This window comes from Gossypium arboreum, chromosome 3 (genome assembly GCF_025698485.1).
Source record: "Gossypium arboreum isolate Shixiya-1 chromosome 3, ASM2569848v2, whole genome shotgun sequence".
In the NCBI taxonomy this organism is placed as follows: Eukaryota; Viridiplantae; Streptophyta; class Magnoliopsida; order Malvales; family Malvaceae; genus Gossypium; species Gossypium arboreum.
In genome coordinates, this window is record NC_069072.1 from 129,891,200 (window position 1) to 129,963,288 (window position 72,089).

Sequence of the window (72,089 nt, forward strand, 5' to 3'; positions counted from 1 at the left end):
TGAATTCCCAGTAGCAGAACAGAAAAAAAGAAGTCTTCCGTCTCATATTCTTCGATCCTCTGGGTAAGTCTTTGTTTTCCATTTTTTCTTAATTTTTTTGTTTATGTTTGTAATACAGTGCTTTAATAATCAAAATCCACTTTTAATTTATCTAAATTGTATTTCCTTGTTAGTTTTTGAATGATTTCTCCAAGCTTAGATCTAATACCATCCTTACGTTTAAATTATCTTGGATGTAAAAAAAGTATGTTAAATTTCTTATTTTCTTTCGTTTTAATTAGTTGAAATAGTGGAATTATTTGATAATATATGTTCTTTTTTCGGAATCAAATCTCTAAAAGCTGCCGCCTTCCATTTTCTTGGGGTCATTGGAATAGTGAAGTTTAGCTGTTTTTTTTTTCGTTTCCGCGGTTATTTCTTGAGCAAATCTCAGTTATTGGGATTATCTATCATAGTCAATAGGATTCAGATCAATGCTTTATATATCTGTTTTGTGCAGTGGGCAATGCTTAATTGGTCGTTTTAGTTTATCACAGTTAGGGATTTTCGATTGCTTCTTCGAGTTTATTTGAAAAACCTTGTTAATGTTCCATTTTGAATTCTTGGATTTCATGTTCCTATGCTTTGTTCCGAGTAATTATCATCTGCTTCATTAGATAATTCACCTTGCAACACAGGTGGATCCAAGGGGCAAATGGAAAGAGCATTAGCCCTCTTTGGCTTCTCAAATCTCCTTGATCCTTCAATTTTTGGTCTAAATATGACACAAGTTCCTGTTCTCTAGTTATGTTTGAAATCTAGAACCTATACTTAAAATGCTAAAATGTTAGTCGAATCATTAACAACATTACTAATTTGCTTAACAAATTGCAAACGTGGCATGTCGATTAATGTATACTACATCATACCAACATGTATCACGACATATGTTTTTCTGTTAATCAATGCGCCGTATCAGCAATTTTTAAAGGAAATTAATAATGCTGTCAATGATTGGACCAACATTTTAAAATCAAACAAGTAGGAGGCTTTAATTTTTAAGGTTTTAAGCATAGAGACTAAATCTCAAACTTAACTATAGTACGAGGGTTTGTGGCATAGTTAAACCAACTTTTTTAACTAACATAAAATTTTGGTTTCACCCTTGCCTTGCAATATATGGGCTGTGCTTTTTTTATTTGTTTATTTAACATTATGGAATCAAGATTATTGGTGGTTTATATCGAATTCATGGTTAATTGTTTTATCTATGTTTTTGTTTCCAGAAAGTTGTAGACCAGAGCAAGAATACATTATGGCTGGACATAGTGATTCAAGTTCGTCTGAAAAGAAATCAAGTGAAGCCATGAATGACGTACCGACCTTTAGCACGGAGAATATGCAAAATAACATGAAAGTTATATATTACAGGTTTGTTTTTCATGGTTACGGAAATGTGAAATCGTGTCTCGAATGCCAGGATCTAAGCTTTGTCTTCATTTGCAGCCGAACGTTTATGTCTATCATTGGAGGAGTTATTGCTGGAATTTTAGGGTTCACAGGCTTTATGGGGTTTATCTTTTATTTTCTTGTCATGGCAATTACTTCAATTGGACTCATAGCAAAGGCAAAGTTCTCAGTCCATTTATATTTTGATAGCTGGAACCGGATTATACTCGATGGTTTCATGGGCGGGCTTATGGTAAGCTTCTTTATGTTTATGAGTTGCACGTACATATTCCTTGTTCTTCTGTGAACAGTCTAGCCAAAATTTTCATCTAAAGCTAATGATGTTCTTTTACTTTTATATTTTTGCAGTCATTCGTGCTATTTTGGACGTATCCTTTCTTTCTAGCAGTGCTACACGGACACACAATAGCACTTGCTGTCGAACCCTAGTTGTTAAATCGTATTATCTGCCTGTTTTTTGTTATTGAGATGAATGTCCGCGTCCCTTTTTTGTTTAAATAGCTAAAACGCAGCCAGGTCGTTTTTGCTGCTTCACTGATTTATCTGTTGCTACATCGTTTTTGCCTATTGGTACTTTCTTTAACTTCAACAGATTTGCGTACGACATTGTGCATATATTCTGAAGAAGAATCTGCAACACCTCACCGGAAAGAGAAGCCAAGTCGTTGCCCTTGCCATTTGCTGGAGACTGGATTCTTTAGGGCTTTGTTTTGATATGTAAAACTATTATGGGGGGTTACCTTTTGATTCCTTTCTCTATGTTTAGTATTTACATTTTAATTTAATATATTTTGGGTTCAGTAGTTTTACAGAATCATTAGTTAGACTAAATAGTTTTTTGGTATGATGATCAATGTCTCTTTAATGTTTGTTTTACAGTCCGTGAAGAGCAATCCCTTTCCTTCGGGGTTTATGGTTGTTTCTCCTGACAATATCATTTTTAATGTTCGAAGTTGTGTTCTTTTTAGAACTGCAATGTGCTTTTATTACTTTACCTAAGACATGGTTGGTTAGTCAAAATTGTCACGCTCTTTATTATTCTGGTTGGTTAAAATGTTGATGTCTAATTATTTTTAGAAATATTCATTTCAATTGATAATATTGAAAAAGATTGTGTTAGAAATGTGGTTTAAGAAAAAAAATCACTTCATTTTAGCTAGGATAATTGTGTTAACTAGTCATTGTAAATTAGATCAAATTATGTCAAATTAAAATATAAATTTTAAGTCTTAAATCTGAGCATAGTAGAGGGATCCAAATTGTAATTTGACCTTTATTTTACAGTGACTAAAAACAGAAGCACTTGTCACGGAGAAAAGCCTTATATTATACATTCCTATACTAGTAAATTTGAACCGTAATCCTTGTACTTTTATTTTAGTGAGATGGAGAAAACAGGGGCCATATACTTTTATTTGAGTTATAGTGAGATCGAGAAAACACGAGCCCTCGTCAACCGAAAGAACCTCTCTCAAGGGAGGAGCCAAGGGTTTAAGGTTGACAGCCGGCTGGCCTGAAAGAGGGGATTTCAAGGCTTAACCAGGAATAGGGCTACACAGTAGGAAAAAAGTATTGATTAAACTAATGATTTACATTCATACATTTATTCATAAATACATTACTAGGACAATGCAGTGATCATCTTTGAAATTATCTCATCAACAATTTCTAAAAGTAATTGTCATCAACTAGGCAAATAGAAAGAGGCAGTCAATTTTCGGACATCACGCCACAACACAACCACCCTATCCCACCTACTGTATCCGTCATGCCTCAACTTCAAAAGAATTCCCAACATCATGCCATGCCCTGCCCTGCCCCGCCCCGATTAAACTAGTAAAATTGCCAAAACTCAGATCTTCATTCTCTGCACTAAAAATCTCTATTTATCTACAATTAAGCATACATTTTCATTGAAGCTCCCTTTTTAGTTAACTTTGTATTCCAGCTACATGCCAATAACTTCCAAAATTCTGAACAGTATAAAAGTTCTTATGTCCCAGTAGTAACTCATATCTCCTCTTCGTCATCACTGTCACCTCCAAACATGGCAGCCATTTTAATAGCCAGCTTGGCAGCCATCTCCCTCCTTTGAAAGTCAGGCATTAACCTCAAGTTGCTGCGAATGTTCCCAATCTCAGACATCAACTGTTCCAAATCCTCATATTCATAATGGGGGCCATCATCTACTTCTGAAGCTGAAGCTCGACCAGGTTCTTCAGCATTGGGTTCCATTCTGTCAATTTTCTCCCCTAAAGCAGAACCTGTGGGAAAGGTATGTGACTCGTCCTTTTCGCATCTGGTTATGTTTCCTTGAACACAATCTGAACCAGAATTTCCCGCATCAACTGATTTCCCTATATCCAGGAATGTGTTAGCCGGACTTGCAGAAATCCATTCTTCAACAATGTCATCCCCTGGTTCAGCTGAACCCGCAGATAACACTTCATATTCAAACTGATAACCAGGCTCTTCCTCTGATGAATCTGGACAGGGACAACAATAATCTTTAGCAAGTAATTAATCAGGAAGAACTTTTATTAGAACAACCAAGATATCACACATAACCTTCTTTCTCAGGAAGCGAAGGTTCAGTTATCATATCACCAGATTTCAGAACCATTCCAGGCCACATATGAGCAGAAATAGCACCATAAAGACGTTCAACTCCTTGTAAATCTCCATCAACTGACAAACCTGCCAGGACCAGTTTCTTTGTTCACATTAGCAATAATAAGCATACGAATATCTAACCTACACATGACCATCATTTAAGGTTCATTATTGTGTGTTTTGATTGTCACATTAATACCCTTTCCATGAGAAAAGTAAAAATTTGCTAGGTCATGTGGGAACATCAAGTAAACTTCTCACAATTATACATGTGCACATCTTTTTTACTTGTTTTAGGCAAAATACATTTTGCTGAGCAGGATGTGATGATTAATACAATTTATCATGATTGTATATTGGAAATTTCGCATCAAAGCATGTTATTCCATACCAGTAATTCAGTGTATAGACAGTGTAGCAACAAAGTGAAGTGGATATGCTGATGCAGAAACTAAACATGGGCTTACATTTGTCAAAATCAGCATTCAAAGCACAAGCTTCGATGAACTCAATGTTGTGGTCAATGCACCACTCCAAGCATTTCCTTCGAATGTCGGAAGATGGGTCTTCATTTTCCAATAGACTGCTTCCTTCAGCTTCAGAAATTCCATATCGAGTGAAGTCAGATGAAGGATGAGTAGAGGAATCATCAAGTTTGTGTACGCGTTTTGCATACTCAGCATGGACAGGATGACCTGGAACTCGATCAACTTTGTTTCCCATGCAGATTAAAATCTCCAAGTTTTGGATATCAGTGTAAGATATCCAATCCTGAAGAGCAGAAAAAGTTGATAGCTGCAAGAGAGAGAAAGAAAAAAAGTCGAAAAGGAAGGTGAGGGCATAGAACAAATATATATAGAAATACTACTCTAGTTATTGCAACAGAAATAGAAGGAACAGAACAAGAAGTGGGAAAAGTAAGATGATTACATGAGACATATCAAAAACCATGACCAAGGCGGTTGAATGGTTAAATATAGGGAGCGTTTGAGCTGAAAATCCATCTTGAAGATGAGCCATACACAGAGAAACATCAGCAGTGTAGTATTTCGTATTGATAGTCCAGCTGTTGATGGTAGAATTATCAGCCAACAGAGTTTGGTTTTATTTACTACCGTATAATTGACTAATACAAACAAACATGTTAAAAGTGAGTAGAAAAAAGGCATTCAGACCCATGGACTACCACTTGGGAGCTATCTTCTTCTTCGAACTCCACAGAAGCAAGTCCTGCATAGTTTTTTTTTAATAATAAATTGATCAAATATACCAGAATTTCTGATAAAAGCATAGCAACCATGACTGTTTTCCCAACAAGTAGATTCTCTTCTTTTTTTTTTCCAGTAAAAAAACAATAATAAGAACAGTAAAGAAGAATTGAATTGGAAGAGGAAATGAGAGTTACGGGAGATCAGGGTGCGCTTGCCGACGTTGGGACATCCAATGATAAAAATGGAGGGTAGGTTCCTAGTCTCATCCTGGGCTTTCAATTTTGTGGATCCTTCCTTGTTTTCTTCCATTTGTTGATAGAACAATTAGTAACCAAAAACAAGCATCTACAAACCCTAATTTGAATTTTTCACCCTCTCCATTTCAAATCTTGAATCTAACTTTTTGTGTGTGTGTGTAAACATGAAAAAAAGGAGAAAATAGTTGTGAATTAACAGTTGAGCAATCCTTCTTCTCAAGGAAGCGAATCAATTGATTAGAAAACCATAAAATTAGATGAAGTGAAGAAAGAAAGGTAAGAAAATGAATGCGAACCGGGAATGAGAATGACAACCAAAACGAAGGGGGGGAAAGCAAAAGGCCCAAACTTTAGCAGGTAGGTTAGAATCTCTTAAAATGAATGGAAAGAAAAGTCCCAAAAAAAAAACAGAACAATTTTTACAATTTTATTGCAATTGCATAAAGATAATGCAATTATTAAGTAGGAAAAGAGCAGCGATGAAGGGAAATGAAGAGGAAGAACAAATCCTGAATCCTAATCTTTTTAAACCCTAATTATCCAGAGAAAAATACGACTAAACATAATCCAAGAATCCATTCTTTAATTTTTTTTTATTAAATTACAAAAGTAGTATTTTTTTTTACATCAGATTATATTTTAATTACTTATGTTTGAAATGTTATGTTTTTATCACTTACGTAATCATTTTATTACAAAGTGGTCACCCTACCGTTAAACTCTATTATTTTCTAATGACAGCTCTACGTGACAATTTAAATGGCAGTCTAAATATTTAGTCCTAACTAAATCATAACAATTAATTTTGTTTGATTAAATTCTACTAGTAATATTATATTATGCATAAAGTGGTAGATTCAATCCATATTTTCTCTTTGGATTGTTTTAAGTCACTATATTTTTTTGAATTTCAATACTTTAATCTTAATACAAATCATAATCGTTAAATCTATTAACTATATTTTCTAGTAATAAGTAAAAATAATAAATTGACAGAACATTATATTTATGATAATATATTTATCGCATCAAATTTTAAAAACAAAACTTATCTTAGTTGATTTAATAGCTATTATTTGACCATAACAAAATTTTAAAATTCTAAAATACATAGACTAAAATGACTAAATTAAGGTACATGAACTAAAAGCATAATTTAACTTTTTACTAATGCATTTCAATTGAATTATCAATATTTTAAAAAAATTTAATATATATGAAAAATATTTGCAGTAAAATAAATTCTAATATAAAATACTCATTAATTATATATAATATTATAAAAATGTAGATTTTAAGCCTATTTTCTAGTTTAAATTTTTTTGTGCAACAAAGTGAAAAGATATATAGTTACTAGTTTGTATTTTTGTACGATGCACGGGTTATATAATTGCTAATTTGTATTTTTATGTGATACATGATTATATAATTACTAGTTTGTATTTTTATACGATGCATGGTCACTTGTGTATATTAAACTTATAATAATTTTATAAATATTAGTTTTTGTCTAAAATTATAATGATTACGACATATTTTTAAAACTATTTAACTAATTTAGAATAAATTATATTAGTTTTATTTAATTTTAAAATATTTAATATTAAAATAACACAAAATTCATCATAATATATTATAATTTAAATAATATTATTAATAATTTCTTACAAGTTATTTATTATATATATTGTTAAATTAATTTATTTTAATGTTAACTATAAATATTGTTATAAACTAAAAGATAGAAAATAAAAATAAAGAAAATGGGAGAGCAAAAAGAAGCGTATTTTATTGATCAAATGAAATTATGTACAATATTTTTCCAAAGTCTATATTTATAGACATTAAGAGTATGAATAAAATAGAATTTTACTTCTAATAACTATTAGAATTTAAAAGTGCATCGAAACTTATCTAGATCTTGATGAATATCCACTTAATAAGATATTCATAACATATATAGATATATTTATTTAACTTTACTCTACTTTAATCAATGAATGTAATTAACTCTTATTATATTTGAAAAATATAAATTTAGTTTTATAAATTCATGAATATGAGTATTTTTTAAAATTATATTTTAAGCTTAACAATTTTATATTCATTAATTTTAAACATTGAAAACTAATTTAATTATGAAATGTTAAAATCATCTTGACATTTAACATAAAAATTTTAAACAAAAGCATAAAATAACTATAAAAAGATTAAAAAGCAAAAAAACAATTTACCGTAATTATAAATAATTGCTTCCAGTAGTGAATGTCATGTATATCGAAAATTATTACGTGAACATGTGCATTTATTGCTGGTTTTATAAGTATGGTGATGCACGGATTGTTTCTGCACCAATATTATAATATTTTTATAATTTTAATTTTTGTTTAAATTAATTAATGATTTAAGAAAATATAAAATTATTTCGATCAATGTTATTGAAATGTGTTTTATCTAAAATATATAATTTCCAATATTTAACATATAAAACATTATAAAGAAAATATTGGAGAAGACCCCAAAGGGGTATTCTTTTTACTTTGGAAAGTGTAAAAGTGCAAAAGATACAAAAGAATACCCCTTTGGGTTTCTAGCCTTCAGCATTCATTTTCAGTAAAACGCAATCATGCACTTCCCTATCTTGTTATAAATTTCATATGAACTAGGCAACCATGAAAATGTAAAAGCCAATTTGTAAAACCAGGGTAGCTAAATTCTATACCCCAGCATTTGGGTACTCAGGGTCCCCATTTGTCGATACGTACCCAACAATATACTGCGGAACATGCTGCGAGTATATAGGGATCCTTCGTTGATGGTAGTCCATCATCTTCCAACAAGCTTTTGTTCTTTTCCGGCTCAAGGTATCGAATTGAGCAGACTTGGGAACTTGAGAGGCTTGCACAATAGATAACTCCATTTTTCCGAAAGGGCCTTGATACCCGGTACTGATATTCCTCCAGAAAACATCCTTGACGGATTTGATGTCTATGGCATTAGTTTTGCCTGCTTGTAAGCCCCAGTAGAAAATGACATGTGGGTCTGCTATGTTGACATCGATGTGTTCTGCGGGATTAGGGTCACAAAGACCCTGTACCTCCTCTAGCTGCAATAAGTAAAAGCCTCATCAAATGGTAGAGACTATACCAAAATATGGAATATACGGAAAATCAAACTAGGATTTTTTAAATAAGAGGAACATTATGCAGCAAAGCAAGTACTGAAAGCATTTGGCACATGTGGAATAAGACTTGCAAATGCGACCTGTGAAACCCTGAACCTAAATGGTCAGAGGGGTTCCTTTCAAACTTGAGAAAACTGACGTACCAAAATGTGATAGATAACCATTATTCACCATAAACTTTGAGAATGATGACAACAGAGAGTTTATGTTGTTTAGCATTTGACTTACTAATTTGTACCCTAGATGCATCAAGGATATATAACCGAGTCCTACCAACAACATCCCCCTTCCTCTCTATTGTACCTTTTAATAAAAAATAGGGTACTGTAGGATACGTACCTTGAAGAGAAGACAGCGGAAGCGAGACTTTATCCAACCCACCCAGTCTCCAAGCTCATCCTGCTTGGAAGCCGAAAGAAAAATTTTGAGAAACCGAGCATATTTCTTTGTGTAAGGAAAAGGCTCCAATACATTGTGCCAATCAAAATCAAACTTCAGAAGATCCTGCAATACCAAAACATGTTTTTAATCTGTTGCAAATGAGTTGATATACTTCAAAAAAAAAAAAAAAACACTTTAGAAAATCCAAATAACTCTATTTATTTGCTCTCACATTCATCTTCAAGAACTAGACTTACTATTCTACAAACAACACAAATAGGTAAAAAATTTCCGTACTGGAAGGCAATGAAAAGGGGTGAAACGATCACACTTTAGAAGGGAAAGATTTAGAAGAATTCTTTTTCCTTCTGCTTCAGCCAAATGTTGGTGAAAAGAAATCGAAGGCAAAAGCTACCAATCAAGTGTTGTATCCTCTTAAATATAATACTTTTCCTTCCATTTTTTTCATGTCTATCTTTCTGAGCCTGTCCTTTTCCGTATAGTCCAGCCTTCATACCACCAATCTCAACTGTTTCCTTCCATTTCACTCTCCTCTCATTCGGATTTTGGTGCTCAAGGAAAAAAAAAGAGAAAAGAACAGGAATAATAAAGAACAAATTGTACCTTGGTTAAGTTATGGCCACGAAGAAACTCAGTTCTGATTTTATAGAATGTGCTTTTGGTGATGTTTGAATGGCAATATTCATAAGGACTAAATGGCAACCGAATGGGCATATATAACCTCGTCTCTGTGGGGTTTAGAGTAGGATGTAACGTTCCTTCTTGCAGTTCAACCGGTCTAGGCCAAGGCCAGAAAGCAAATGTTTTGAAGAAATGTGAAATTAGAGCACTCAAACCCGCATGTGGATCACACTGACAAACAAAAGCAGCAAGAATTGCCAAATGAATTCCTCCAAGAAACCCATTTAGCTGCAACCAGTACATCATTAGTTGGTATAATCAGCAAAATAATCTTATGCTAAAGAAAAGATGAAATCAAGCAGAAGTATACCATAAGAGCAATAGCAAGCACATAGCACTTACATTACCATACACTCCTCGTCTCTTTGCCCAAAATTTGACACATCGTAACATTGACTGGAATTTCTAAAGTACACTAAGCATTAGATTCACATACACTGAAAATGCACAACATTCCAAGAAAAAAACAGTGTTTCCAGATGCCATCAAATTACCAAAAAAGAAAAAAGGAAACTGAAGTAGTAAGTACCTCCAAGTCTGGAACAAGCCGACAAATCCGTGTGTTTGCTAGCACCCCGGACAAGCTTTTCCAACCAGTTTCATCGATATCTCTCAAAAACACAGGATTTAAAATGTCTAAATTCTGCACTCCAAAGGCTAAGGCTAATCAATTTTCCATGACATAATATTTTAAATGCAAAACAGTAATGCTTAAGCTTACCTCTGGAACAGCTAAAACTTTAAGCTGCACAAAGGGAAGATCTATCGAGATTCCATCGAACTCAAAACGCATTAGTGGGACTTTTGCATCCTTCACACAATGAATCTCAGATACCTCAGGTCTGCTCTTAAGCATGTTATATAGAACAATAAAGAAATCATCCTGCATTGTTACAATTACCAATATTTGAAACCATACTAATTCAAAACTTCAAATAAAACAAAAAAGAAAATTTATGAAGCAATTAAATCTACTTACTACGATGGTGGCAAAGTAAGGACCAACACATAAAGCATCGATGTCTGACTCTGAACCATGAACCTGATCAATAAAATGTTACAATTCAGTCAGTAAGTATGCTTATTTATTCTTGTTTTTTCCCTGGAAATACAATCCGGGTATCATTTTGCCTAAACTTAAAACTTAATTCCCTCCCAGGTAACCTTAAGGATTCACTCTCTCGTAGCAACACATAACAGCTGCCAAGTTCAGTAAGGAACAATGCATAAAGCATAGATGTCAGACTCTGAACCATGAACCTGCCAATAAAATGTTAAAATTCAGTTGGCAAGCTATGTTCATTTATTCTATTTTTTTCTTTTCCTGGTAATATAATCCAGGTATCATTTTGCTTAAACTTAATTTTCTCCCCCGCCAGGTAATCTTAAGGATGCATTCTCTCGCATCAACACATAACAGCTGTTAAATTCAGTAAGGACTAACCGATAAAGCATCGATGTAGTACTCTGAACCACGAACCTGATCAATAAATTGTAAAATTCAGTTGGCAAGCTATGTTTATTTATTCTTCTCTTTTCCCTATTAATACAATTTGAGTACCATTTTGCCTAAACCTTATTGCCTCCCAGGTAATCTCAACAATGCACTCTCTCGTATCAACACATAACTGCTCAGTAAGGACCAAGATCAATGCATAAAGCACCGATGTCATACTCTGAACCATGAACTTGATCAATAAATTGTTAAATTCAGTTGGCAAGCTACTTTTATTTATTCTTTTGTTTTCCCTGGTAATACAATTTGGGTACCGTTTTGCCAGAACCTATTTCCCTCCCACATAGTCTCGAGCAAGAACTCTCGTATCAACACATAGCAGTTGTCAAAATGAGTAAGGACCAACACGTAGAGCATCAATGTTGGACTCTAAACCAAGAACCTGATCATCAATTTGATAAATTCAGTTGGCAAGCTATATTTATTTACCCTTTTCTCTATAATCTTAACTAAGTAATCTCTCGTATCGACCTGGCGCATTTAACATTTCACTCCTAAACCGCCTGTATAGAAACCAGGTTCATTTACAATTTTACTCCTAGACAAATCCTGTGGGTGGCAAGCTATGCATATATGGAAAGCTACAGCTTAACTTGGAAAGGAAATTAAAGGAGCTAACCCCAAGGCCATAAGAGCCATATGTTAATAAGGTAGCACTGCTAGCAGCTATGTCTTGTTTAGGAAGCCGACGTTGCCAAGCTACTCGCTTAACCCACGCCACTACAATCTGCAAAAACCATGATTTTCAGCCATAAAAGATTAATAAAAATGATTAAAACAATCAAATGAAAGGATCAAAGGGCATACTTGTTTAAGTTTTTCAATGACAATTTTCCTATTCTCTTCTTCTTCTGGAGATGGCACCAGTCCTTCATTCACCATTAACTAAAAAATTCCACCAACAAAAAATAATTTAATGGAGAAAGGAATAAAGATAATAACAAAAATAATGAAATATAAGAAAAGAAAATGTGGGTAACGTTCATTTTATTTACCTGAAGAAGTGAGAGTGATCTTTCCTCTTCCATTTTCTTCTTCTTCTTTTTTTTTTTTTTCTTTTTTTGTGTGTGTTTGGTTTTTGTGCTGTGCTTAAATTTTTTTTTTCAAAGAGATGGGAAGGAAATAAAAAATAAATAAAAAGGAAGAGAGATGGAGGGAAGTTTGGGGTTTATTGAGAGTGACACGTGGAGAGAAAAGGCGGTTGATGAGTGTTTGTTCCTTTCGTACCTCTAAAAGTACACGTGTAATTTATTCCTCTTAAAATCAACTTTGTGATTTATTCACCAGACGGGAACCAAAAAAAAAAAAAAAAACACACTCCCTCTTAAGTCTTACCCCCTGTAACCAGTTCCGTTCCGGCGCCGCCGTCTCCTCTTCCTCGAATCCAACCTCTACTATCTCAGCAACCGACACGGAAGGAGGGATGAGTGTTAATTGGTCGGATCTCCCTCGCGACATCTTCGAAGGTATAATTGGACGTTTGGGTTGGGTTGATCGGATCCGTATACGAGGCGTTTGCAAGGCATGGTCAGTCCCTAACCGTCATATTTCCGCCATTCATAAAGAAATCCCCTGGATGTTGACAAAATTTAGTTGGAGCCCAACCAACAAGGGTCAGAATTTTCAAGTATCCGGTGAGTGTCGACTGCTTGATCCTGTTTCTGGAGAGTACGTTGCGGAAGAATCGGTGAGAGGGGAAGGGAGTCGAGTTTCCCTAATACGGGTGGGTTCTTTTCACTGTGTTAGATTATTTAGAACGAGAAAAAACGTCATTCTTTTTGTACTCTCCATTTTCAACTGAAGTAATTCAGCTGCCGCATTTCGGGTAACCTCTCTTCTTCGAAGTGGCGACATTTTCCTTTGATGCAACCTCCCCAAAATGCCTCATCTTTGTGTTGGGTACAAATAGAAACAAATGTTACGTCCTCCTGGTGGTTCAGCATGGAAGATTTTTGAGTTCAATAATGGTTTCACTGAGCCCAATTCTGCTGTTGATGCTATTTATGCCAAAGGGGATTTCTATTGTATTTTCAATGGAGGTCAATGTTGAACTTAAAGAGTGGAGTAGTATTCTAATTGATCACCGATTTCCAGGTGTTCTAAGCTCATTGCATCTGGTACGGATGTTGGAGTGTTGAGTAGAAATCCTTAAGTTTGATTTTTCAGAGATGCCTTGGGTTGTATTGAATGAGCATGTGATGTTTATTGGGGGCACGTCCAACAGTGGAAGAAACAAGTGAAATGGCGGCAGTGGCATATCTCGTCGTAGAAAGTCTCCACTTAACCGTAAGGCAACGTCGTCCAGAATGACTTGGATTGAACTTCCGTTGGGTGGTATATGGAGAGCTCATGATTTGATTCAAGCTACTTGAAACCGTCTTCATCATCATTTTCTTTTTATGTCAACATAATTTGTGCTTCTACTCAATCAATAAGATTATTATCAATATATACATACAGTTGATAATATTTATCTATATGATTATTTAAAAATATTAAAATAAATAATATTTATCTATATGAAAAATTATTATTTATTTTTATGATAAATATTAAAAATAATTTTAATATATAAAATATATTCTTTAATATTATTTATTTTGATTAAATGTTACATAAATAGTATATTATGTTTTAATTTTTAATTTTAAACTTTATATTATATTTTTAAGGATAAATAAAAAGCATATTGTTTAAGTTAAATATTCAATGGAATTTTAATTTTAAAATAAATATTAAAATTAATAAATTTAAATTAAGAGTTTAAAATAAAAATAAAAATTAAAATTGTGTTATGAATTTTGTGAAATGATTTTAAACTATACTTTTAAGGATAAATAAAAATATTTATTATTGAAATTAAATTTTATATGAGATTTTTAAAATTTTTGAAATAAGAATATTAAAATTAAATTTGTGTTATGGATTTTATTAATATTAAAATATTGTTTAAAATTAATATTAATCTTAAAATTCATGACACAATATGTTCATTTATTTTTATGATAATAGTATTTGTCTTTATAATAAATATTAAATTTAAGTTTAATACAAAATTTAATTATTAAGATAAAATTAAATAATATTTAATTTAACATTTAATATTACTTATCTTATTTTTAATTTTAAACTTTAAACTATAATTTTTGAGGATAAGTAAAAATATATTATTTAAATTAAATTAATTAACTGAAAATTAGAGTAGTTAAAATTAATAAATTAAAATTAATATATTTATTACACACTTATGCATGTGGGAATCAAAATTTATTACACGCATATATTGAAAATTAATTTGATATAAACACGCACACTTGTAAAACTATACAATAAAAATTTAACATATGATTAAAGACACATGATAATTCAATATATATATATATATATATATACAAAATTATAATAAAACAACAAAACTAATATGTGAAATGATAAATACATTTGATAAAAATATTAAATAGACTCGAATTGTTTTCTAGTCTATTTGGTGATGTTAGGAAGCTATAAAATGCATATGTTGCATTAAAATGATATTGAAAATTATGTTGGAGATAGTAGAGAGATGCTAGGTACCGTGTATTAATTTTACACAATTTTTCATTTGTTTTCCTCTTTGTAATTTTTTTCTTCAAAATACTGCAAAAGTATTTGCCATTATACAGTTTACGCTACATTGAATATCTTAAATTTTTTGTAATTTTACCTTCATCATATAGACTTCCTCTTTACTATGATTTTGCACCTACAATAAGTATCAAAGGTCAAATAAGAATTAAAAATATAAATGTTTATCATAGAAACAATCTATGATGGCCACAATCTATGGACACAAAGAAAAGTTGTATCTATAAGTTTAGTTTTCCTCAACTATCTCTCTATAGAACATACAATAAAATTAAAAATAATTCAATGTAGCACCAGCGCCAACAACTTGACCACCCTCTCATCGCTCTGGCAAATGATGGGAGAAAATCAACAATTAAAGACATCAATTGAGTAAAATGCTAAGTGTGGTGTCTGCAAGTGTGAAAAGTCAATTGTAATATAATTGTACAATGGGGTACGGAGTACTCCGAGGATCAAACTCAAGAGAGTCGAAGATTGAGCAAAGTCTAGCTATCAGCATGCAGAATAAAGAGTCTAACTAACTAATTGCTAAGCACTGTAGTACGAGAGGCCATAAAATTAAGAGTAATTATAGTAATTTACCAACTAATTAACACAAGGATTAAATTGAAAAATATGCAAAGTTACTAAATTAACCAATGAATAACAAATAATGATTGATTGATTTCAATGTGGTTCACTAATATTCAAATTAGGGATCTAAAACTTCTAAAGTGGTTCTGCTTTACCTTTCGATCTCAACTTTATCAAATTAGACAAATTAATCTGGTTTATCTCTCAATCTCACTGGCTTACTCGAGACTAACGATTTGGTGCTCAACAAGATTACCTCTTGATCTCACTTGCCTAGATATTCCCTTAAGGGCATCAATCTTAAGTTTTTAGGTTTATTCAATTTAGTCCAACTCATTTCAACTTAATTCCTCATCCAAAAATCAGCTTACCTACATCTCCAAAAACCAACCCCTTTAGAATTTAGTTATTCATACAAAAAACTAAGTTTATAAACATGAAAGAAAAGGAAATGGTAGCCATTAACATGAAGCTTAAGAAAGATATGAAAGTTTGGATTTTTAATCTAGAAAGCTTAAAAGAAAAGTAAAGATGAGCATCCAACACTAAAATGAAAAACAAGAGACATAAAATGTAAAGTTTTCAACAACTAAACTAAAGGAAATTGAGATACATTAAGCTAAAGGCTGAAATGTCATTAAAAAGCAAATGAAATTGACTAAAAGTGCAAATAAACCCTAGCTACAGTAATAACTAACTTAACTAACTTAACAAGCAACAAGAACCAAAAGAAAATTTGCAGAAAAATAAACTCTACAACTAAGAAAGATGAAAAACAAGAAACCTTAGAAATGAAGAAGAAAACCCAAGAAAAACTAAATTAAAACTAAGCCCATAAGTTATGTCTCTCCTCAATCAAAGTTGGTTATTTTTGTAGTAAAATCTTGCCCCATTTTGAGACCAAAATGCCCTTGAACTAGCTTTATCTTATTGGTGCTTCGGTTGGACAAAGATTACCCCTAGCGTCATTTTTTGTCCACTTCATGATATAGATACCGCGATACCTTGGGTAGGTGCCCCTTGGAAGGTGGATATCACGATACCTAAAGTGGATATCGTGATACTAGTGTAGGTGGTCTTCATCTTGGGCCTATTAGAGATATCGCAATTCCCATGCTTTGATATTGTAATACCCCTTTCTTTAGTGATGTTTTCGCACAAGTTTGGGCCACCATCAAGTACCTACAAAACTTAATCAGTTGTTAGGGCCTCTAATGGCACAATTGGCTAATTTGGGTCTCAAAATGAGTAAAAAGAGGCATCTACTCTTATTTAATTGAAAGAACTAAAATTAAGATGAACTAATAAAAGATTCTTGAATTGTTTAAAAACAAGCTTGTTAAGTGACATTAATAGCCTAATTTGACATATCAAATTACAACAAATCCCCATTCTTATTCAATATTATATTGATAAAATAAGAAACAAAAGATGAAAATATTATCTTTTTCATTCATCTCAACCATCCATCTAAAGGATAAGAGCTTTCTCCATTTTTCTTTCTATGTATTCAATTTTTTCCCATTTCTCTTCCAATTTCTCACTATTTCTCATTAAATTTTTGCAACAATTTTACCATTAAACCTCTATTTGTCTATTCCTTTCATCATTACATCATCCAAGTGCTTAGGGTTTGAACCTTAACATATATAAGAAAATATGTTAGGAAGAAGAAAGGAAGCTATCAAGGTATGGATTTTATAATTTCCATCTTATTCATACATGAAACCATGTTTATTTTAAGCTTGGGTGTTGTTGAGCCATATTAATGGCTATTCAATAAACTATGTATTAAAGGATTGTAACACCCAGAATAAGGTTATGAGGCATTACCGGACATATCAGACAACTTACGAATAATTCACAAAAAAAAATAACATTCATAGTATAATTTAATAACTAAGTCCCTATAATGAACTCTCGAAGTCTAAAATGTATTAAAAGTGAAACGGGACTCGTTCAAGTACTCCAGATTTTTTTTTATATAAATTTCGACAGGATTTCTACTTATTTTTAAATAAAACCCCCTGCAATTAAAACCATATTCATTTCAAACATAACCTGTCGTTACCATTTTTTTGAAAAAAACGGGTATCGACTTGGAGAAAAAAAATGAAAACAGGAGTGGCCACCAATCTTTTTAGGTGTGATCGGATCATCTTAAGTTAATCATTTTAATAAAAGTTAAGATTTACTAAAGCGATAATTTTGGTCTATGAAAATCGAAAATGAGTTCGGAGTCGATTCACATACGAGGAAGGATTAGCACCCTCGATCGCCCAAAATTGGTACCTAGTTGATTAATTAGTGTCTTAGTGTCGAAAATTTGAAAACTTGAAAGAATTTAAAATACGATCCTCTTTGTAAAGAAAATGCTCAAATGTTAAGGACCTTCTCGTCTCACAATATAAAATGTCACATCCAGTAAGTTAGGACACGACATCTTGAATTTTCGAGAGCGAGCTTGCCTTTTATATAAAAATTCGTGTATTTCAAAAGGTTATTCAGTTTGTTAAGGTGAACGAGGAAAATTGAAACCCAGTAAGTTAGGGCACGTTTCCTCGAATTCCCAAACACCGAATATTGCCTTTACTTGCAAAATCTTATTTCGAGGTAACAAAATGCCATACCCAGTAAGTTAGGGCACAACACCTCGTATCTCCGAGAATAAGCATTTTTCAAAACTCACGTCGCGATTTAAAAGAATATTCCGTTATTTAGGTTAAAGGAGAAAAATCGAAACCCAATAAGTTAGGGCACGATTGTCTCGAATTATCAAATACGGAATATTACTTTATGAAAGAATTATTATTGGGTTGGATATAATGATAATAAGAATAATATTAAAGTAAAGTAAACAATAATACTATATATAAATATATATATATATATATATGTATATAATAGAAATACACACTACTATATAATAATAATAATAAATATAGAAATACAAAAAGCAAATATAATAAAAATATTAAATTAAAGTAATAAAAACAATACTATATATAAATATATATATGTATAAACATAAAATATACACTAATATATAATAATAATAATAGTAATAGCAAAAATAATGAAAATATGAGCAATATTAACAATATATTAGAATACAAAAGTAAAGTAATAACAATAGGGTGATAATAATAATAATAATACAAACAATAATACATATATATATAATAATAGTAGTTAGAAATAAAAATAATAGAAGTAACAATAATGATAGTAATAATATAAATAAATATGAAGAGGGCATATATAATATAATAATAATATAAATAATAATATATACATGAGAAATAATAATAATAATATAAATAATAGTAAAAATAATAAAATAATAAAACAAAGCTCTCAACTCTCTTTCTCCTCTTTTCTAAATCCAATCGTTGGTCCGGCTTTGCTTCGGTCATGGACCCCACGGGCACATCATCGCCACCATTACACGTATGGGGACCTCAAAAAACCTTTTTCATAATGAAAATATGGGTAAGCTTCTTACTTTTATTTTTACTTTTGTATAAAAAAACAAAATAAAATTGAAAGGAAAACAATAAACAAACAAAGAACTAAAGATGAGAATAGACAAAAGAAACCTCTTTGCTTTGATCTTTGATTAATCTCCAAAACTAGCCTTTCCAAGAAACAAAAACAACCTTCTTTCCAAAAAACAAAAAACACCTCCAAAAACAAAAAAATCTCCTCCAAAACAAAGAACAATCCTCCTCCAAAAAACCAAAAACCCCTCCTAAAACAAAGTCTTGAATGGCTTTTATAGCCAAATTTTACAAGTGGAGTGGTTGGGGTGGTTTAGGTGGCCAAGGGTGGTGGAGTTGGTGGCCAAGGTGGGTGGCCAACAAAGGTGGTGGAGTAGGTGGCCAAGGTTTTTATTTATTTATTTATTTTTTGTGTTTGGGTTGGGATTAGGTTGGGCCAAAATTGGGTTTGGGCTTGTAACTGGATAATAGGCTAGGTTTAATTCGGGTTTGGTTTTATTGGGTCCCGGGCAAAATTTGGGTCTTACATAACCAATTCAACCAACTCATTTCACATACTCATTTTCTATTCTAAATACCTTCTAATCAAACTCAATCAATATAATATCAATTTAAATTTATCAATATACTAATTAATTTGAAATGGATAAACTTCTTTCATTATAATTCTTAGACTTGTAATACTAACATTTTTAACCATTTATATTCAAAACATAATAACATTTATACACATCCTATGTACATGCCACATTACCAAAAGAAAATATGCATCACCAAGAGTTTGCTGAAGTCGGGTCTGGCTTTGGATCTTTGGTTCAAGATTGACTTCTACAACCTGCACATGAAAACAACCGTACGCTGAGTATGCATATACTCAGTGGTATCACTATAATTCAATTTATAATTAAATACATTAAATCACACACATACTTTTACATTACAATTATCATCACTTAATGAACAATTCAATCTTTTTATGTTATCATTTGATTATATACATACCATTCTTATTTCTTTATTTTAATTCTCACCTTTCACATATGTCATATCATTCAAATTTAGTTTTATCAGTAAATTTATTTCATTTTTCCCTATTAACTTGACTCGGACTCGACGGATACACGGATTCCAACCAACACACCAATACGGCACATTGCGCCTTAATGGTACACAGTACCTAAACAATGTCGAAAGCAGTAGCGATAAGATATAAGAACAATATTCAACACACAAAGTGTTGAATCTGTAACAGTAACAGTAACAGTAACATTATTCGACACACAAAGTGTCGAATAGGTAACAGTAACAGTAGTCGGCACATAAATGTCTGATCAGTAAGTCGGAAAAAACCTGTACTCTTCCATATCCTATGGCATGCCAACTATATCCGATTAGCCCGACTAGTTAATAGGGTATTTAATTCACTTTTCAGTACAATTTTCATCTCTGTTCAATATCAAATATAATTCTTTATTTCAATCAGTTTCACAGTATTGCAGTAATTCATTACTTCAGTAATTTCACAGTTCAATGCAGTACATATAACAATATTCAGTAACTTCACAATTCAATTCAGTTCTCAAAACAATATTCAGTATTCCATAATTCAGTTCAGTATCAATCTCAATTTCAGTATCCAATCATAAATTTATCATTTTACTAAACACTTACCTTAAAATACTTACCACACATACATAGTAAGTTAAACACATAATAATGATAAAGTTTGAATTATAGTGATACAAACCAGAATTCTCTTCGGATTTAATCCTCTACGATCTTTTATTTTCCTTTTTAGGCCGATGCTTCAAGCTCGATATTAGCTATAAACAATTAAAATAATTTCACAATCATTAACACAACACAATTTAATTGCTGAAAATTTTATCTAACTTTTACTTTAATTCCAATTTAATCCTAACTAAACCTATATATTTTTCTTTCTTAATTCATACCTTTTTGCTACTCAATTTCTTGCCAAACTCACATTTAAGTATCTAATTTTATCATATTTTCATAATTTCGAATTTATTTCAATTTAATCCCTAAAACTCAAAACTTATAGCTTAGTTTACAATTCAATCCTTTATTCAATTCCAATCAATATTTCTATCAAATAAACCCCAAATTCCATCATTTGTTCAACATAAACCCTAGTCAAAAATCTATTAAATTTCAAAATTTCAACTTAATTTCAACAACACTTTATTCTAAAGCTTCTAAAACATCAAAATTAAGAGAAAATGACTAAATTAACTTACCAATTAAAATTTTAAGCTTTCAAACCCTAGTTTTTCCTTTAATTTTTCTTTTCTTCTTTCTTCCTGTAGCTTTCGAATGCTTCTCTGCTTTCTTTCCTTTTTCTTTTGTTTTGTTTCTATTTATTTTATGCTTTATTTCTTTTTACTTTATTTAATTTATATTATATTTAATTAATAAATATCTATTTAATAGCAAATATATATATATATATAACAATTGTACAAACACATGTTTTACATTTGTCCAATATCATCACCCTACATTTGTCATAATTTTATTTAATTATCACAAAAATATTATTTTATAATTATTTAATTAATAAATATCTCTTAATTTTAATAATAATAAATAATAAATATCTACTAATTTAAATAAAATATTACAATTGTATAAATATTATCATTACATATGTATATTTTTATCACCTTACACTTGTCATAATCATACTCTATTCAACATATAAAAATCTTATGATATAATTATCTTAAATTAATTAATATAATTTTATAACTAAAATAATTTATTTACATAATTATATTCCAACAAAAAATCTTAGATTTTTGTTTAATCTTTGCCGCTTGACCTTTTACTTATGGAATAATTTCTATTTCGATCCTTTATATTTTCTTTTAATCTATAATTTAACTTTTACCCTTATTCAATTTAGCCCTTTTCACTAATTACTCTAAATTAAGCTAATTTCACTTAATTAAAGCCTAATTAAACACACTACTAGACTCACAAATATTCCTAATAATTATTTACGAACTCGATTTACTAAGACGGAGACCCTATAACTCACTTTTTCGGTGCCCGTGAATTTTGGGTCATTATAAGGATAGTTCGTGAAAGATATTAAAGAAGGAAAGAAGAGTGCCAACAAGGGAAAGGAAAAACTTGTTGATTAAAGTGGATTTAGGCTTCTCCAACACATTTGAATATTTTTGTGTGCTAAGATATACAAAAAACCTATTAAAACTTTCATATAGAATTTATATTGTTTTTAGTTGATTTATTATTATTGAATTACATATATTGTAATATATTAATGTTTAATAATCATGAAAGTGTAGATGATGGCAAGAATATAATCTTGTGAATAATTTGTATGCTAAGTCTTCTTGTGGGGATATTAATAGAATCTTGAATCTTGATTTGGTGGATTTAATATTATGAATGAAATTATTGTTTATCTTGTAGTGATTGATGACTCTGATCTTGTGTAACGACCTAGGTTTAAGTGGTGTCAAAAAATGTGATTCCGGAACTTCTTTTCTGTAAACCAAGTCTGTAAAAATTAAATGGGGATATTTACAGAGCTAATATATAAATGAATTGAAATTTAGTGAAGTAATTTAGTCAAAATTATAGTTAATTATGGCTTAGGGATTAAACCGTAAAAGTTCAATTGATATAGATTTTTTATTAGAAAATGGCTTGAGGACTTAAATAGCAGTTATCTCAAGGACTAGAATGGTTATTGAACCAATATTTTCAATCACTTAGTGGACGGGTTGTAACAGCCCAATTTTCAATGATGTCAGAAAAAGTGGTTTGAGACCACTAAAATCTGACAAGTGAGCTTATAAATTATTATTGAATTTAGGAAGGCTTATGAATTAGTGATTTGTGCTTTAGAAATATTTATCAAATTAATTAGTTTTGAAACCGAGGTATCGAGACATCGATTTCATAAATCGAGCCATAAATATTTTTATAAATATTTACGGAGTGTCATTGAGTTAGTATTAAAGTTTCGTTAGGAAATTTTAACGTTTTTATAGTTAATTAATTAAAAAGGATAAAATTAAAAAAATGCATTCTCGAGACTCAGTTCTCGTAAATCGGATTAGTAAATATTTATTAAAAATATTTATGAAGTTAGTTGTGTAGTTAATTAAGTTTCGGTTAAGTGAATTTGCTTGAATTAAAAGTAATTAAATATAAAGAATAAATTGTATATAGGGTAAAAATTGAATTATAAATTGAAGAAAAATTAAAGGGCTAAATAAGAAATTATGCCATTGCTCATAAATGAGGCGGCATAAGAAAGATTTTTTGAATTTAATATATATTATATTAAAATATCTTTTACTTAACATATAAGTATAAATATATATTATATTATATTATATTGTATTATATTATATTATATTTATAAATAAAGAAAGAATAATAGAAATAGAAAAAGAAAGCCAAAGCAGAAACGAAACAGAGAAGGAAAGAAAGAAAAGAGAAAGAGAAAGAAATGAGAAAAAGCTAGAATTTTCAAGGGTTCCAAGCTTAACTGGTTAGTTAATTTAGTCTCATTTTCTTGTAATTTTTATATTTTTAGAATCACGGTATTAAATACTACCCAACTCATGTCAAAATTTTAGAAATTATTGAATTTTTAAATGTTGTCTATGTTGATTAATTAGAATATTAGGGACTAAATTGATAGATTTTAAGTTAGAAATGAAAAAGGATTGAATTGTATAATAAGTTGTAAATTTTGTGTAATAGGGACTAAATTGTAAAAAATTAAAAATTTAAAAATTTAGGATTTTATGTGAAAATAGGGAGTTGAATTTAGTCTAAAGTAGAATTTGCATGAAAATAAAGAATTAAATGTGAAGAATAAAAATTAGTCCCGATTTAGGGACTAAATTGAAATTTAGGCAAATATTGAGTAAAAATTGAAATTTTCAATATGAAATTAAATTGTGTTGTATTGATGAATTTTAATTGTTTTAATTTCGTAGCTAACTTCGTACCGGAATCCTCGATAAAAAAAAAAAGGGAAAGATAAAGTCGACGTGGAATAGCTCGGAATTTCTAGTTTGTATTTCTATAATCCGAAACTAGTAATTAATTGTTATATTTTTTATTTAATGTATATGGTAAGTGTTAAGGTGAGAATTATTGTGTTTTGCAATTGAAATGGATTGATTTAGAATGTGATGAATTTATTGAATTTATATTGATTGACTTGGTATATATATTGAATATATATATTGATTATTTGAATTGAAATGAATATTGGTTGTATTGGAAAAGTGAATATATATTGAATGGATTGATTTTTGAATTGAAATGATTGTATGTGTAATTATGTGATTATATGAAAAAAAATTGATATTGGATATTGATTGTTGTTAAAATGAAAAAAAAAATATTGAGTTGAGATTTATGTGAATTTGTGATTAATGTGATAATTGAATATTGAATATTGATTGTATTTGAAAATGTGAATTGAATACCCTATTAACTGTATCGGGCTAAATCGGATATAGTTGACATGTCATAAGATTAGAAAAGTTCAGAGATACTTTGACCACGAGTCAATGAGACACTGGTGTCATATTATTACTTCGGATAAATTCGATAAGGTACTGGGTACCAACTTACTTCGGCATGGCCGATGAGGCACTAGGTGTCAACTTATTACCTCGAATTATCCGATGAGGCACTGGGTGCCATACTGGTGTGTTTTGGTTGGATCCGTGTATCTGCTAAAGTCCGAGTCATATTAATAGGGGTAAATAAATGAATTAACAATATGAATGATATTGAATGATTTTGAACATGAAATGGATTAGGATATTGAATTGAGTTATGAAATTGAAATGTATGAACCAACGGGTTCATGAAATGGATATTGATATAGTGAGATGATATATGTATTTTATTGAGAAAAGTTAATTGAATAGCAATTATGAAATTGAAATGGTAAGAGAAGAGAATTGAAAATGTTATGAATGATTGTTTATGAAACTGATTAATTGTTTGAATGATTTTTGTTATGTTTGTTTAAATATATATAAATATTATAAATTCTTATTTAATAATTATTCGGTTATAGAAATACCACTGAGTTTTATACTCAGCGTACAGTTTGTTTCCGTGTCCAGGTTAGATTAAAGTTGAATTGTTGAATTAGCATCAAAGGTCAATCCCGAACTCATTGTGGTGAAGTACATATCTTTTTGGTGTGGTGAAGGACATTTGTATTTTTCATTTTGAAAAGTGTTGCAAAATATGTTAGAAAATGTTATTGAATACATATATATATATATATAATTTTATGTACTATATTAAGTATGTTTTGGTATGAAAATTAAATTTGATTTTAATGAAGTATTGAATTGATTGAGATATTATATGAGCAATTATATGTTTGTTAGATAATTATGTAATGTTCATATTTGATTCAAAATATTTGGTAATGCTCCGTAACCCTGTTCCGATGATGAATATGGGTTAAGGGTGTTACACGGGTGATAGTGAATTATTAAGATTAATTTATAAATTAAATTAGGTTTATTAAAAGAATAAATTATGGTTAATTAAACTTAATTAAAAATTAGTGTTAGTATATAAATAAAACAGTAGTGGAGGTTGTCATCTTCCTCCCCAAAACTAACAAAATTACTAAAAAGAAAAACATAAAGAAGAGCTTCAAAACTGTAAGTTTTTGCCCATCATTTTGGTAAGTTCAATTAAGTCCTTTCTTGTATTTTTATTTTATAGATTTTAGGTCATGGAAGCTTGATTTAGCTAGCCCATGTACCAATTTGTAAAATTGTTAAAGTTTTAAAAAGTTTCTATTGTTGGGAATTGAAAGTTTTAGGTGTTTAATTGATAGAAATTAAGCTTAGTTTAAGAAAATAATTAAACTATAAAGCTTAATTGATAGTTTTGTATATTAGGGACCAAATTGAGTAAAATATAAAATTGACAGTAGGAATACGAAATAGGAGATCCCTGATGAGTAATTTTGAAATCGAATTTAATTCGAGGATTTAAATTGAAAGTTATGCTAGTCTTGGTTTTAGAGACTAGATTTAATAGTTTTCAAAATAAGTGTGACTTTATAATTGAATGTGATTTGTCAAAGAATTTGATATTTTATATTGTCAAATTATTATTTATAGCTAAAGACGACATGGGGGTGTCAAGAGGGAAAGAAAAGAAGAGAGTTGACAATAAGTAATTCAGATTTTCGGTTTGTATTTCTATGAGTCAAATCACTTTAATTGTTGCATAATTATACTGTTTTGCACAACATGATATTGAGGTGAGTTGAAAATGGTTAAATGAATTGTATTGGTATGATTGCGATTGATTATCGAGATAGAAGATTAAATTGAATAGAATTGAAAATAGTGAAACTTGATGTTATGAAATTTGATTTGAATTCGGCTGAATCATGTTATATTAAGTATGAAATGATGAATTGATTGATGAACTGAAAATGATGAAATGTAATTTGAGCTATTTAACGAATTGGATAATTGGTTACCTTATTAACTGTTCGAGCAGAGTTGGATATAGATAGCATGCCATAGGATAGATTGTATACGGGTTACTTTGACTATATGTCGATGAGCACTGGGCACATTTTTTTGTAGGCGTTCCAAAAAGTGTTGGGCACAGTTATTACTTCGGTTAAACCGATGAACCTTGGGTGCAATTTACTTATTTTAGACGTTTTGATGAGACATTGGGTGTCGAATTGGCGTGTTGGTTGGATCCGTGTATCCGTTTGAGTTCGAGTCAAGTTAATAGAGGTATAAAATGTAAAATTGATAAACTGTATATGAATTGGATTGATATTGTGAGTTGGTGTATAAACATGAGTTACGATATATAGATATCGATAGCATGTAAAAGATCATGCGAACTAGTTATATTCAAGTGGAAGACCGGTATGATAATGTGACGAATTAATGGATTCGATTTGGAAATGGTATGTTGATATGATAGAATTTTTACATACTTATACACAACAATAATTTCCATATTCAAAATGGTATATAGGGCTTTTCATATAGCAAAAACATACATTTATGCAAAGTAAACATTAACATTCCAAATCAACTATAACCGAAGTTTAAACCAAAACCATCCACTCATAAAATGTCTCATATATAACCTTCTATGTACATGCCACATAACTAGATTTAAAACGATCAAAAGTCTACCGATAGATGATTGGATAATGTGAGCTTTGAGGTGATCCAACCAACACGCTTCGTAAAATCAATGATCTACAAGGAAAAATGAGACCACAGGTAAGCATTTTAAATGCTTAGCAAGCTCATATGAAATTTACTAAACTTAACTTGACATGACAATAATTTAACAATGGAAAATATTGGTACGGACATAGAAATCCTTTGAAATCTTACACTTTATATGTCCATTCAACAAATATATCGAATAAGTTAGTTCAAGCACATGGCATAAGCTTGTAATACATTCATACAATGATATAGCATTCCATCACAAAATATATACCATTAAATCAAATCCAACTGGTAACATATATATATTCATTCTGAACATTCCATTTCTATTTAGTACCTCTTTCATTTTCGTCGCTTGCTCGAAGAACTCAAGTAAATTGAACTTAAATATACAAAACTGACTTACTTCCACAAACTATAGATGCTGCTCATTCAAGCTATTGAGAATTTGGAAAAGGTGTTGGACATCAGCCATCAATAAAGAGTAATTTGATTTTCTCACACGAGCTGTGATATTTGGGCTGCTCACTCAAGTTGTAGGTCAAGTTTACTTTTGCAACTTTGTTTGATGTTGCTCACTCAAGCTATTGAGAATCCACAAAACTCCTTGACCAACACCCGATTTCTTTTTAAACTTTAATTGCATGGCTTTCGTATTCTAATCGTTTTACTAAGTTTACATGGGGATCATTACCATTTCTATATAAATTCAAACCTTGAAACCGTAAACTCACTTTTCACATTTCGAATAACAATCTATATACATTCTTAACCCTATAATGCCATCATATTCATATCATCTATCCATATATACATTTCAATTCCATTCAATACATCATATCTATTTGTGGTAATCATATTTTCATTCTTTACTATTTAGTCCTTTAGATGACAATTTCACCAAAATTACATAACAATTTAAACTAAAAAATAAACACTATAATACAAACATATCATGAATTAAATAAGTATCATATGTACTTACCTAGCAAAAACAACAACTGATAAGGTGCCAGAGACTAATCCACAAATTTGTTTTTTCCTCGATTATTCTCCGATTGATTCAATTCACGATCTATAACAACAAACTAGTAATTTTTCATATCCAAACTTAAAATCTAACAAATTAGCACCAATTTCATCAAGCATTCAATAATGGAAACTTTTAGAAACTTTAACAGTTTCACAAATTGATACAAGGGTTAGCTAAATCAAGCTCTTGAGATATCAAAAACATAAAAATTACAAAAAAAAAGGGCTTAAAATGGCTTACGAAATGAAGGATTAATGCTTGGAATGTCAAAATCTTATTTTTTTCTTCTATGATTTAGGTGAAGAAGATGGTTGAATATAAAAGTTACTTATTTTTCTTTTAATTTGTGTTTTATATGTTAGTTAACTTTTAATTAATTAAAATTAACTTATTTAATTTTAATTAACTAATCTTAAGCATAAATTAACACATTTGGTGGATGTTGGTCGGCCATCAACACCGTTTGGACACAATATAATAGTCCAATTGCCTAATTGAACCTTCAATTAATTAAAATTCCATAACAATTAACTTTTACTCCTTTTACGATTTAGTCTTTATGCCTTAAGTAATCACTAATTCTACAAAATTATCTATCCAAAATTCAATTCACCTATACAGTAACTTCTTAGATATTTACGAGCTGGGTTTATGGAAACTTGGTCTTATTACCTCATTTTCCAACACCACTAACTTTAGGGTCGCTACACTTGTACGTTAAACTAACTATCCAATTAACAAATTTGTCAAATCAAAATTTAAAATAATACTATAATTTACTCGTAAATATTAGTTAATAATATTTAAGAACTCGATCATCGGAGAACAGGGTTTTGAAACCATCATTTTCGGTACTATTGAAAATCAGATTGTTACAAGTATTACATGTTCAATATGTTTGCGTAAACATTTATATGAATTGAAATGATATGAACATATGTGGTAAATTCTACTCAGTGAATAGTAGTTGAAAGAATATTATAAAATGATCCAAAATTTATATTTTTATAGAATGATCATGATCAAAGTATATTATATTTATTGTTGAAACTCTTGAAGAGATTAAAATATATTTCCCCAACATTTTTCTTCACTCATGACTTTCAAAAGCATGATGGTATAAATGAGTAGCAAAGAATGGTGATACAGTTGTACTCTTTTTCCTTTAACCGGGGTTTCATCCCACTGGATTTTCTTAGCAAGGCTTTTAATGAGACGACATGTCATGAATATTTTATTATTAAGTGGATGTCCATCAAGATCAATATAAGTTTGATGTACTTTAGGACTCTATTAGTCGTTAGAAGTAGAGTTTTATTTTATTTATACTTCTTATGTCTATAAATACAGATTGTAAACATCTCTATTTATCAATAAAATCTATAGTCCTTTTGCTCTCCCAAACTCTTTTATCTTTATTTCATAACACAACCTACAAAATTTTTTTATTTAGATTTTAGAACATTCAAGTTATAAAATTCAAACTCATTAATCTTTATATATATTTTTTTAATTCACTTGGGTCCAAAGAGTGTTTTTCGCTGTTATGTTTCTCAATTCTTAAAGCAAGTAATTAGATTATAGATAGGGAAGGGAGAATGAATTTGCAAGTATTAAATCTTAGGCCAATTAACTTAAAATCGTGACATAATTGGGAAATGGGATCGTTTTAATAAATAAAAGATTGGAATGAAATGATTCAAAAGTTATGAATTGAAATGGAATAAACACAAAAACTAAAGGTCATGGACAAAAATTTACCCTTAAATATCCCCGAGGCAAAGGTTACTTGCAGAGGAAGTCAGATATTCAGCAGTTTGCGATTACATTATTTTCATATTTTCTCCTCAAATTCACAAAATAAAAGGAGGAAATATAGCAACTTTCGTCTCAAATTTCCGTCCTTATTAACCGCTGCCTTGTTTTAACCAATCCATTTCCACAGGTTTGACCTAAATCCCATTTTAGATAGCCTTAAAAAATTGTCCCCAAATCCGCCATGAATGATGACTACATTACCATCTTACCCCATTTCAACCAAGACCCATACAGATTCCGAACTTACACCGTAACTTTCTTCTCAACTCCCATCATCACCACAGTCACCGCCACCCCAGCTGTTGTCCGCAACTGGCTCTTCAGAGTCCTTCGTCTCCACAGTATCCGTCGCAACAGGCTCGTCGTCGGCCTTGGGGTTCAATGGAGCCCTTACTCTTCCCTCCCCCACCCTCCAGCAGCCACTCTTCAACTTTGCATCGGACATCAATGCCTCATCTTCCAACTTCTACATGCAGATACCGTGCCCTTATCTCTTCGTCGCTTCTTGAATGATCCTCGTAATACTTTCGTCGGAGTTTGGAACCATAGTGACATAGCTATGCTGTTGAGGTCTGAGCATAGGCTTTCGGTTTCAAAGGTGGTTGATGCTCGTCATGTTGCTGCTGAGAGAAATGGGTTGAGTTCACAGTTGTCTATGGAGAAGTTGGCTGGGATACTTTTGGGTGCTCCTGATGTTAAGAAGCCTCAAAGTATTGGGGTCAGTAATTGGAATGATTATCGGCTTTCTTTAGAGCAAGTCCAGTATGCTTGTGTTGATGCTTATGTTAGTTTTGAATTGGGGAGGGTATTGCAAGTTTGGAATTGGTAGGCTGGAAGACTGGAAAAATTAAGGGTTTTAAGTGTACTTGCTTCAATGGCTAGTGAAGGGTTCCTTTTTGTCTGGATTATAAAACTTTAACACGCTTTCTTTTGCTTTATGGATATGGATTTCATACTATGTTGATCCATTGAAGTTTGAAAATTTTCTGGTAAATGATATTATTTCTTTTGTATTTGATAGTTTTGCATTTCTGTTAAGTTCTTGTTGTTTGTGACTGATGATCATTTTAAGAATGTCTCTGTTTCATTCATCCTAGAGAAGTTCACCTCTGTGTGATGCAAGTAAACTATAATCATGGAGACCAATACTTCTTTCTGACGTTAATATTAATCTTGCTTGTTGAATTATAACTTAGTATGATGCTAGGTGTTGCTTTTTATCATGGTTTTTAAGTTTCAGCCGACACCAAATTGATATCTTGTTTAGAAAGAAACAAGGAGTTAGATTAACATTAAGTAGATGTCCTCCTTGAACTACATTTCCATCTACGATACTGACAAAACTTAGATTTGACCTTGAACCAGCTTGGTTTAAATCTTTCATGCTAATTATTAACTTGTAGATTGAACTTGTGTGCCATAAATGACTTTGAAATGTGATATCATGCATCCTATAGTAAGAGATCCTTGTTTACATAATATGTCAACAGTTCTTTGATTATGATAGACCTTATTAGTTGTGTTGAGGCCTTTGAGGGGGGGTGGAGGTTTGCATGGTGGCTAAGAGCCTTAAGGAGTGATTCGAGGTTGGCATGGTGATTGGAGGTGGGCGAGGTTGAGACTTTGGTTTGGTAGGGGTAACAGTGGAGTAAGTCTTGAGTATGAAGGTGGTAAGAGTGACTTATGTATACCCTTCTTTGTAAGATCCTTGCTACGAGCGTGCCAATAGGTGGGCATTAGCTATACTTGTCATGGGAGGATTCCTTGACATGCGTGAGGGTTCGTTGTCTTCTCGTGTATTCCTTGATGTGTCTTGAGAGGACTAGGGGATCTTGACATGGGGAGGTTAATTGTCCTCAGGGGGGTCAGCTAACACAACCTTATAGGTCTATGATTAGTCGGAGGCTTGGCCTTCGCTAGGCTGCCGAGGATGGTTGTTGTGTGGCAGGTAAATGGTTTTGAGTTACTACACCGATCTGTCATCACCCGACTGGCAACCTGTCTCTAGGGCCAGGCGTTGGTGGTTCAACCTTCTTTTGATTTGGGCCTAAAAAGTTGTTTATTATATTGCTTTGACTCTTAATTTTTTTGAAGTATTTGTGTCTAATGTATATCTAGCCACGAGTATCCGGACCTTTCCAATACATTGAAATATTTAACAATCCCATAACCTATGCTCCTACCCAAGTCCGAGTGTATGCATAATTGTGTTTCTCAAAAACTTGTATCTATAAGAGGTTATAGGGTAGCTATAGCATTTTCAAACAGCTTCTTCAACGGTGCTCTTGCTTTACCTAATTAAATGCTTACAAGTTTTGCTTGTTTTAAATTCATGGATAGAACTTGTATATCACCCATATCTATATTTTAACAAGTGTTTTTTCAACTTAATGTATACTACTTGTGGTGGTCTTTTGTATAACTTCGCTTTTTTCTATGATAGTACTCTCTCCTCTGTAATTTGATCCATTGCAATCCTTAGACACTTTTTGTGGGGATATGCTTATTCACTGAATGTGGAATCCTTTTACTTTTTGAGATCTTTGACATTTAGCAACTACTTGATTCATATCTTATTTTGTGAAATCTCTGCTTCATGTGCCCCCAAAGATATTACTGTTTTCGAATCGTTTTCTTTTTCATATTACTGTTTTCGAATCGTTTTCTTTTTCTTGGAGTTCATGTAGAAGAGAATTGTTTTTCTTGGAGTTCGGCCATAAAAACGTGTAACGTAATTGGTATAATAATAAAAGAGTTCGAAATAGATCCTTGTTTTTGCTCTAAATCGACATTCTGTAATGACAATTATAATTAGATTTCATTCTACTAAGATTCCAAATAAGGTTACTCCTAAACATGCACTTAAACCATAACTACATAATAACTTCTTAATGTTACAACCATGCAAACTCGAGCAAAGCAAATGCAATGGCAACAATGAAGTTGATTAATTAACAACCCGGCAATTCCCCCGAATCTGGCCATCGGTCCCTGTTAGCACCCCTAAGCTTCCCATTTTCAGCATCGAATTCTTGAAGTCCTCAAAGAAGGCCAAAGGGTCCTCAGCATAGGATAGTACAAGCTGTCTAGTTTGAAAATCATCGGTGACAAGCGCCTGGTCAGATGGCAGCAATCCCTCTCCGGAAAGAAGGTTAATGTAATACTGGTTGTCAAACGTCGCAGGGCTGACCAGATCAAGTTGCGCAAGCCTTGAGTTCCCATCCGTTTGTGAGCACAGCTGCTGCAGGTTTTGAAGGAAATCAAGGTTAATATCTGGACCATTTGCGCCTTGAAGCCGAGAACTAAATGTCGAACATCGAGCCATTCCCAAAGTGTGTGCACCTGCAAAAACAATGCCAATGCTTGGTTTCATGGTTATGTAATTGAGACATTTAAAAATACAAGGTGCATTGTCTTAAAAAATCATCACCAGAAAGTACAATCATGTCATTGAATGAGAGTCCAACATTTTGGAACTTGGCAACAAGTAATGGCACCGTTGAATTTGGACCTGGAATATTGTTTGTTGCTGCTTCTTTGCTAGCACCCAAGCTGTCTTTTCTCCCCATCTCCACTTCCCAACTCGGACCCCCTGACTGCATTCCCAAATTTTATATTTTCATTACTCAGACTCGGATATAAGTATTAGATACGGATGTATATATAACTCACTATAACGACAGAGTCTCTAGCAGCTGTTGCAAGAATATCAGCACAAGAAACAGTTTGAGGGCAAACAGATTCGAGCTCCGATTTAATAGCGTCGATTACTTCAAATCCTCTCAAAGAATTCAAGTTCGGCAGTGCGGTTTTCTCACCGGTGAAATCCTCAGTATCATCCAACAACACTGAGCCATCACAACCCTGCCAAAAAGAAAACTCACATCCAACATCAATTATTTGTACACGAATACATAAATATTAGTAGCATAAGTTAAAAGAGTGACTTGCATTAACAAAGCAATCGTGGAAATGAAGCCGAAGCAACGAAGCTGCCATTCTAGAGTCCTGTGATACTGCATTTTCAACCCAAGAGTAGATGATGGACTCTGCCTCCGGGCAGCTATTTTTATATAAGTCGATCTGCAACACTATACTAATGTCGTCAACGCATGTTTCGTTCATGGTGTTTGCAACATTAAAGGAAACCATTACCAAACATAAACATAATAAAACCAAACAATTGGCCATCTTTCTGCTCTTACTACTTACAAACTGCAACTTAAAGATCATATATATATATATATATATATATATATATGAATTGAGGCAAAGGGGGTGGTTTAAACGTGAAGGAAGACGCAGTCAAGCAATGGAAGAGGTCAAGTTTTTGATGAATTTCGTCATGAGAGTAACAATATAATACCTAACGCCATGTGCTGCTGCAGATTGAAAGCTTTTTGAGGTAAAAATGATTCTAATATTTTTCAACTTGTTTCGATTTTGTAGATCACCTAAAGCATAAAGCCCAACCCATTTCAATCAACATGTTTAAAATGTAGGCCGAAATCAAGTTTTGATATTTAATAGTCAAAAGCTTGGTCTATTTTTTCGATTTTGTTATTTTTATATATTATATAAAGTTTAAATATATAAAATTATAATATAGATATTAAAAATATATTAATTTATTTATATTTAAAATTTCAATAAAATAAAACCTAATTTTAAAAATATAAAATTTCTAAATATTAATAAAAGTAACATATTTCTAAAAATTAAAACGATTTAAATAAATTTTGATTAATTATTTACAAATATAAGCGAAATTTTAAGGCTCATCTTTTTTGCTTGATACATATTTTTTTTATACGAGAGAAAACGGGATGGGAGAAAAATTATTTTATGGATCCTTCTCACCACATCATCCATAGTCTCTTTCCAATTATTCAATGACATTTCAATCATTTTTTCCATGCCATTGACACATAATTTTAATAACTTTTTACCATGAACCTCGAAATTTGAATACTGAATCATGTATTTCAAATCTCGAATCCCAAATCATAGGCTTGAACTCTAAACCTCAAACCCCAAACCCTAAACTTGGGTTTGGGTTCGAGTTCAGAGTTCAGGATAAAAAAAAGTATTTAAAATATGTGTCAATGACATGAAAAATAATTATTGAAATATTATTAAATAATTGAAAAAAACCATAAATGATATGATGAGAAGGGTTCATAAATAATTCTAGGAATGAGGTGATAAGATTTAAATTCATGATAAATACATACAACTCAAAACACATATATTATTAAAATTTAAACTTAAAAAATTAATAAATATCACTTTTTTTTTTGTAAGAGATATAATATCTTTGAGGGTAGGAGAGTAAAAAGACCTATAATTTTTGATCCCATACAACTCAAGATAGCATCTAAGTGCTCAAAATTCAAAAAGACAACTCAAATTTATTCTCTCAAATTCTCAATTATTAATTTCTTTTAGAATGGGATGACAAGATGTGATGTTCAACCTCATCTACAATCATACCCCCCTTATACTTATGTCTCTACTCCTATTAATACACCTTCTTCTTTTTATGTAATTCCAATATTTATTCTCAAATATATTATTATATTCTTAATTTTAATAGCTTATAATGTTAAATTTAGCCTTCACTTTTTATAGTTTTTATTAATTTAGCTTTTTATTAGTTAAATCTAACTATTAACATCTAAAAAGTCAGATCATTTTTAATAGAAATGCAGATTAAAATATTAATATTTTAATGTCTAATGTGACAACTTGTAGAATAACTCATATGTACTTTCATACTAACATGTCACTCTTTGTCTAACAAATTGAAAGGTTAAATTTGGGATTATACCTTTCAATAACAAAGATTTAAATTATTAGAAAAAATCAAATTTTAAAAAAAAGATAAAAAAACAATTATAAAGTCATTCGTTGATAAAGTTGTATAGAATTATTTTATATTTAATAAAATAAAATTGAATCACAACATCTGCTATTTCTTTTCTCATCGATAGATTGATGTCTCTTTTCAGATTGTGTGGTTTCATTACTTTCTAATTTGATTAATGATAGTTGTTACATCAGAAAATTTGGGATAAGAACATAGAACTTTTTGTTTTTCTCAGGAAACAACCAAGCTTTCTATCTTTTTAACTTTCCAGCAATGTTTGAGCAAACCCTATTTAGCCCACCAATAGAGGAAATGTTCATTAGCACGAGGCAAGAATCCTATCTCTTCTTCCTTGTGACGTTTGAGTAAACTAGTGACCAACCTATGTTTACATTCTATACATCTTCTTTCCAATCACCATCATACAATTCCCTATACATATGAATTCACACACTTTATACATTTCTATAACATAATTTATTATTATAATTGCTCAAATTGATTTAATTTATTTATCGTACTTTCAAAATATTATCTTTAAAGTTTGAAAATTTTATGTAAGACCGCTATAAGTAAATAAAATACATGATAATCGAGTTGAATTCCTCTCATATATACATTCAAACAAACAATTTTGTCATTTCACCATTACTTTCTATTGGAAAAGTACATATTTGACAAGAAAAGTATGCAATGTATTATTTATATATGCCCAAAAACTTTCCATTTTATATATTACGTTTTCTACTTCTTTAAATCACATGTTTTAGAAAAAAAATGAATTTCAAACATGTTGAATCATGTACAATAAAAGTAAAGGATTGGTATTAAAATTTCCAGTTAACATAAATCTCGAGTTTGATCCTTAAACAATTTTTATCAATATATATTTTCCATAAAGTGCTTTAAAGTGATAATTCTAAATTTAATTATACTACTTCTTTACGTATTATATGTAAAGTGCATACACGTATCAATATGCAAAGCATTTCTAAAAGCTTGAAATATACGTATATGCAAAGAAGAAATAATATATATATATATATATAAGTGTACAATATTTCAATCCAGCTGTTATGTGCAAAAATCTTCCAAAAGGATCCCACATTTGAAGACGTTAAATAAAAGATACTGATAAGACAATTTTGAAAGAAAAGAAAAAGAAAAAAGTTTAATCATTCTTTCACGTACCTTATCTTTATTCTTACATGATGAATATAATATATGTTTCCACAATATGCTCTAACAGACAAAATTGTTATTTTATTCACAAAACTTAAACTAATCAACTTAGTCTTCCACGAGTAACGATAATAAGATTATGTGATAAAGAATAAGGATTAAGAGTTATTCCGTAATTTAATTCGAAGCTAGTGTTATAGATTATGTATATAATATAAATATGCAATCATACACATGTAAACATACATACATTACACACTCACATACATATACATATATGTATATATAATGCTAGTGCATATATAATTTCAACAAAAGAATATAAGCATATGGTGGGTATGAAATATTCTTTTAAATGAAATCCAAAGGTGTGCATGCAAACTGAATATTGCTCTATATTATATATATGAGCTATTGCTATTTGTATTCAGAAAGTTTAACTTTCTTCATAACTCTGCTTTAAATACAATATCTTTATACATATGACCACATATATATACATATATAAGTAGTTTAGCATGTTGAGGAGTACTGTACCTTGTTCCTAGAGCTTAATATTGCTCAGACAGTGATATATGGGGAAAATCTCTCGCCATTCCTTGTAATATCTAGAGATTATAGCACTATCCATTTCCTTGCTAAGTTGTTCATATTCAATTTATTGACCCTCCATCTCTTCCCTGTTAATTAGCTTAAAAAGGAAGATCCAAAAAGCTAATTAATGGTGGAGGAATGGTTAAAAGTTATATTGTTGTATACATATCTTTGAACCCTCCATGCATTGTAAGTACTCCAATACCTGCTATATTACACCCGAATACCCGACATAGGTTGGCTTAGTTACTAGAGTAGTCATTAACACTGAAAAATATCAAAGTTGGAGTCTGCTAATCATAATAATAAATTTTTCAAAACACATTACCTGTTCAATTTCATTGCCCTACCATCTCCTACCTTTAGGGTGGATTTCCCATCTTGATTATTGTAGAAATGCCCCCTTTCTTTCCCCATAAAGTTGAACAATTTGATATGTCCCCATACAAAAAGGTACTATAAGTAATTATAACTACTTTTCTCATCAAGAAAAACCCTAACCCTAAACTCTTTCTCTCTCTAGCTTGATAATAATCTATATGTTGAAGATCATATATGCATGGGTGCACACATTGAAGCTATAAGAAAACAAAAAAGTAAAAGGAACCCAGTATATCTCCATATGATTGAATACTTCCTAAATACAAAGAATAGCCACAAGAAAAACTAATAGTACAAAAAACTACTACTAAAAAGCACTAGTGATCTAATAATTGTACAGAGATAATTAACATATAATTAAGCAACATAAAAATGGTGAAAAGTGGGGTTCTTTCTTGATGATGAGTTGGTTAGAAAAACGACATACCAGTAGTAAACACATAATTAAAAACCCATTTTTTTTCCTACTGATCTTCTTCCTTTGCTTCTGTCCTCATCGGTGTGGGAACAATATCCTGAAGAAGCCCATGGTCTCTATGTGATAAAGCTGAAGGATTTGGGTTACTGAATCGTGGTTTCTCTTGAAGAAAACCAGGGAACGAGGGATGGATTATGTTTGAGCTAGCTGTGGTGATGTTCAAAGAAGGAGTTGAGTTATATATATAGGGTTGTAATTGTTGTTGCTGCTGCTGCTGTTGATGGTTTAAGTACATAGGTTGAGGAATAATGAAAGATGGAGCACCGAAAGCGGAGGAATCCGGTGCTATTCCGATTGCCCCTCGAGGCATTATTGGACATGGATGCGTATGCTGGCCTTCGTACGTCGTGACGACGATGGTCGGATCGTCGGACGATCTCTCGACTCTCTTCTTCACCCCACATCCTGCCGTAGTGCAACGATAATAGCTCCTATTTTTCAATCATACATTAGAATCCCACAAATAAAAAAGTTAATTCAAAAGTACTTTTTTTCTTTATGAAATTTTGAATTCTTGGTATGCAAGGAACATATTCAAAATTGATATACTAATTTAAAAAAGAAAAAACAATTTTGATATATATACCTCGGATAAGGGCTGTTTTTCACAGCTTTTTGCCCATATTTTCTCCATCTATAGCCATCATCTAAGTGATCAATATCACTCTTGGTCATGAAGGCAAATCTGGGTTCCCTTTGCCTTTTTGGATTCTTCTTTTTGGGTTTCAACCTAAACCCCATCAAACTTTACTTAAAAAACCACCACTTACAAATATGTATATGTATATGTATACGATGTATGTGTGTAAGTCATGATGAAACCCATAGCTTAAAAAAAGATGAAAAAGCTTACGGTTTCTTTGTCTTGTCCTCATCATCCCCAGCTTTGGTTTGCTCATCATTTGCAGCTAATTCATTGGAAGAAGAAGAGATGGAAGAAGAGTTTGGCGTCGCGGGGTTGTTCAAGACCTCGGAAGATTCCGGCACGGTGGAAGCCGGCGACAAAAGACCAGCCTGATGATTGAGGTGCTGCTGCTTAGAGTCAGTGTGGAGTTCGTGTAATATATCATCATCATGGTGGTGAAACACTGGTAATGGAGGTGAGGATGGTGGAAGAATCGAAGGCTGAAAAGAATCGAATAAAGAAGGAGCAACAAAATCTTGATGGATACCAAGCAAATCCATGAAACCCAATGACCCCCACTTATCTCCACCACTGCCTTCACATGATGTTCCCGCCATGTCAAAGATGCTCCCACCACCACCACCACCAAAGGCTGACGGAATCTCATCGGGAAATCTCATATTCGCCATGGGATTATTCTCGTTCTTCTTCTCCATAAAACTATTCACATATTCTATTTCCTTTTTTATTGAACAAAACTAGGGAGGAAATGGTGGGGGGAGTATTGTATATTGGGGGTGTGTGTTTCTTTTCAAGTGTGAAATGTAAATGGATTTTTGGGTTAATAATTTGGATAACAGCTTGGAATTTTTGGGAAGAAGGTGACCGCCATTTGCCGGTTAATTATGAATACGGTACGTGTCGATTTTAAAGAGCAGGGTATTGGGCGGGCATTTATTGCTTTTGGACCGCCCTCTCTTCTTTTTTGGGTCCACTTTTGCGTACGCGTATTCTTAACCGGTTTAACCGGTTGTGTGTGTGGACGGGGGCCCGTCTCTTTTCGCGGTTCAGCTTTTTAACTTTTTAAATTTTTTCAAAAATTAATTAAGCTAATCAGGCGTTTATCCAAATCAGGTGAGTTGATATATAACATTAGTACATTTCAAATATCATTTAAAATTTCTTAATTTTTTTATTCTACAAATAATTTTAAAAATTAATATGTGCTTATTTTTTAAAATATTTTACTATACATATGTAGTGCACTTGTTAACCGTTAACCCTATATATTTTATTACACCCTAAAAACAAAATGACACTATCCTGGGTCCATTGTGGAGTTTTTTATTTCACTAGTAGTGTATAAGATAATAAGTTTTATAATTAACATTTCTTTTAAGTTTATTCATATAATTTTTCAAAAAAATTATAAACATGACTAAAATTTTAATGTTTACATTATAATATCTTATATTATTATCGATTTATTTTTATGTGATATAACTCAAGTAAAAATAGATAAAAATAATATATTATATAGTTAGAAAATATGCCAGTTAAGTCAAGTTCGAGTCTTGATTATTTAAATTCAATTCAGTTCATATTAAAAATATGCCTTTTTTTATCCAAATCTTTTTTATATTAAATACTTTTTTAAATTTTTCTTAAATTTCGAGTGAAATTTCAAATTTGTAAACAATGGATGAAATTATATATTAATTTCATACCTTTTGGTGGCAAATTTAGTTTTGTATTTTATTTATTGTTACTATGTGAATTCATGAAATAGGGCTATATGTATACACATATGTTATTCACATTTCAATTATATACATATATATATATATATATATATATATATATATATATATATATATGTGATGTATTTGAATTATTTGCAAGTTAATTTTCATGTCAATTTGTAAGTTCACATAATATATATTCAATAACTTTAATCAAATACTAAGTAGTATTTTATTATGTTAGAAACAACTTTTGTCTCACCATTTTTATAATTAAACTTATGTGACTCTCTTTTTCTATTTTCGGCCAACCATTTAATATAATTTTTAATCAGTGATTAGTTAACTTTAATCATAACATTAAAACTCCAAATTACATCATAAAGTTTTTTAGCTTTTTTTTTTGTGATAGTATCAAATTAGATTGATTAAAAGCATTATTAGTTTTGTCTTATTGTATAATTCCTAAAACTTTATTGGCGGCGTCATCAAAAACCTGTAGACTTATCTTCTACGTTAAACTCAGCTTAGCCAACCAATCAGCAACTATATTGACTACGTTAAGGCTCTGACCACCTTTGGATTATTAGTCTAAATCGTGGCCCGTTTAAAACCTTCATTAAGCAAAACGAGTAAACCATCTAAAATACCCTATAGCTCAGCCTTAAAAGGTGTGCATCTCCCTAAATAGTGATTGAACCCCAAGATCCAATTTCCAAGATGATCACGCAACACACCACTAGTAGAAGCACTTCCAGTATCTCTAACCACTGCACCATCAGTGAATAAGTGTAACCACGTACCTATCAGGGGCGCTCGAGAACCAAAAGTACGAAATTGTGCAAGTATCCATTATGGCTTAACTCATACAACTGAGCCCAACTAAAAGAAGCATTGACAATCTCAAGTGTTGACCAAGTAATATTTTGGAAGATAAACAAATTCTTATTCTTTCAGATGCGCCAAATAATTAATCCAAAAAGACAAGAGTAAATAACCCCTCGTCTAGATAACCTCGTGTGACAACAAAGGTTAGAAGTCAACCAATCTTGAAGAGTCCAAGAGAAAAACATGTGTTGCTGATCAATTGGGACAATATGAGCTACTATGTCCAATTCCCCGCCGAGTACGCTCCATAGTAGTTAGAAGTCTTTGCTTAGACGCTAACCAAAGGAAAAATCTAACTCTCTGCGGCCCTTATTTGCTTAACCACATCCTCTGACAACCAACCACAAAACAAGTCAAGATTCCAAACTCCATAGCATGAGTAGGAATTTGCGTTATAAAAAGACCTATCGTCGGAATCCAATAATCTTTTCAACAACAAATACTAGTGCCATTTCCTATTGACAGGCTAAGTTCTCACAAAACAATGGTCATACCTTAGAAAGAGACCTCCAAAGGTGCGAGCATTGACTTCGAGCAATGGTATTCGGTAATTGCTGAATAGAGGAAATTTAAGCGACTCGAACTTGATTTGCAAGGGGGGAGAAGCACATGTATAACCATTAGTGATTTTTAATTATTGTAAAAAAAATGAGTTAATTTATTCTCTTTGATAATCTAGTTTTAATTTACCCATTTGTAAATTTATCATCTAAAAATTTTGTTGACTCATTTGAGAATAATTTCCTAGAAAGACAAGAGGAAAAGATAAATCTATGAAACTTTTCCACTCTTAAGCCTCCATGTGCAACATAATATTTATAGACCCCTATATACTATACTAGTACAATCGGGACTAATTAATAATTATTTAATATATTTTTTAATAATCTAAATTAATTTATTTAAAAAAATAGTTTTCATTATCTTTTATTTTTTATTCAACAAAACAAGAGCATAAGGGCACTTTAGTTGATTATTACTATTCTCAAATTTTCAGTAATATATAAATAACAAGGAAACGTCCTTTTGGGATTTTTTTAATTTCAAATTTTGGCATTTTCCAATAAAGTAATTTGTACTTGAAATAATAAAAATAAAAATAAGCGCGTTGTAAATGCTGACACAATATATACGTCAGCTCCAGGTAATTACTCGCCCACCTCTTTCCCGACAAGCTAACACCGTCGACCAACAACAACTACAACTTCAACTTTCATTCATTTTCTATTTAATTAAAATTTATTTAATTTGAGAGAAAATTAAATTAAATGAATAAGTTTTTCTTTTACCTGCAAATAAATTCTTCACATTGTGAAACATTTACGGGGAGTTTTTAAGAGTAAATTCCAGATCATATTTTTTATTATTTTAATATTATGTTGTAAATTAATTGATTTTGGAGATACGAAAAAAAAACAAAAAAAAACAATAACGAAGACTGGAAATTTTCCAATCGCAAAATGTCTGTGTGAAAACTGAAAACATGTACTGATTTCACGTGCATGGGATTGTGAAAAGGGATCAAGGAGGAAGGAGCGTGAGAATGACGGACAAGTTAGGGCGCTTGGTTAGGGAATCAGACTCTAGGATACATCGAACACCGACCGGGCAAAAGACAATGAAGTTAATTAATGTTGAGTTATTGTTGACCATTGGCTCCAAAAAGTCTAATCTAAAATTATACAACCCATTTGAATTCTGAGACTCTAACGCTATGACCTGGTCAAAAGGTCAAAGCTTTTGAATAATAATAGTTTTTTTTATAAAAAAAAAAGTTGGTTTTTTAGGTATTAATTAAATAAAATTTGCATTTAATGTAATTTTTTTTACGAAAATTTATCACTTACTGATCAACATTTACCCAAAAATAAAATATAGGGCATAGTTAGGGATATAGGCACTAGGCAGCCTTGGCCTCTTTGATTAAATATTATTAATTTAATTTAATTCCTTTTAACCTCTTTGCTAAAAAGGAGTTATAGATTTAGTATCTTCCAAAAACATTTAACCTCTTAAAATTTATGTTAAAATGCATACATTATTATGCTAAATACATATAGACAAACACGTATAATATTTACTCATCAAATATAGTTATATTTTTACTCGATAAAAATACGTGGCACCATAAGAAAGAATCAATAGAACATTTATGGAAGCCTTTTGTTTCACAACATGTACCCTATGTTTGGATTGAGACAATACAAATTAAAGGAAATGAATCTTCTTTCCCTCGTTTGGTTAGCTTTTTTTTTTATTTAGGCAAAGAAAAATTAAGAGAGTTTACTATCATTTGTTTCCTCTCAAAATGTCAATTTTTTAATTACCCTAAATCAGAGGGAAAACTAAGGAAAGGAGGGTGAATAAATTTTTAATAGGTTAAAATATGCCTATAGTCCTTGTACTTTTTGAAAATTAAGAATTTAATCATTATACTTGTACTTATAGGAAATCAGTCCTGTATTTTTCAAATTTTAAAATTCAAGTACAACTATTAATATTGTTAATTTTTTGTTAATTACACCATTTTTTAATTACATGGCTACCAAGTGAATTTTTTTAATTTCAAAATATCATTGCAACAAATTTAACAAAAAAATAATGTTAACACTTGGACTTGAATTTTGAAATTTGAATAGAATGACTAAATTTCTAGAATTACAAGTATAAATACTAAATTTTAAATTTCAAAAATATAAAGAATATATGCACATTTTAACCATAAAATATTATGATTTTTTGTAGCATTATTATTTATTAATCCAAACATAGCCTTAGCTCTCCACCAAGTAATGCCAAGTTGGTGTACCACCTTACATAGCCTGGCTAATTACTGTGTGACTAACTACCGTGGGCACCTCATCCTCCAGGCGACTCACTTTTGGTGAGAACGCACTTGTCTTCAAGATGTGACAATTAGACATAACAACCTCGTACTATATTAGAGTTACACCACACTTGACGAAAACCCATCTACAACGGCCTTGCCACCTAGCCAACCACACGACCACCATGTCTCAAATTTATCAATGACATGGCATCATTGAGCACTAGACCTCCCTCCCTATAAATACCTATAAATACCCTGTAAAATGATAAAAGAGGATTCTTGAACCATTCAGCAACCCTAAGCATTTTCTAACTCTCAATCTCCTTTGATATCTTTCCTTCTTCCTTGCTTTCCTCTTGGCTTCCTCATTTGTTTAGGAAAACAAATCTTTATTACACCACCATTTTTTTCTCCTTATTTTCTCCGTTGTTGGGACTTGTATTAACATATATAAATTTAAAATCATATTAACACAGTACAAAATCATAATTTTTTTTTTCAAAACTGAATGTACCTCAAATATTATGATCCAGCTTACGTGGAGAGGTTGAAGTGTATTAATGATGGTATTAATTAATGATTGATCTTTACCCAAACATATCCTTTTATATATATATGTTTTATTGTCTTCTTTTATTTATCTATTTATTTAATTAAAGGAGTTTAGCAATAATATTAATGGCTAAGATGTAGATGATGGACCATATTGAGGGGAAATGTAGTGTGTCCATAACCCATGATTGTAGCCTTTTATCATCTCCTATAAACCACCTATATTTATATCCATATATTTAAAACAATTGAAAAAAAATTTAGTAGTTACCAAAATCAATCAATCAATCAATCATAAAAAAAAAAAATTCATAGCTTAATGATTGGTTTAGCCATGGGATTATATTAAAAATTAAATTAAATTCATCCTCCTGATTTTGCCATCGTGGCAAGCAAGGCAAGGAAGTAAAAATAGTAAAATTTCAGTTTTTCAAATAAAATTAACTAAAAATTATAAATTAATACAATAATAATTAAAATAATAATTTGAATTTTCAAAATATTTTTTATTCCACCTCGGATAGTAAAATTGTTGACTGCTACTCTAAAAATCAGGGTTTAAACTTGTTATAATCTCTGATTTTATTTATGGAATTTAAAAATTCTATTAACAGTAAACGTATCCAATAATTCATCCAAAATTACATTTAAAAACAATTAATTAAATATTAAAAGAAACTAATCTTGGGTTTACAATAATTTTCTTCATGTGCCATGATTCTGATTCTAGATTAATGTTGACATCATTATCCCACTAACGAAGGCTGTAAGAGAAAACTTCTTCCTCTTGATTACAGATTATTATACGAAAGTTAGATTCTAGAAATAAATAAATAAACAATATACAGTCATAAACGTATATTTTTAATGATAATATATACAGGTATTTACATAGGTTCAAATCATATTTACTTTCTCATATATATTTTTAAATATTAATATGTATAGGTAGAGATATGATAATTTTATTCCTTTATTCTAATTAATTTATTTAGTTACTTGTATAGTTACAACTTCAAATAATATACTTCTAAATCTTTATAATTAAAACATATTATTACATATATGATCAGATTAATAATTAAAATATTTTTAAAGGAGTTTGCATAAAATAAAATTTAAATTAAACAAACATAATAATTAACTAATCTATATGATACTTATTATATACTCCACTTATATTTTTATTAATATTATTTCTTAATTAGTCTCTTTCTATCTTTATATCATAAAGTCTAGACTAGACTGAATAGTCAATCCAACAACTTGAATTAGACATCCACAAGAGTCTTGTTTATATTGGACCAAGTCAATAACTAATATATATTAATTGGTCTTTTTTTTCTCAAAATTAATACTTAGAAATTCTTGGTAATTGTTGCCTACTTAAATTTGGGCTCCTTGAATGTAACGGTATAATGTCAGGTTAAAGTTATGTATCACAGGTTAGCGAATTAAACCTCGTAATTATTACGTATAAAACATTTTATAGAAGTTAACTTACTAAATATGATTCATTTGATCCATTTGAGTTGGTTTAATTTATGAAATCTATGAAAAATTTCATCTATTTAAAATTTAACTTAACCTGTACTATTTATTTTTAAAAAACTCAACTATAAATAAAGATCTTCTCCTCATTTATATTCACTTAGTTGAAATTCTTTATACTATTGAGAGCATTGAAGTAAACACTTCATGTACACTTTTTTTTTTTGGCTTTTTGTTCATTTTTAGTTTCTTTTGTCTTTCGTGTTTGCTTCTGTTTTGTTTTGGTGCCTTAGGAAATTTTTACAAGAATTTTATTTTCTGAGAGTAGACTAACTTAAACATGATTTGAACCCAAAAAATCACCTAAAACTAGGTGATTTGCCAAACTAAATGTTTAATCTTGCAACAAACATGTTTGATAATATTCAATGAAGCTTGCATTTCACTAATTGCTTGTTAATGTAATTACTCATGCTCGACTCAATAATATTTGAACTAGATCAAATACAAGTAATATACTTTATTATGCGGTATTTAACTATGGTGTCCAAAACACTCTTAATGATTTTTTTCTTGAAAAAAAGCAGAGAGAGAGAGAGAAACAAGATATCTAGAAGAAGAGAAAGGAAGAGGAAAATGGAATTAGAATGGGAAACGAATAGCGGAGATTGCGGCAATGGGGCAGTTAGCAATGTGAGTCAGAGATTTGTTTGCAATTAATTAATTATTTATTTGAAAACTAAAATAAATAAATAATTAAAAAAAAGGAAATGTAGAAGTCAAAGTCAACAGTTATCCCGACTAATAAAAGAAAAAATAAAAAATAAAACTGGCAAACGTTAAAACGCGTCCGTCTCTCTCTCTCACACACAAACAGACAAAATCACTTTAATTTAATTAATTAATTAAAAAAACTAAGAAAGTGCCACTCACCCCTCAGTACATAATATCACCCTCGCTTTGCGTGCACGTCTTTCTGCCCAACCCCTCTTCTACTTTTTTTTTTTTTTTTTTAATTTATATATTTTGTAATTAAATTAAAATAAAAATATCTTTTAATTAATAAATAATTATTCGAACCAGTAAAAAAATCATAATCGGAGCGAGAGAGAAGAGCACATAATAGTCTTGGCCTAAAAAATGAATAATTATCTATTAATTTCTTTAATATTTAGGTAAATTACAAAAAAATAGTTATTTTTATTCGCTTCAAATTACATTTTAGTTACTTATCTTTAAAATGTTACGTTTTAATCATTTACGTTATTATTTTGTTACAAAACAGTCGCTCTGTCATCCCTAACTATGGTCCTATGTGGTAATCAAATGAGTTTTAAATGCCAACTTGAATGTCCTACGTAACATATAAAAATATAACATAAGGCAAACAAAAATAACTATTGTTATAATTTACTCTTAATATTTATGAATTGCACTTTGTCCTTAAAATATTTTTGTTCATTTTTAGTCTCCTAAAACAATCTTCTAACTTCACTCCTAATTGTTTTATAATATTTTTCTTTAATAATTTTTTGATAAAAGTTATTAAAGATTAAACGTGTCTATATAAATCAAGCGACGCATATGACAATAGAAACATAGTACATGGAATACAACATATGATTAAGGCATCTTTCCAACCATAACAATTCTTTCTCCAATACAGCTCACAGCACCTACTTATTCTACCATTTCTAAATCACTGTTTAGGTTTTTTTAATTATTATAAAAATTCGATTTAATCAATTAATCTATTGATCTCGACTAAAGAACAAAGATGGAAATATCTTATCCCTAAATTCCAAACATAATACAATTGATTTATATAGAAAAAAAAACAGAAGTGTCTTCAATAGGTCATTTTCAGATCTTATGTGTATGCAACCTTTACTTTTTACAAAAAAATCAAACCCTGTGAAGACTGTTGCCATACAGGAAGTCAAACAAGGATAATCTATCTATATATGTAAGATCAGAAGTCTTGGAGAAAGAATAAGATCCACCAATTTTAATATATAATACTCATAAAATAGAGAAGCAGCTGACTAAATCAAAGTGTCAAAGGCACATGGGATAATGTTAGGAGTTGGCATTCAATTATTTAATGGGCGCTGTGGTTTCAAATGGTCAACAACGAGGCCACTTTGTTGCCTCTGCAGTGGACGACATTTCAACATTCATTTGCCATTTTCAAACTCAAGCTTTTTTATTAAAAAGGTCCAACCATGGAAGAAGAAGCTTTCAAGAAATGTTAATTGTTTGATTGCTACATATTGCATGGCCCATTGGAAAATTATTGTTAGTTTCAATCTCCTGTTACATCCAGATACAAAATTTTCATGGATCATAGGTAGGGTTTCCCAATTCACAACATGTTATATATTTTGCAAAATTAAGCCAAGTTTTTCAATAATTTTGATTATCTTTTTAGTGTTGTAATTATGGTAACCACTTAATTGGTGTTGGTTTCATCTTGAGTTAAATAGACACCAATTTAATTGAATAATGATTAAAATATCACTAATTTTTATATTTTTATATAAAAATATAAAATAAAATAAAATAAAATAAAATAAATTTTAAATTTAATACATTATAAATTTCAATATATATTTGTTACTCTAGTGTTCCAAATTTTAATATAAATTATAATGTTTCTCACGATAAATAATTGTATGAAACTGTGATTACATATTATTCTTATCCCTTTTCAATGAGAGAATAACAAATCAGATTTCTTCTTGTGATTTTCAATATTTTTAGTTGGATATAAATTTTTTTCGAGAGAAAAAAACTAAAAATTAAGAAGAAAATTTTAATTTATACTCGTTTTTCACACACCAAGATTAAATAATAAATAAAACCCTACCCCACCGACATGATTGGGTAAGGAGTAATGTGAAAACCTGGGCCGAAGTTGAAAGCAATCCGGCAGCCCAATTGATGAGTAGAAAATAGCCAAAGTCTGACACAAAACACATTCTCTGTTTTGGAATCTAATCGGCTAAAACCATACCCGATTAGGCCTAAGACCAATCCCAAGTTCCTTCCTGACTCAAAAAACATTTACTAATTTCAAAAAGCATCTAGATATTAACGTCATTTTATAAAGGTGTGACTGACACACATGCTGTTTTAAGGGCGACTTTGTCACTCAAAGTTTTTGACCCACCATCAATCTCTTTTGCTTCAACAATTTTGGGTTGTGTTTATTAATAAATATCCTATAAAAATATAGTAAATTATTAAAAAAAAAAATATATATATATATATATATCGATTTTTTAAAACTGTTTTTAGAAAAGGCACAATCAATATAATATATAAAAAATTGAAAATTTTATAGGTGGAATTTTAAATGGATTCCATTGGATCCGATCTAGTTGTTTGTTTGATTTTGGTCATTGATCTTTGACAAGGCCTATGAAAAGGGTTTCTTTTTGCTTCAAACCCTAATTTGAGTTTTGGGCCTCATAATTTAGCTTAGCCTGTTTTTTTGAAATCATGTATGTGTCTGGGCCTTATGGTTTGTTAAAGTTATATAATAATCCCTATATTATTAAAAGTCATTTTAAGCATGCACAATTGAAATTGGTTGGAATCTCCATTAATAATTGGATTTAGTAGTAATTACTCGAAATCGTATGAGGGTAGTATAATTACTCGAAATCGTATGAGGGTAGTATGTTTATGTAACTATTGTAATTGGCAAGTCTCATCGAATTGAGTGTAATTGGAATACCCTAATTACAGTTTTCAATTTTTAGGAGAGAATGAGAATTGGAGTAATTACGCAAATAACTACACTCAAATTTAATTTTTTTAAAAATATTTTTATACAAGTTATAAAAATATATATTATAAGTATGAACATATAGGAATGTCTCGAACAGTTATGAAAAAACTATTATATTGTAAATTCTAAAATTTTTTAAAGTTATAGTAAAAAGTTTATTATAAAAATAAATTACATGTTATAAAAGTATTATAATATATTTATTTATAAAAATTATTCTAAAGAAGTATGGACATAACTTATTTATGTGTCCATACCACATATTATAAAAATAATGTACTTATTCATAAAAAATGTTATTGTTCTTTTATAATATATTATTTATAAGAAGCGTTTTGAAAGTTATTGGAAATTTATAAAACGTTTTTGTAAAGTTATATATTAAAATTTTATGTTATTATTTTTACTCGGTTTATGTATTGCTAAAAGGATATAACCTAGCATAGTTTTCTCCAATTTAAATATATATATATATATATATATATATATAAAAAGTATTTATAATTAAAACTACAAACCATTTATACTAGAATGTTAATGGGGTTGAAAAGACATTTGTTATTCTAAAAATATTTTTATATTAACATTACCTTAGTATAGCTTAAAAAATGTTGGATTATACTAGAATGTTGCATATTTCATAACTTTAACCATAGGTGGAATCTGAGATAACCTATATTTCAAAAAGAATATGGAAGAAGGATATCTTAATAATTTTAACAATGCATATTCAAATTCATATGTTAATGAACTCGGTCAAAGACCAACAGATGATGGTAAGGAGCATATGTTAAATATTAAAGAGAGAATAACCCAAAAAATATGCATTAGAACGATCGGATAAAATTGCATATGATGTTTACTTTTCTTGTTATTTCTATTAGTAGTCGTATTATCAACTACTTTTTTAGACTAACATGATACATTTGATAACTTAGTTTTAATTCTTGTTACTTATTTACAAATTATTTTTATCATATTAATAATTTTTTACAAGAATTAATATATTTTAAAATGTAAATTATGTAACTTTGTAATTATAATTTGTACTACCAAACATGACATATGAAATTACGATGTAATTACACTCTATCAACCAAACACGTCTAAGAAATTACAAGTCTTTGTAATTGCTCTTTCATTCAATTACTCTATACTGTCCAAATAGTCTGTTAATGTTTTTTTTTTTAAAAAACTTTTTTGAAATTTACTCAACCATTTATTTAAGTTTGATCCAAACATAAAGTTTTTAATTTTATTTATTTCTTTTTTTGGCATGGCATGGCATGGCATGTCATCTAATATCACTAATATGGACCGCCATATTAGTACTGCGTCAATGATGCAACAGTCAAAGACAATAAACATTAGTCAAAAAACTTAATTGATGCAATTTAAAAGATTGAGAGTTACTTAATTAATTTTGTACGAGCATTAAGGTTCACAAACGTGAAAAGAAATAAGGTTGTGTCATAAACTATTTTAACTTTTAGGGATAAAAAAAGAAGAAGAAGATAAAAAGTGAGGTTATATTAGTGAGATCTCAAAATTTTCAACTTTAGTACGTTCAAGGCATCCAAAAGGGGTTCCAAATTTTCACGAGAAGCCCATTGTAATAGGTGGAGGGGCAGAGACCCAAGAAGTAAGCAAGATGGGGCAAGTGTCTTTGTTGTTTTTATGCCCATTTATACATGGGTCTCGCCATTTGCAAATTTCAAGCTCATTTATTTATCCATATAGACTATTCTGACTTGTTTGTCACAAGGACATCAACTTTTCAAAAGAAACAATATTTTTATTTTTTTATTTTAATTAAAATAACTTGAAAAATATATTTTAAAATTTATACTGTTCATTATATATTATAAACATTTTTATAATTTTTTTTTTACATTATATATAAATTATTACAAATTTGGTATTGTTTTGTGTAATAACATAAATTACTATAATATTCTTAATGTTGTATGCCATACAAGAAGCCTAATTCAGTTATATTAGTTAACATTTAACATGTGTTCAATTCCTCAATCTCATTATCTACTGTTTTCAAGTTTGTGGAAACAAAAAATGCTAGGTCAACATTTTGTAAAGTGCATACTCCAAGTTCTGAAAGCAAGCTGGTTAAAGACACCTCTAAAACAGGTTTTGTGAACATGATTGATTTGTAGATCACCCCGAGCAACCTTTTCACGCACAAAATGAATATGTAACTCTACATGTTTCATTTCGGCATCTAAAACTGGATTGGCGGAAATTTGAATTGCCCCTATATTGTCACACCAGATGCTCCCCAAGTTGAGTGAGAAGAACAACAAACGAGGTAAAGTCAACAGTCGTGTTTGCAATACTCCGATACTCGGCCTCTGAAATTGACCGAGCCACAACATGTTACTTTTTAGAGGTTAAAATAAAAATTGGTTGGAGTATCAGATGAATTTATCAAATCCATGAATTAATTAGATTAATTTTAAAAAATTGGTTAAAGAGAAGGGGGCAAAGTTGTGGAATTATGAAAAGTGAAAGAAGCTACACATGATCTAACATCTATATGCTTAATTAAGTTGCTTTCAAACCTCGTATTAACCACACACACACGCACACAAAAAATTCCTTTGAATGTGAAATAATTGCAGGCAATGGGTGCAGAAGAAGCATGGGAATAGCTCTGCCAATTATGGCATATATAATTTAATGTCATTAGTTGGTGGGAGTATGCACATAGATTTGCCTCTTTAATCGTTTAGCATTCCCATCAGCATAATTGTTAAGGTATCCTTAATTTAATGATAAAAAAGATTTTGGTTGAAAACTCTTAACAAAATATTCAAAAATAAAACTTTTGCGGTTCTTAAATTCTCCAAACTTTCATAAATATATGTTTTTTTTGAGGAACTTTTTCATGCCAATTATCTTAAACCACAACCCTTTTAGGACAAATCTTAAACCATTGGTGATTAATTAGAAAATAATAATTATACAATGGAATTTCATTTTTGGGAAACCGATCCTCAACTCAATAAAAGTTGATGAAGCAATTAATTTTGCACTTTTCCTATTTAATTTGTACTAAATTATCTAAATATAGAAAAAAACTGTTAATTATGTCTTAGCTTAAGGAATATATGAATTTAAATATGTGTAAATGTCACGGGACTAGAATTTTAGTATGGTAAACCACATGACTTTAGGTAATTTTTTTGGATTCAAATTCGCTTAAATCAATCAACTCTCTACAAATGAGAATTCTTATAGAAATTCTCCCCTGATAAAATACAATGTTTACAATTTAACTAGATTCAAGTAAAACTTGAGTCGCTTCTATTATACTAAATGACCCCAATAAACAAAAGAAAACATTAAAGTGTATCTTGGTTGCGGGCTTCTTTATGCTACCTATGATGTAAAATTTTTAATTTAAAAATTAGAGAAAGTTATATAAATAAAATTGAGCAATCTATAAAAATATATATAAAGAAGAACGAAACAATTTCTTGCGAAGAGACATTAACAAGACCAGTTCATTTCACCAAGTTTTCCAATTTTCCTTTTTTTTTTTTTAAAAGAGAATTTTTAATACATTCTCTTGAAGCTAGGAATGTGCTTGAGTTCTCGAAAGATAATAGCTTTCACTTTATGAAATTCTAAAATTTATTTATAAAGTAATGAATTTATAGGAAGAGGAAAGGACAAAGATGGAAGAGAGGTTGTTTTTTATGAAAAAGTATGAGGATTTAGAAAGAAGAAATGTTTACATGAGTTCTTGTGAGTTGTTAACTTGCACGACTTTTTTATAATGGGGAATAAACTTGATATATGTTTTAAGGTTATTGATATTGAAATCTGATTTAATATTCTTGGCAGTGACAATGATGCTATGAGTGACATTTTAAGACGATTAGCAATCAATTATCCTTTCCAAAGTTCGTTGAATTAAAGTTCATAGTGTCATTAATTCTATTGAAAGACACATATCTAATTCTCTATGAGTACACTGTAAAATTCGCAAAGTTCGTTAAATCAAATACAATAATAACAAATGAAAAAAGAGATGATCCAAAAAAAACAAATTTCTGTAATTTTGTTGGCATAGGGACAACAGAACCCAACCCAAAAAGACCAAAGTGAGATAATTTATGAGTGGGATTAGTTAGGAAAATGAACCCTCAAAACCACTTTCATTATTTTAAGTGCATATTCTAAGCTCTTCAATAATTGCAACACTTTCTTACTTTTTCATTTCCTTACAATTTAGTTCATACCTTAAATTAATATCGTAACATTTTATTTATTTCAATTTTTATTTTACATCTATCAGTCTTCTTTGCTATGCAAGTTCTCAATTTAGTACCACTTATATAACATAATAATTTTAAAGGTGTTACAATAATATTAATTAAAAATAAAAGAATATATATTAAAAATAACTATAAAAAAGAAAAAAAACTCAGATGAAACTTGAAATTCAATATAAGTATTAAATAGGGACCAAATTTAGGTTGCCATCCATACAATTAGATTGCTTTTTAGTTTGGTGATTTTTGTTTTTGCTTTGTTGGAGTTTAATGGAGAAGGCATGACCCCTCCATGTGGGTTTAGAATACTTTAGGTAAATCATGCAATGTTTTTAATGCATGTCCTTTTCATTTGTCTTTTATTTATTTATTTAAAATCTAGACACATGGGGCTTGTCAATGCTATGCCCTTGTAAAAAGAAAGCATCCTTTAATTAGATTATTTTAATTAGATTATTTTACCCAAAAAGATTTAAAGTATTGGTTTTTGAAGAATAATTTGTTTTTAAAATGATTGATTTTAGGGACGAATTCATTAATTATTATTATAATTTGGTTAGAAATGATTTTTTTTTTCAATTTTTACATGAGGTAATATAACTTTTCAACCCATTAAGAAAAAATTATTTTTTTTAACCACGAGAGACAAGTGAGATGGTAAGAGTTTTTCCTAGTTTAATCAGTGGTTGATGGTTCGATCCTCGTTTTGGGTATGGAACAACTTTAAAACCCATGGTTAGCATCTACCCCTTAATGAACCTACAAAATGCGAAGGATTAATTAATAGGCTCACTCCATTAAATACCTTGAAAAATTAATGCACCCATTTGGCTATTGCTATTAACAATTTTATCGTTTTAAAAGTTAATTAATTGATCCCTAAATATGGCCATTCATTTATGAATAGAAATTTAATCTTTTTCTTTCTTTTGTTATGGGGTTTTTTTTCTTCTTCTCACAATTGTACATTTTTTGTAAAGATTTTATCTTCAAATGAATATCTGTACTCTGATGTGTAATTATTGTTGGAAACATATTATTGTAAAACAAAATTGTTAGTGCTATAACAGGAAACCAAACTAAGTGTAAATAAAATAGTAATCACTGTGCCATATGGAAGAACCACTGCCTTAGAAGCAAATTCACCCTAATCGGTGTAATCGTGTAGTAGACGTTGCCCCTTAAGGTTAAAACAATACTTCAATATTCGTGCATCCAAATAAAGAAGGTGGAACACAATTGGCATTGCTCTTCTCGAAAGAAATGGAAATCGAAAAACAAAAGCAATTGATCGAAAATTAAACTGGAATAAACTGGCAAAACCGCACTAGTTCAATTCCCAAGAGAGATTCGAGGGGTCACAGGCAATCCCACTTAAAACCCAATCTCCTAAACATAATTTATCTCTCATGTAATTTCACAAAACACCAGAATTTAGAGAATAAAAGGAAAAAAAAATGTTGTTTTTCTCTCTATGTTTTTCTTGTTGTATTCTATCTAAAATGAGGAGAATGACCTCCTATTTATATAGTTTCATGAATGGCAAAGTAGTAAAATACTTAGGGGCAAAAAAGTAAAACTGGTAGAAATAGTTTCCTAAAAATCTACAACAGTCAAATAAAAATATTTTTTGTTGACTAGATTTTCGGAATCTAAACAAACTTATTTTCTGAAAAATAATACAAAAGTTTTACCCAAAAATAAACACGCACGATACGTGTCGTAAACATGTGTTAACACAGACACGAGCCAAGTAACGGCATACATGTGTTAGACCTTTAACTCCAATTACTAAAAAAAAAAGAAGAGAGAAATCTTTATACAAACACTGTTAGAAGTTTATGCCTAACAAATGTGAGATTCCCCTTTTCTTTTGCTTTACAGTAAATGCATGTAAATTAACTTTCTATAGACTTTCAGCCCTATGTATAAATATCTTAAAAAAATCTCCTTTTTTGTTCATAAATCTCCTATTTCAAAACAAAGAAGAAAATATTCCCTAACATTTAGATTCTTTCATCCAAGACTATATTAAGTTTTTAACACCCAATAAATTTAAAATCAAATCGAATCAAATTTTTAAATAAAAAATATCATTCTCATAACATCTAAAAACATTCGAATTTAAAATCTTAAAAAATATTAAATTATCATTCCACCCAACACTCATTAAACATGGCCAGATACACTGAAAATTAAGTTGGTAAGGAAAATGTTCAAACAAATTGAATGCATGGTCATGGTCTATCTGTTGTCACTTTTCAACTTTGGTACCTATTGCTTTTGACACTGCAACCACATGCATGCATGCTTTTTTTTCTTTTTTCTTTTTTTTTTTTTGTGTTTCTTTTTCCTAAAAAATTTTAAACCAAATTGCATCAAACAACCAAATTACACGACATATACTATATGTATTTATCATAACCAAGTTGTTTCAAGTTTAGAGGAGCAAAGATCTTTCTCCCCTCATTACATTATCTAAGTACCCAAACACTATCTCTTCATATTAAAGAAAGTGCAACATTCCCACTTTTATTGATGATGTTGTTCATAATTATGACAACAGCTAATGCTTTATATATAACATTGTTGTACTTGAATTTAAATAAGGGTTAAATTTGGAGTTTAATTCAGTCTATTTATATAATCATTCTTAACATGTTTTGGATTCAAATTTTAATTTTATAAATTTTTTATACTCAACTGCAACTGTAATCAAGTTAACTCTCGAGTTTAGTTCAATATTTTAATATAATTATTTTTAAAAGATGATATTTAATAAATTTAAGGTAGGTTTAGATGAGCGGTGTGTTTACCTGCGATTAGTGTAAAAACAATGGTGTCAATGAGATTAGATATTATAACAATACTGTAATATGAGATAAAAAGTAATATAAACACACCGTACTACACCCTATTGTCCATCCAAATCCACCCTTAATGTTTGAGTATAAACACTTACAATCTTTTTCCCTATAAATTCCAAGCATCAATGCGTCATTATCGTCAACATAGGAATTTGTTGCAAGGTATTTGGCCAAATAATATCATTCGGTCTAGATCCTATACAACCTACCACTAAAATACTCCTAAGAGGGAGATAAGGTTAAGTGGAAGGAAAAAGAGTTTTCCATTATATAGGAAATGAAAATTATTAGTACAGCACATAATTTGTGAATAAGATATTGTCTAATAATGAGTAATTTATATTCGCCTCTCTTTTTAACATTAGGGAAAGCACTAAAGATCTTTGGTCCTCTCAATTATAATTACTTTTACTTATATTTCTTCAAAATTATGAAATTATAACGTAATATAATGATAGGATTACATTTTAAATTTTAAAATTTTCAATTTAATTTGATTTTTTTAAAAATATTTGAATTTATTCAAATAAAATATAATGTATTAAACGAGAAATTATTTTATGAATCCTTTTTACTACATCATTCATGGTCCTTTCTTAATTATTTAATGACATTTTAATCATTTTTTCTCATGTTATTGACATAAAATTTTAGTAATTTTTTTCATCTTGAACCCCGAACCCAGAATCTTGAACCTCAAATCTTAAACCTTAAACTTTAAACTCAAGAGTTTGAATTTTAGATTCAGGGTTTGAGATTCAAAATTTTGAGTTCGAAATTTAAGATAAAAAATGACTAAAATTATGTGTTAATGACATAAAAATTATTAAATAATTGAAAAGACATTATAAATAATATGGTGAGGAAAATATCCATAACATAATTTCTTGTATATTCATAAAATACTTTTAAAATTAATATCCAATAAACTCGAAAACTGAATCCAAGACCTACAACCCTTTTCTAGCTATCTCGAGATTATAACCTTATTCACTAAATGAAAATTCAATTATGTCTTCATTTTATTCTTTTAAAAGAAAAAGATGCTCTAATAAAGCAATAATAATAATAATAATAATAATAATAATAATAATAATAAACAACCAACAATGGGGAAGAGATGCTGTAAACCGTTGTGAAATTAACCACCTTTGCTAGCCACATGCTTAGCACTAATGATTCAAACCTATGATATGAAAATGGAGCCTACCCTCTCTTTTCCCAATTTTCAATGACACATTTCATTTCATAGAATTTAAGCAATCCCAACTAATTAAATGATTAGTGCCCAACTTTATGGTCGTCCTATTATGTTATTTCTACATAATTTTCTTCTTATAATTTCATCTCATACCTCTTTTTATCTTTTCAGATTATATTTATTTGATTATCATTAAAATTTGTAATTTAATGTGTAATATAATATATAAATAAAATTTTGATTTTAATTTTTGATTTAATGGTATATATAAATATAAAATAGTGCTAGAACGATGAAATGTATATTTACATCTAAACTTTTAAAATCAACAAAAAAATTATGTCAATGGTTGGATCAAATGATAAATTGTGTATTTATTAGAGTTCATTAGTTTACCAAATATAACTTCATAAACCTCATGTGTTAGTTTGATAGTTAAAGTGGTAATCGTTTCAAGTATAATTTGAGTTCGAGTTACATTAAAAATAAAGTTCATGCCACGAATTTTAAACTCACATAAAAAGAATACTCCCAAGGGAGATGGAGAGGCAATGAAATGTAATGTTGGCTTAAAAATTGGACATCCAATCAGAACCAACAAGTGGCCGGTGGGTGGATGTTGACACCTCAAATTCAGCTTGTGCATGGGCATAGATGAGAAGAAACACTCATACCAACACCACAGTTGACCCTTGTTCACAGCTTGGCCGTTGCCTTATCTTGCCTTGGTCATATATAAAATGCAGTCTCTGGTACAAAAGAATGTTTGACTGAAGGTATTGGGATGGGTGGAGCAGGTGTGATGTGTCTAGTCTCAGACGGTAGTCGTCTCTGCCAAACCCCATCCCCTATTTGATAATTTTGCTGATGTAGAAGGCAAGGTATGGCAGCCCATTAGTTGCACTGTGAGAGTGAGTCATTTACCCATAACTTCAACCCACCACCAGCAGGCCGTCATCTTAGAGTATAGGCAGTGCATGAAACCCCGTTGAATTGGAGAGATGGTCACTGCTCCAATCTCACCTCAATCACATCCACTATTTGAGTTTCCACGGCCGCCTCTCTGTCACATGTGCTGTCACCCAACTGCCTGCCACACTTCTCTTTACTATTTTTGGCCCGCCCCCGTGCTCCCTCCGCAACTTTTGGACTCTGCTCTGCTCTTTTTATTTCCATATCCATATCTCATATTCATTAATCCCTCCTCCACTCTTAAATAAATATCTAAATAGTTTTTCCATATTCAAAAACTCAATCACCTTTTGTCATTTCTATTATAGATACAATAATTAACTCGATATCTAATTATATTTTCGAGTAGAATGAAATCTTAGGCTTGTAAAATCTTGATTTTTTCTCATCAATGATGTTGACCCGCAAAATCATGGTATTGGAATGTTGGTTAGTAAAATATAGGTATACTAAAAATGCAAAATATCTTAATCTGTGTGTTGGCTAATAATTAAAGTATTTACCGTTTTAAATGTAACATAAATTCAAATCTTACTAATTGTATTTCTGTTAAAATTTTACTCTCCTCTTATAATTTAAAAATAAAATACAAAATATCTTCCTTTCTTAACCATATAAGTGGGTGCAGAGGTATAGTTACCTAGCAGTTAGAACTTAAATTTCTTTATCATAGATCTTGATTTTGATATTTAACATTTAGGGTTTAAAACTTATAAATAAAAATTAACACCTAAAGAGTTATATCTCTTTTATTTATCTAACTCAATTTAATTTCAAATTAAATTAGAAGTAAATATAATTATCATATTCTGAAAATGAAAAGAATAAGAAAAAAAAAACTTTAGCAGCCAATGGCTGCAGCATCAACTGCATTGTTCACCTACCCTAGTTTGGACCCAGCTTCCTCTCTTTTTTCTCATAAAACATTTTGCTTATTCCAATATATTTCCAGAGGAGTTGTTTGTATGCATAGTAAGGGGGACGATCCCTCCCTTTTTTTTTTTTTAATGTAGTAAATTGAAATAAAATGTGAGATATTTAAATTATTTTTGTGAAATGAAAGGGAAGAATAATGTATTTAACAGAAGAGGTGACTGATGACGAAAGAGAGAGAAGGGGAAAAGAGGAGATAATAATTATAATAATAATAATAAAAGGGAAAAAGATGAGGATGACACTTGGCATTTGTCAATTAAGGGAATAAAAAAGCGTCATTGGCCGGTCGGCGGCATTGGCCACTCAGGTGGAGGAGCCGAGCTAGAGCTTGCGGCTCCGGACCCAGATAACAGATCGGCGAGAGCGCTCATGGCTCGAACCTGCATCTCAAGTGCCGCTATGTAATCAGTTGCTTCTTCAAGAATTACCGGTAACGGTTGCTTCCGGCAACCGGGAACCAATCTGCCTAGGACCTTTACTTTTCTTTGAACAGTCGGTACACTTTTTGCTTTCAATTTCAAAACGCTAACTCTCGGTTTCTTCGACCGGCTAGTCCTTGTTGCGGCAGCAACGGCAGCGGCGGATCCTCTCTGCGATCTCTTCTGCTTTCTAAATTTCAGTTTAAGCCGGCTCGTCAAAATGGCTCGGCTCCACCTGGTTCTCCCTTTAGCAGCAACCGCCAACACTCTATCGGCGGCTTCACGGACAGCTCGACCACCGCATGGAGCCGAAGGAGAAGGAGTACCGAGACTGACCTGACTCAAAGCTTGAATAAGCTTTGAGGAATATATTTGCTGCTGCGCCTCTGATTTCCATCTGGCATGATCTTCCTTTTGGCTCCGCTGAAGATTCTGTTTCACCATAGAATTCTTCTTCTTTTTCCTTTTGCTACGATCAGAATTTGTGTTCGTCACTGGATTCGTTATCAACGATGCCATCTCACCGGACAAAACGCCTTATTATTCTCTCTCTCACCGTACGATTCGGTGAATTATAACTGAAACTGTCTGGAAAAGGAGTTCAGATTCAGAATTTTTAGATAAAAGAAAAAACAGATTCAAATCAAAATTCCACAGAAAAAGAAAAGAAAAGAAAAATATTACCGATGTGATGAAGAGGCAGTGAAAATTGAGAGAAGAAAGATGGTAAGAGAAGAACGGAATCGATAATTTGTTGTTTTTTAAAGAGAGAGGAGAGGAGGCGTTAAATTTACCTTGGAAACGCTTATTTATTGCTTATGGGTTGGAGGATATTGGGTTTGGCTGAAGTGGATGCGACCTTTGGTGCAGTGAAATGGTAAGGGCCGGTCCAAATGAGCCGGGATTTGCTGATAAGCCATAGGGGGCTCGCCTTGCTTTCCACCCTTCCTTAGCTAGCTTGACACGTGCATTTTGTATGATGAAACAAACCACACCACCCCCTTGTTGATGCATAATGTCATAAGTCACAAATTTAAGGTTTTATAAACTTTAGTGCAAGTTTTTTTTTATATAAATTTTTATATAAAAGTAAAATAAGACAAAATATATTTATAATATTTTATTTAATTAAATTAATACTTAAATAATTTGTAATATCAATTCAGTCAAAATTTAATAATAAAGAACATCAAATGTATATTTTTATTGAGGGGATTTTGATTATTCGAGTAAAAATTTGTGTCGTTGACTCCTTCAACAAATTTGTTTCGGTCTTATCTCTAGATTTATGAGTTAAATCTCATAATTGAGATTTTTTTAACGGTGAAAACATTTTTATTTCGTGAACCTTTCATAATTCTTGTCAAAACCGAAAGATAAAGTCGAACATAAATACTCGAATCCCAATACTAAACTATTTCCACTTGGGTTTGGAATACTCTGCATTGGCCCAAAAAAAAGAGAGTTGAGAAAGCTGACTTTTCCACCAAATTTTACCTCAAAACCAAGCAATTCCACACAATTTCAGTGTCCCAAAATATTAAAATTAGCAAGGAGAAAAGAAGAAGGGAAAGGGGGATGAGGTGTGAAGGTGTAATTGGACGTAGGTGTCGTGTTGGCTTCCACTAATTGACCGGGTGGTTCCCATTTTCACTCCGTGCAATGATTATTAGTTGATAATAATAAATTAATAAAAAAAGGGGGGAAAATGCATGTGGGATGTGGGTTAGGTGTTTGGGTGGGAACTTTACAATGGTTATGTTTGGGCTTTTGTTTTGTATTTTGTTGGGAGAAGCGAAGGGGGTTTTGGAATTTTCCCTACTTTCTGAGGTGTGGATGCTCTGCTCCACATTTCATGCCATTTAGGTCCCCCCATTTCTTCTCTCTTTTGCTTTCATAAACCCCGTCACATAAAAAAAAAATTAATTGACTCGCAAATTAATATAAATTAATTAAATAAATATTTGTTTTATTTTTAAATAATTTATTTTATTTAAATTTAATAATTTAACATCAATTTAATTTCATAAAATCCGTTAAAAGATATTATTTATTCAGATTATGCTTTTATCACTATTTTCTGATTTTATCATTTTCATGGCCAATAATATCATTTACATATTTTACCAACCTAGTCCTAACTTCAACAGTCCAAATGCCAGATTATGATTGAATCTTATTTTAACAATAAAAATAAAAAGTGGATAAATATTTATACATTTTTAATTAAATTTATCGAATAATAATTTTGCGCTAAATGGCCTGATTTACAAAAATATTTTGTCTAAAACCTTAATTACAAGGCTCTAGTCCGGTAGCCCAACCACAAACCCAACGACATTAATATTTTAATATAAAAGACAACAAATAGTATATTATTCCAAATCGTTTACTCTTTTTAAAATATTATTTAATTTTTTAATTAACCTTAAATATAAAAATAAATTTTGATTTTTAAATATATTAATATATATAATCAAACCATATAATTACTTTAAGCAATAGTTTCAAGAAAATAGTTTACATCTATATATAAATACAAAACCAACCCTTAAATCCCGTGTTGACCTGATAATCAAAGTGTTTACTGTTTCAAATGTGACCTGAATTCAAGTCGCACTAATTAGGGCTTAACTCTTCTCTTATAATTCATCCAATAATAAAAAAACACTAATGCTTTAATTATAAATATTTAATCTATATATCTATTTATAATATTGTTCTATTGTTAAGTAAATGGTTTTCAAATTAATCGTTTTTAATTTTTTAGAGTTACGTATTAGCTTCTTTTGATTTCTTGTGAAGGTTACAATTAAAATGAACATAATGTTGATAATAGTGAGAGAGAAATAGGGTTATTATTGAACTTAAACTCTCATACCTACAACATAATGTTTTTGTCATCAAGTCAACAGGTTGTTCGCATAAAATTACTTTTTCAGTAGAGTTTTTTTTTTCGCTTATTTATTTCTCTTTTTTCTTTTTCTTTTTCCATAGCAAGAGTCATGGGGATAGTTTTTCTTTTAGTTTTAAAAATCAAATAAAATGGAAAAAATAAAAATATTTTTTTATATTTATATAAATGAAAACCCATTTTTTCTTTCCCTTGAGATAATAAAAAGCAGATGCCCCAAATTCTAATATAATCAACAGCCAAAATCATTTTACCATGTGCATGCCAATTGATTTTTTTTTTCTTTTTCTAAAGATTAAGAATAATGTAATGAAAATTAGTTGACATAATGAGGTGCCAGAGAGACTGCCTCCATTGTGTGCGACATAATAAAGCATGGTAAAGAGTGAGTGCTTCAAACATTTATTTTCAACCAGATTTGGAAATGGGTATTCAACCCTAATTATTGCCTATACATTATTACTCCATCAACATAAAATTGAAAAGCTATCTTACTTTATTTGGCCAAAGAGTTAATTCTCACCCCGAGTTCTAATTAAAGGGGAGAGGATAACTACTCATGGCTTGGGTCATTTGTGTAGGTTCAAAGGTCTCTTTAAAAAATGAGAAAATTTAAATAAAATACAAAACTTGAAAAAACTCGCTTTTTATATAAGGCAAACCTTAAGTAATATTTTTTTTAACTTGATTCCGGTTCGAATGTTATACTATAAAACAATATTATATTGATTATATATTTATATTTATATTTATATTAAATCATTAACCCAAAAAGAATTAAATTATTATCCAAAACCTACAAAAAACAAATTTACCCAACTAAATAACTCAATCTAAAATATAAAATTTTATATTTTATATTTAATACAATAAAAGATTCATTATATTTATTTGTGTTTTAATATAATAAAACATTTACTATATTTATGGTAGTAAATGTTTTGAAAAATAAATTGTTATATTTAAGTGGGAATATAAATGGGATACAAATATTTGAGAAAATAAAAAGACTACTGACACATAATTTTAAAAAAGTTTTGAGCAGATTTTTTAGGTAACATGACATGTATATAGCAAATATCAAGTGAGAAAACAGGAAAGGAAAGGAAGAGCAAACATGGCCCCATCCCTTGGTATGACTCCAAAAGTAATGGAATGAAAAAGAGCAGTTTTTATAGCATGGGTTTACATGTACAATATCTGCTGCCAAGATGTCATCTATACGATCTTTGAGTTCATGTAATCATGGACAAAAAATTTGTTTTTTCTTAGGCCTTCTTCATTGTGGGATGGGTAAAAGTAGGCAGTAAAAAGGAAATGGATGTTAATTATCGAGTTAAACTTAAATTATTAAGAGAGACAAATTCATTATCACAACAATATTTGGTTGAAGTAGTTCGTTAGTTAATCAAAATTTTAAATTATTATTTACAAATGTCGATTCAAATTTGAGTTTACACTCAAGCAAAAAGTTAAAGAATCGAATTGATCTTTTACTGAGTAAATAAGTTTTAATTAAGTCTATTTGACCGAGTTGAAGAATAATTTATTTATTTTTTTATTATTTCAAATCAAGTTTAAGTTTTAAAAGCAAAACTTTTGTCAAATTTAAATTTCAAATTTTGAATTAAGTTCGAGTCAAATTTTTTTATAACTTAAATTGACTCTACTCAGTTTATCCTAATTGAAGCCCTTGACTATGAAGTTACTTAAGATTCAATAAAATCCTAAATAAGTAAAAAACATTGAGCTTTTAATTATAAGTAGAGAGGTTGATTGAGTCTTAGTTTAATTGGCATAAACATTATTGTCAATGTATGAAAATATGAGTTCGAGTTCACTGAAATGCATTATCCTCCTATTTATAAATTAAAAAAAAAAACTCTAGATAATTTCATACATTATTAGTCTAAATATTACACATTTAGCATCATAAGTGTAAGACCCAAATTTTGCCCGGGACCCAATAAAACCAAACCCGAATTAAACCTAGCCTATTATCCAGTTACAAGCCCAAACCCAATTTTGGCCCAACCTAATCCCAACCCAAACACAAAAAATAAATAAATAAATAAATAAAAACCTTGGCCACCTACTCCACCACCTTTGTTGGCCACCCACCTTGGCCACCAACTCCACCACCCTTGGCCACCTAAACCACCCCAACCACTCCACTTGTAAAATTTGGCTATAAAAGCCATTCAAGACTTTGTTTTAGGATGGGGGGTTTTTGGTTTTTTGGAGAAGGATTGTTCTTTGTTTTGGAGGAGGTTTTTTTTGTTTTTTTGGAAAGAAGGTTATTTTTGTTTCTTGGAAAGGCTAGTTTTTGGAGATTAATCAAAGATCAAAGCAAAAGAGGTTTCTTTTGTCTATTCTTATATTTAGTTCTTTGTTTGTTTATTGTTTTCCTTTCAATTTTATTTTGTTTTTTTTATACGAAAGTAAAAATAAAAGTAAGAAGCTTACCCATATTTTCATTACCAAAAAGTTTTTTTGAGGTCCGTCATAGTGTGCATGGGATACCGATGTGACCCGTGGGGTCCATGACTGAAACAAAGCCGGACCAACGCCGGATTTAGAAAAGAGGAGAAAGAGAGTTGAGAGCTTTGTTTTATTATTTTATTATTTTTACTATTATTTATATTATTATTATATTATATATGCCCTCTTCATATTTATTTATATTATTACTATTATTATTGTTACTTTTATTATTTTTATTTCTAACTACTATTATTATATATATATGTATTATTGTTTGTATCATTATTATTATTATCACCCTATTGTTATTACTTTACTTTTGTATTCTAATATATTATTAATATTACTCATATTTTCATTATTTTTGCTATCACTATTACTATTATATATTAGTGTATATTTTTATGTATATATATATATATTTATATATAGTATTGTTTTTTATTACTTTAATTTAATATTTTTATTATATTTGCTTTTTGTATTTCTATATTTATTATTATTATATAGTAGTGTGTATTTCTATTATATACATATATATATATATATTTATATATAGTATTATTGTTTACTTTACTTTAATATTATTCTTATTATCATTATATCCAACCCAATAATAATTCTTTCATAAAGTAATATTCCGTATTTGGTAATTCGAGACAATCGTGCCCTAACTTATTAGGTTTCGATTTTCTCCTTTAACCTAAATAACGGAATACTCTTTTAAATCGCGACATGAGTTTTGAAAATACTTATTCTCAAGATACGAGATGTTGTGCCCTAACTTCTGGGTATGGCATTTTGTTACCTCGAAATAAGATTTTTGCAAGTAAAGGCAATATTCGGTGTTTGGGAATGCGAGGAAACGTGCCTAACTTACTGGGTTTCGATTTTCCTCGTTCACCTTAACTAACTGAATAACCTTTTGAAATACACAATTTTTATATAAAAGGCAAGCTCGTTCTCGAAAATTCAAGATGTCGTGTCCTAACTTACGGATGTGACATTTTATATTGTGAGACGAGAAGGTCCTTAACATTTGAGCATTTTCTTTACAAAGAGGGATCGTATTTTAAATTCTTTCAAGTTTTCAAATTTTCGACACTAAGACACTAATTAATCAACTAGGTACCAATTTTGGGCGTATCGAGGGTGCTAATCCTTCCTCGTGCGTAACCGACCCCCGAACTCATTTTTTGATTTTCGTAGACCAAAAATTATCGTTTTAGTAAATCTTAACTTTTATTAAAATGATTAACTTAAGGTGATCCGATCACACCTAAAAAGATTGGTGGCGACTCGTGTTTTCATTTTTTTTTCTTCTCTAAGTCGATACCCGTTTTTTTCAAAAAAATAGTTACAACAATAAGTAGAAATAAATTGAGTCAATTTCAGATTCATTAAATGCAGAAAAAGGTATAGGTTAATGATTAATCCAAATTACTTATTAATGAAGAGCAAAGATAGAATGATTATGTCACAATCCCTCATTGATAACTTAAATTTTCTTTTTATTATACTAAACGTTGCTTTAAAGTAGAGCTACGCCTCACATAGGGAAAAAGAAAATTGGGGGCTTTTAACTATTTAATAAGTTATATTATAGGTGTTTCTCACCTCTTTTTATACAGGCTACGCCCAAAAGATTTGTGGATAAATTACATCGGTTAAATTCTTTGTATTTAGTAAAAATTATGAATTTAATCTCTATACTTTTTATTTTATTATTTTTAGTTTTATATTTTTTTTAATTTTTAAAATTTTAATACTCATCAAATAATAATTATTAAATTCATTAAATAAATATATGTCAAACCTGTCCATAGATCAAGTCACATATCCAAGCCCAAAAGCTTACTCAAAAATAGGCTTAGGTAAAAATTAAGGTTCATTTTCTATATGGATTAGGCCTTGGGCAAGTTTTTCGGCCTGGGATCTAGCCCAAATACATTATGTTGTAAATATATTAAATTAATTATATATGTTAAATAATAATTAAATATATATTTGGGGGTGTTTGGTAAACAAGTATTTTTTAGCTGATTTGGGCACAAATGGAGAATTAAAAAATATTAAATAATAATTAAATATATATTTGGTGTGTTTGGTAAACAGAATTTTGGCTATTTTTTAGTTGATTTGGGCACAAATAGAGAATTTGGTAGTCAAACCCTCTAATTGTAATGTTTGGTGAAAAAAAGTTTGCAAGAGCTTGTTGAGCTAAAACCTCCAAAACAAAAAACGCTAAAATATGCAACTTTTTTCAACCGTTGATTGGGAATGAGATATGTGGAATGACATATCCGACCATGCTTACTCAAAAATTACTCCATTTGCCACATGCTCTCGAACCTAATAAGGGTGATAAGATATCAGTAGCCTTCATTCTCTAATTTTTATTTTCACCTCTAAAGTCCAAAGTAAGTTTCAAAAAAAAAAATTGTCGCGAAAAATTTTCAATCGAACCCATTCATCCTTGAATATTTATGTATTCTTAATTTATTTTCAATTTACTTGTGTAAAATGATTTTTTATGCAACTTTATATTAATTGAAACATGCTACTTGGCAAATTTATTTAGAGTGTGACATAATTATCACTAAAAATATAGTTTAGAATTATATTGATACACTATTAATATTTATCAATTTCCACAAAGTTAATATCTGCAAATAAGGAATTTAAGAATTTTGTTTATTTAAATTTTAAAACATTCACTAATTAATATTCAATATTAATTATTAATATTTGCAAAGTATTTATTTCAATAACTTCACCCAAAAAAGACGTGAAGTATTATAAACAAATAAATACTTTAACAATAAAATGTGACATGCCCTTATTTGTCATTTTATACATATCAGCTTTCAACTATCAGCTAAGTTTTATTGAGCACTTTCAAATGAATAATTAATTGAATCAGTTGGTCAAATCAACCATTGCAATCAAAAATCAACTACCAGCTAATTGCCAAAGGGGTCATTTATATTTATACTAAATCACTAACCCAATAACAATTAAACTAATTACCAAAACTTTTAAAAAAATTCGAACTAAATAAACCAACCAAAAATATAAAATTTTAAAAATATATTTAATACAACAAAATATTTATTATGTTTAAGGTAATTTTTTAATATAAATACTTTTAATGTCTTAGAAAACTTTTATTTTAATGTTTTTTAAGTGCATTTAGTGTCTTATATTTTTTTTTTAAAAAATTATTCTTAAATAAAAACTACTCTAAAAAATATCAAATATGAGTGATCTGGGTTGGGTCCGAGTTTATCTTTTATAAATTGGGTCGGGTTTAGACAAAAATAATAAATCCATTTTTGGGGCCAAGCCTGGGCTTGAAAAATTGGTTGAGATACCTTGTATGGGATTGACCGAGCTCGTGAGCACCTCTAAGTTTTATTATTTTCAAAATCTAATGTGCCAAACATATTATCATACGTGTAATCTCATGTCAACTTATTATTTACACATATTAGTCACAAAAATCCAATTAATGAATTATTGATTATCATTTGCATTAAGACTAAAATTTCAAACTTAAAAAAGTATAGAGACTTAAAATGATCCAATTGGAAAAAATAAACGAAATCTACAACTGTGTGCATAGTATAAAACTAATAATTGAATTTCACCAAACAAATTTAACTATTAGTATTTAGGCTAAAACTAAAATTTCAAATTAAAAAGTACAAAATTAAAATTTACCAATTCAAAAAATATAATAACTAAAATTAATCAAATAAAATAAATCCGCTTAACTTTTCTAATAACAAACAATAATAATAGAATTTAATCTAATACACCAAACCCTAAACTTTAATTCAGCTCATAGTGACAAACATCACCAAGGAAAGAAAAACTCAATACTTAGGATGGTATAGTGAAATCCACATCTCATTCAACCACTTACGTATAAAGAGTTTATAAGCTTGCATTTGGTGACACCATCTATGTTACATATAAAGTATTGTGAAAATTTTTATATTAAAAGTTAAATTGTATTTTAATATTTTTATTTAAAAATAGATAAATTAGTTCTTATATGTTAAATTAGAAAGCAATGGTTTTTTGTTAAAATTGTATTCATTATTACTGCTAAAAATTAGTTCATATATGTTAGCATAATGTACTCATACAATATAACTCTATACTTTTACTTATGATATACTATATATTCTTATACAAGTAGTGGCCTAAATTCATATAAAATATCTCTCCATCTCCAAATTTTTCCTGTCTACCTCATCTACAACACCCTACCATTCCTTGTACGTTGTCCTTCTATCATTTTATCCAACTATTTTATTTTCTTCAACAACTGTAATAATTGATGACATAAATATATAAAAATCATTCTACTTTTTGAAAATTAAAATTTAATTTTTATTTTTAATTTTGAGATATTGAATTTCTATTTTTTTATGTGAAAAGTCTTGGTTTATTTGTCTAAGCTTTAAATAATTTTTTGAATTTTAATAATAATTCATTTATTTTAAATTGACCGGACCAATAAAATTAAGAACCAATAATTTGACTGGTTTGATCATTAGTCTAGTTTCAAAAACATTGTCAAAATTTTAAAAATAATATTATTTACTTCTTGAATAGTAACAAGAGACGTTCATGGACTAATCCAACCAACTTAACTTATTTTGGAATAAATTTGAGTTTATATTTTTCAACTTTGCCCATTCAATGTTAACATATTAAATTTTATAATTAAATTTAATATAAAAAGTTGTTACTATTTTTAAACAAATAAATGATTCATTTGGGTTAAACGAACTTGAAGCTATTTCTTTTCAAATCCAACCTCAACTTAGCCTTGCCCATAAAGACTTTTAGTAGTAATAAAGTTTTTTAAAATTTAAACTCTTTATTCAATTCGTACGTCGTATTTGAATAAATATTTTTTAATTTAATTCAAATAATTTATATATCACAAATAATTTTAATTAAATTTAATTATAATTATATGAAATATTAATATAAAACAATTTTTAAATAATTATACAAATCTAAATCCATTCAATTTAAATTGAAATATACTGTGTAATTTTTTAAATGCACATGACTTCATTTGTTACTTTTGTATTTTACCAAAATGGAGTCCATTTCTATAATAATGTATTTAGAACAAAAAAGTATATTAAATTTAATCTAAACTTATTCAAAGTTTATACCTTATATAAAAATTATTTTATATACTTTATAATTAAATTTGCATTAAAAAATATTTTTGATATATAATTAATCTAATTTAAAATAAAAAATGTTCAAATTTGATTTAATATTAACCCAATGAATAGTTTAGAGAAACCTTATTACTATTTATGAAATAAATAACACATTTTAAAATTTTATTTTCTTTAAATTATTTGAAATAAATTTTTTCAAAATTATTTTTTATTTTTAAGA

The 72,089-nt window shown here is 29.9% G+C and overlaps 7 protein-coding genes and 1 long non-coding RNA gene across 11 annotated transcripts in view; 3 read left to right on the forward strand and 5 right to left on the reverse strand.

Annotated features, from left to right (window-relative positions):
- Positions 1-2,419, forward strand: part of LOC108476178 (uncharacterized) — a 2,497-nt gene extending 78 nt beyond the window's left edge. The window contains exons 1-5 of the mRNA XM_017778300.2: positions 1-63; positions 1,266-1,410; positions 1,486-1,681; positions 1,798-1,817; positions 2,042-2,419. The exon at positions 1-63 is cut by the window's left edge and continues 78 nt beyond it. Coding sequence (XP_017633789.1) covers positions 1,295-1,410; positions 1,486-1,681; positions 1,798-1,817; positions 2,042-2,072 — 363 coding nt within the window. The 5' untranslated portion in view covers positions 1-63; positions 1,266-1,294 and the 3' untranslated portion in view covers positions 2,073-2,419. The remainder of the gene's footprint in view (positions 64-1,265; positions 1,411-1,485; positions 1,682-1,797; positions 1,818-2,041) is intronic.
- A 602-nt stretch (positions 2,420-3,021) lies between these two features.
- LOC108476177 (uncharacterized) lies at positions 3,022-6,130 on the reverse strand. Its single transcript, XM_017778299.2, has 6 exons — positions 5,468-6,130; positions 5,238-5,292; positions 4,993-5,128; positions 4,530-4,857; positions 4,018-4,146; positions 3,022-3,935 (listed from the first exon to the last, which is right to left on the reverse strand). The coding sequence occupies exons 1-6, from the start codon at positions 5,580-5,582 to the stop codon at positions 3,460-3,462; spliced, it is 1,239 nt and encodes a 412-aa protein (XP_017633788.1). The 5' UTR covers positions 5,583-6,130; the 3' UTR covers positions 3,022-3,459.
- A 1,892-nt stretch (positions 6,131-8,022) lies between these two features.
- Positions 8,023-12,473, reverse strand: LOC108475450 (nuclear poly(A) polymerase 3). 3 transcript variants are annotated; one of them, XM_053025919.1, is made up of 10 exons: positions 12,309-12,473; positions 12,121-12,198; positions 11,933-12,040; positions 10,777-10,839; positions 10,519-10,680; positions 10,327-10,440; positions 10,140-10,193; positions 9,720-10,025; positions 9,054-9,218; positions 8,023-8,636 (listed from the first exon to the last, which is right to left on the reverse strand). In XM_053025919.1, the coding sequence occupies exons 1-10, from the start codon at positions 12,339-12,341 to the stop codon at positions 8,247-8,249; spliced, it is 1,473 nt and encodes a 490-aa protein (XP_052881879.1). In that variant the 5' UTR covers positions 12,342-12,473; the 3' UTR covers positions 8,023-8,246. The 3 variants fall into 3 exon arrangements, with proteins under 3 accessions (XP_052881879.1, XP_017632908.1, XP_052881880.1); XM_017777419.2 differs by having other exon boundaries at positions 10,140-10,202; XM_053025920.1 differs by lacking the exon at positions 12,309-12,473 and having other exon boundaries at positions 10,140-10,202; positions 10,519-10,608; positions 10,800-10,839.
- An 11,015-nt stretch (positions 12,474-23,488) lies between these two features.
- On the forward strand, positions 23,489-25,412 carry LOC128290478 (uncharacterized). Its single transcript, XR_008280336.1, has 2 exons — positions 23,489-23,565; positions 25,169-25,412. It is a non-coding gene; the product is annotated as an uncharacterized LOC128290478 (long non-coding RNA).
- Positions 25,413-30,144: 4,732 nt separating this feature from the next.
- On the forward strand, positions 30,145-31,147 carry LOC108475704 (3'-5' exonuclease-like). The gene has a single exon (XM_017777685.2). The coding sequence runs from the start codon at positions 30,319-30,321 to the stop codon at positions 30,964-30,966; it is 648 nt and encodes a 215-aa protein (XP_017633174.1). The 5' UTR covers positions 30,145-30,318; the 3' UTR covers positions 30,967-31,147.
- Positions 31,148-32,906: 1,759 nt separating this feature from the next.
- Positions 32,907-34,518, reverse strand: LOC108474766 (peroxidase 40-like). The gene is made up of 4 exons (XM_017776779.2): positions 34,089-34,518; positions 33,810-34,001; positions 33,568-33,733; positions 32,907-33,479 (listed from the first exon to the last, which is right to left on the reverse strand). Exons 1-4 carry the CDS (start codon positions 34,368-34,370, stop codon positions 33,085-33,087), a joined length of 1,035 nt encoding a protein of 344 aa, XP_017632268.1. The 5' UTR covers positions 34,371-34,518; the 3' UTR covers positions 32,907-33,084.
- A 3,861-nt stretch (positions 34,519-38,379) lies between these two features.
- On the reverse strand, positions 38,380-40,190 carry LOC108474765 (probable WRKY transcription factor 48). Its single transcript, XM_017776778.2, has 3 exons — positions 39,495-40,190; positions 39,228-39,371; positions 38,380-39,072 (listed from the first exon to the last, which is right to left on the reverse strand). Exons 1-3 carry the CDS (start codon positions 39,980-39,982, stop codon positions 38,628-38,630), a joined length of 1,077 nt encoding a protein of 358 aa, XP_017632267.1. The 5' UTR covers positions 39,983-40,190; the 3' UTR covers positions 38,380-38,627.
- A 20,727-nt stretch (positions 40,191-60,917) lies between these two features.
- LOC108475427 (transcription factor bHLH148) lies at positions 60,918-62,295 on the reverse strand. Of its 2 annotated transcripts, none has more exons than XM_017777388.2 (2): positions 62,050-62,295; positions 60,918-61,843 (listed from the first exon to the last, which is right to left on the reverse strand). In XM_017777388.2, exon 2 carries the CDS (start codon positions 61,772-61,774, stop codon positions 61,112-61,114), a length of 663 nt encoding a protein of 220 aa, XP_017632877.1. In that variant the 5' UTR covers positions 61,775-61,843; positions 62,050-62,295; the 3' UTR covers positions 60,918-61,111. The 2 variants fall into 2 exon arrangements, with proteins under 2 accessions (XP_017632877.1, XP_017632876.1); XM_017777387.2 differs by having other exon boundaries at positions 61,940-62,295.
- Positions 62,296-72,089: the final 9,794 nt, after the last annotated feature.

Coding starts and splice junctions, on each gene's coding strand:
- LOC108476177 (XM_017778299.2), bottom strand. CDS start 5,582: ATGGAAGAAAACAAGGAAGGATCCACAAAATTGAAAGCCCAGGATGAG. Junction 5,129..5,237: donor TCCCAAGTGGTAGTCCATGG/GTCTGAATGCCT, acceptor TACCATCAACAG/CTGGACTATCAATACGAAAT. Junction 3,936..4,017: donor TTCGCTTCCTGAGAAAGAAG/GTTATGTGTGAT, acceptor GTCCCTGTCCAG/ATTCATCAGAGGAAGAGCCT.
- LOC108475450 (XM_017777419.2), bottom strand. CDS start 12,341: ATGGAAGAGGAAAGATCACTCTCACTTCTTCAG. Junction 12,199..12,308: donor GATCACTCTCACTTCTTCAG/GTAAATAAAATG, acceptor GGAATTTTTTAG/TTAATGGTGAATGAAGGACT. Junction 10,203..10,326: donor GGCTTGTTCCAGACTTGGAG/GTACTTACTACT, acceptor AGTGTACTTTAG/AAATTCCAGTCAATGTTACG.
- LOC108475704 (XM_017777685.2), top strand. CDS start 30,319: ATGAATGATGACTACATTACCATCTTACCCCATTTCAACCAAGACCCA.
- LOC108474766 (XM_017776779.2), bottom strand. CDS start 34,370: ATGATCTTTAAGTTGCAGTTTGTAAGTAGTAAGAGCAGAAAGATGGCC. Junction 33,734..33,809: donor CTAGAGACTCTGTCGTTATA/GTGAGTTATATA, acceptor TTGGGAATGCAG/TCAGGGGGTCCGAGTTGGGA. Junction 33,480..33,567: donor TGACATGATTGTACTTTCTG/GTGATGATTTTT, acceptor TTGTTTTTGCAG/GTGCACACACTTTGGGAATG.
- LOC108474765 (XM_017776778.2), bottom strand. CDS start 39,982: ATGGAGAAGAAGAACGAGAATAATCCCATGGCGAATATGAGATTTCCC. Junction 39,372..39,494: donor GAGGACAAGACAAAGAAACC/GTAAGCTTTTTC, acceptor GATGGGGTTTAG/GTTGAAACCCAAAAAGAAGA. Junction 39,073..39,227: donor AAAAACAGCCCTTATCCGAG/GTATATATATCA, acceptor ATTGAAAAATAG/GAGCTATTATCGTTGCACTA.
- LOC108475427 (XM_017777388.2), bottom strand. CDS start 61,774: ATGGCATCGTTGATAACGAATCCAGTGACGAACACAAATTCTGATCGT.